At 42.3% G+C, this 72,089-nt stretch overlaps 1 pseudogene across 1 annotated transcript; it reads left to right on the plus strand.

The window, feature by feature from the left end:
* The first annotated feature begins 26,380 nt into the window (after window positions 1-26,380).
* On the plus strand, window positions 26,381-28,361 carry LOC106568373 (C3a anaphylatoxin chemotactic receptor pseudogene; annotated as a pseudogene). Its single transcript, XR_014380205.1, has 2 exons — window positions 26,381-26,494; window positions 26,886-28,361. The product of XR_014380205.1 is annotated as a C3a anaphylatoxin chemotactic receptor pseudogene (transcript).
* The last annotated feature ends 43,728 nt before the right edge of the window (window positions 28,362-72,089 follow it).

Consider the following 72,089-nt stretch of genomic DNA (forward strand, 5'->3'; position numbering starts at 1 on the left):
GGCAACTCAACACACCTGCCTTCAATTGGGAGTCCCATCCCCAACACAAACCCTTAACATACAAAAAACCTGCCACATCCTGACCACAACTGATACAATACCTCCCTCTGCTGGTCAGGACGTGACAGCATCCAACACATTTGTAGAGTCGCAAGCTTGATGTTGTCAGTGCGTGCTAGGAATATGGGACTAAATACTACACTTTTGACTACTTTAATACACATATTAATACACATATAAGTGAATTTGTCCCAATACTTATGGTCCCCTAAAATGGGGGGACTATGTACAAAAGTGCTGTTATTTCTAAACTGTTCACCCGATATGGATGAAAATACCCTCCAATTAAAGCTGATGGTATGCACTTTGACCTCGGTCATTGTATCATTTCAAATACGAAGTTCTGGAGTACAGAGCCAAAACAACAACAAATGTGTCACTGTCCCAATGCTTTTGGAGTTTACTGTATATGATACTTCACACGCGCATATGGCACATACTGTTAAAAATTACCTGTGATTTGACAGTAAGTTACAGTAAAAATATAGAACCAACTTGATTTAAGGTGTCATTGTTGTAAAATGACAACATGCTGCTGTATTCTGATTACATACTTGTATATTATAATATTTACTGTATTTTTACTATAACTCAGGTATGTTATTGTAATTTTACAGGATAAGTGTAACATTTTTTAACATGATTTACTGTTAGCACACTTGGGACTGAATCTCACCTGGGCTTTGAACTCACAACCTCTTTGTTGCCAGTGACCTGAATTTCCTGCTATGCCACCAGGTATGTGGTTATGATAGAGATTGTTAAAAAATTATAACCAATAGAGGGTTCTGTCATATGTCCATATGGGGGAATGCTGTTTGGCGATAGAGATTGGCAATAGAATAATTGGCATTTGCTAAAAGTTGCCCCGAATCAACTCAATAATTCAGATTATCTGACAACACCAACATAAAAATAGCAATGCTCAGGGACACTTGACGTACAGTGTGAATAAATCCTCTGGGGATTTGAACTTGCAACCTTTTGGATGGAAATGCATTAATGTTTCAGCATATATATACACACTGCTCAAAAAAATAAAGGGAACACTTAAACAACACAATGTAACTCCAAGTCAATCACACTTCTGTGAAATCAAAATGGTGGAAATTATAGGCAATTAGCAAGACACCCCCAATAAAGGAGTGGTTCTGCAGGTGGTGACCACAGACCACTTCTCAGTTCCTATGCTTTCTGGCTGATGTTTTGGTCACTTTTGAATGCTGGCAGTGCTTTCACTCTAGTGGTAGCATGAGACGGAGTCTACAACCCACACAAGTGGCTCAGGTAGTGCAGCTCATCCAGGATGGCACATCAATGTGAGCTGTGGCAAGAAGGTTTGCTGTGTCTGTCAGCGTAGTGTCCAGAGCATGGAGGCGCTACCAGGAGACAGGCCAGTACATCAGGAGACGTGGATGAGGCCTGTGGAGGGCAAAAACCCAGCAGCAGGACCGCTACCTCCGCCTTTGTGCAAGGAGGGGCAGGAGAAGCACTGCCAGAGCCCTGCAAAATGACCTCCAGCAGGCCACAAGTATGCATGTGTATGCTCAAACGGTCAGAAACAGACTCCATGAGGGTGGTATGAGGGCCCGACGTCCACAGGTGGGGGTTGTGCTTACAGCCCAACACCGTGTAGGACGTTTGGCATTTGCCAGAGAACACCAAGATTGGCAAATTCGCCACTGGCGCCCTGTGCTCTTCACAGATGAAAACAGGTTCACACTGAGCACATGTGACAGACGTGACAGAGTCTGGAGACGCCGTGGAGAACGTTCTGCTGCCTGCAACATCCTCCAGCATGACCGGTTTGGCGGTGGGTCAGTCATGGTGTGGGGTGGCATTTCTTTGGGGGGCCGCACAGCCCTCCATGTGCTCGCCAGAGGTAGCCTGACTGCCATTAGGTACCGAGATGAGATCCTCAGACCCCTTGTGAGACCATATGCTGGTGCGGTTGGCCCTGGGTTCCTCCTAATGCAAGACAATGCTAGACCTCATGTGGCTGGAGTGTGTCAGCAGTTCCTGCAAGAGGAAGGCATTGATGCTATGGACTGGCCCGCCCGTTCCCCAGACCTGAATCCAATTGAGTACATCTGGGACATCATGTCTCGCTCCATCCACCAACGCCACGTTGCACCACAGACTGTCCAGGAGTTGGCGGATGCTTTAGTCCAGGTCTGGGAGGAGATCCCTCATGAGACCATCCGCCACCTCATCAGGAGCGTGCCCAGGCGTTGTAGGGAGGTCATACAGGCAGGTGGAGGCCACACACACTACTGAGCCTCATTTTGACTTGTTTTAAGGACATTACATCAAAGTTGGATCAGCCGGTAGTGTGGTTTTCCACTTTAATTTTGAGTGTGACTCCAAATCCAGACCTCCATGGGTTGATAAATTGGATTTCCATTGATTATTTTTGTGTGATTTTGTTGTTAGCACATTCAGCTACGTAAAGAAAAAAGTATTTAACAAGATTATTTCATTCATTCAGATCTAGGATGTGTTATTTTAGTGTTCCCTTTATTTTTTTGATTAGTGTACATATATATATATATTTTTTACCAAGAACCTATATCCACATACTCTCAAAAATAAAAGTATGGTTAGAGTACAGTGTTGTACCATGTACAACTTCCAGCGCACGTTTACTGTGACACTGAGGCTGTACCCGCTTCAAGTTAGTTTCAACAGTGGCCAAGTAGGCTACTGTGGCTATTTAATCATAATGTTGTTTGATGCAAGAAACCACTTAAAAATTATTCCCATACCATTATTACAGAGAAATCATGCAACCCTTTGCCTATTGGCTACTTAGCTTATTCAAGCCTGTCTCAAAATACAACACTGTCCCTTTAAGACAAATAAAAAGCTCTGACTCGTTTTTCAAAGATGTTTAGAAATGTACACATTTTGTGCTCTTGTAGGAAGCAATCACTCCCCTATTGCTGACTACAAATGATCTATAACTGGGGTAATAACTCACTAAATAAGGATATATACAAAATGTGCACACGTGGCTACGTGAAGCTCTCGCTTTGATCTCAAAACAAGCGCAACTACTCACAACCGCTCATGCTGTAAACACAGTCCATTTCAAAGTAAATGGAACGGATGGCAATGGTCTATTTGCATATAGGCCTACCGCAGCTTGTTTATTGTTTATGCCGCACAGGTCTGTGTAGAGTACAGGCTGAGTAGTGTATGTCAATGCAATAGAATCTTACTCCTATGCGTTCTGCATACAATACAATCTCTTGCATAGATTGTTTTGTTTCGGTATGTTGCATTGAAAGTGGCTGACATTGTGTTGATTCGATCACAATTTCCACAGTAAAGGGAAACGTTGATAGTGTTACAGGGAAAACTCTAGAACAGTGGTCACCAACCTTTTCTGAGTCAAAATGCAAGCCAAGATCTACTTCTCAGATTGTTTTGGAACATGACATAAAAAACTTAAGCCTATTGTGACGGCCCTGAATGTTTCTGAACCGTCTCAGTGCTTCTCCTTCCAATAGGGCGCTTTCCCTTTAATTCCCAATTAAATAGTGCTTCTCCTTCCAATAGGGCGCTTTCCCTTTAATTCCCAATTAAATAGCCAGCATCAGCTGCGCGAAAGTGGGGTTGTGATGGAAACGTGAATGAAGATGTGGTCAACCCTCAGTTCGGAAGCTTCTCGCTTCCGTTTGTTGTGTTGCTTTAAAAGTGTGCTTTGTGTAGCCTAATAGCAAGTTTTACCCCGGATCGGATCCACTCTTGCGTCCGTGGACTACACCTCTCTGTTGTTTTTCGTGGCCTTTCTCCGCTGGAGATCTGTCGGCGGATTGGCTTGTCTGACTGACCGACTGACTACAACCTTATGTATACGGTATTTCATTTGTATTGGTGTGATGTATACCGTGATGATTTATGTAGTTAGTTGTAGTTGAGGATTTACTAAGATGTGATACGCTTTATAGTTGTGTGGTAAAATATTTGTTATTTTGATTGTATGATTGACACTGGGTTTATGAACGGACAAACATTGCGTGACTAAGGACACTTGAGTTCCCTGAACTTGTTTACCGGGCTGGACTCTTTAGGCCCGAGGTACAGGACATTTCTGGAGGAACTAGAGCTGTTTAAAGCTCATTATTGTATATTGTTGTGTGTGTGATCATTTGTTAGTAATACAACCACGCAAAAGAATACAGTTGTTTTTGAAGTTATTTCCAATGTTTTAAGGGTTTATGAAAAGTGTATTTCCATCCTGACTTTTACATGAGTCCTTTGTATTAGTGTAGACTTGACGGACCAGATGGGACTTATTCCCTCCCAAACTAAAAGGAGAAACCAATATTTTCTCTGGTAGGCACAACCTATCTGGCACCCCAATAAATGATAACCTCAAGTCAAAACCGTTACACTATGCAACATCAACCAATTAAAAACAGTACTGTAGCAATTAGGTCTGTGCAGTAAGTTATAGGCCCAATACATTATCACTGCTTGTTGGCTTTGCTTGAAATGCCCTGCCAATGCATTGTTGTTCGGGCCTGTTTTGTGTGCTGTTTGTTCTATAAAAGACCACGGTAATGTTGATTAGAAAGTATTTACTTAAACATCACTCGGTAGTGTCATGATTAAATGTAATTTTAGCTTCCAAATGAGAGAATTGGGTTTTCATAAGGAAAGTGCCCTGCTTAATCAGTGGCCTGCCCCTGTGAAGAGACTTGGGTTATAAACATTGAAACACACCCTTCTCCCTCTCCACTATATAAGCCTTTGACGAAAAGGTAACCACTCAGTTCCGGGTACGTGAGGTCTGCAGCCTCTGCGTTAAAAGGACACACATGTCAAGTACAGAACTAAGCCAACCTCGGCGTGAGCTTTGGTTGCGAATGGTATGAACTTTGAACCCTTATTCACTACAGAAGTGATACTTCCTAGCCGTTGAGTTAGCAGCGGCCGCTGTAAACGTGGGCTAGGAAAGGACGGACGGCGTATCCAGTCTAACACACGACGAAGATACTACAACGTATCCATTTTACCACCAGTGACATTCTTCCGAGGACAGGAAGATCTCTATTGGCCAACCCGGCCAGCATCTATGACCAACCTACCGACGCGCAGCTCAGAGTAAATATTTATTGCATTTTCCTTTTCCAAATGGGCGGTAATTTAGAATGCATAAGATTCTGTATTTACGATAGCATAGCTTCTCCCTTTGTTCCTCAGTCTTCCCGCTCTTTCATTCAAGCCCAACCCCCCTCTCTTTGTGTAACCAGCCGTCATGTCGGCTCCGTCCACCAGGGACGTTTTCTGTATGACATAATTTGCATTCTGTGTATATGTAATTCTGTGATCAGTTTAGGTATTTGGTAAATAATTAAACCCAATTTTTGTATTGCTGATTCAACTTGTTAGCAAGGGTTTGTGAAGATAACCAAAAATGTACAACTTTCAGATGAGACTGAAAATAAAATGAGGATTAATATTGACAGCTATCGATTTAAGAGTTTATTCGGAAGATAACCGCCCTATAAACACTCTTCCGCGGTGTCCCGACTTTCTAGTTATTAATTAAATTTACATGATTAGCTAATCAGGTGATATTAATTAGAGGATTTTATAGGATAGCATGTCATATCACTTAATCCGGCATAGCCAAAGACACGACATTAGCATGCATACAGCTCCATTCAGTGCTTAGTAAGTAATGCCTAACTTGGCTCGCTAGTACTATATAGCATCAGTCAGATACACATAACAGCAATGCCATCTATTGGCTTGGCGACATCTTGTAACAGGGCCTAAAATATTTAAAGTGTATGGCCGAGGTTTCCATGCTGCTCTGGATATTGGAGATGTTTCATGGACTGGTAGATAATCTGTTTTCTTGTATCAGTTTCTCTGTCAGATAAAAGAGCAGACATATCACTTACATATTCACAACACACCTAAATCCTCAAAATTTGAGGTAGGCTATAAGATCACACAAGTAATAGATCCGTTATTATATTACTTGTGAGGCACAGGCGAGTGAGCATACATTTACATTTTCTTTTACTGGGCTGATGGTGTCTGCGTCTGATGGTCAGTCTCAGTGGAGGGAGAGAGTAGCAGACTGAGTGTCTGCCTCTCAACATCCCTCCGCTCTCTTTCCTCCACTGACACTGACCAGAAAGGGCCACTGTCTTCCAGCTGATGGTGAAACTCGAGTTGCATCGCATTATTTCTGCCTCATGCAGAAATTCATGTTGTTCCTCCTATGAATAGAGAAAGTAAAATGTTCCTTGATATTGAACAAGACCCAAGTCGCTAATAATACAACACGTACCTACTCATTCATTGCTGTTGCAGTGCTTGTTGTAGCTCTGAGTGGAAATAGGAATTTTGTACAGTTGTACAACTGAATGCATTCAACTGAAATGTGTCTTCCGCATTTAACCCAACCCCTCAATCAGACAGGTGCGGGGGGGCTGCCATAATCGACATCCACGTCTTCGACGCCCGGGGTACAGTGGGTTAACTGCCATATGGCTTATAAAAGAGTTGATTACAAAGTGTTGACAGTGCTGAGTAAGAATTTAAACATGAACTCACTCATAAAAACAACAGTTCTTTGCTGTATTTGTTGACAGTCTATCTATAGTCATGCTTTTAAACGGTTAGAAATCTCACAGTATCAACTTTTCTGTAGCTTTCTTTAATGCCTGCTACATTACTGCAGACTTGGTCATCTGAGCCATCCGATTGGCCAGCGGTAGGCCTATGGTTCAACATGGCAACAGTTCGCCTACTCGCTGAATTGGGTACACCTACCGCCAACAGCCCGAGACTAATAAAATAAAAATAGAAACTAGACATTTTTGGCGATCAACTAGGAATGCCTTGGAGATCGACCGGTTGGTGACCACTGTTCTAGAACGTTGAGTGAAGTTCAATCTCTTGCTTCTCTCTGTGGGCTGATATTTCTTCTGCAGCAGTCCCGGGGCGGCCACACAACAGTTGAGGGAACATTCCTGGTCAGTACCTTTAAGGATACATGTATGCATAATCTACTATAATGGTAAATGTTTCTTCCAAATATGTTATCTATGCAATTTAGAGTAACTTAATGGCAGCTGGTTGCCAAGAAGTTTATTTAACATTTTCGATAACATACTGTCAGCTACTTGCAAGTGAGTTATTGTACATTTTGCAGTAACTTCCTGTGGTGGCTGATCTCTGTCACGCTCACTGACCTCATGGTGTGGTAGGAAGGTCCAGTTTACTGCCAACCAAGACGTTTCGGCCACATGAGGCTAATATTATCAGTTATTTTGCCATCAGAAAAGTTCAGTGAAGGTACAGTAAGTTACTGACAGCTGGTTGCAAGTAAGTTACTTTGAATTTTACAATAACTTACTGACAGCTGATTGCCAATTAGGTAATGCAAAATTAACAGCAATTTACTTGTAACTAACTGCCATTAAGTTACTGGGAAATGGACAGTAATCTCTTTACAATGCAGCTCTTTAGTGTCACATGCTCTTACAGTGATTGCAGAACTGACAGTGTCAAAAGAGGTGCTCAACTTTAATTACATATTCACTTAAACTGATACAACACTTCCACCGCGGTTGGCGCAAATACATATACATTAGATCATGCCCCATATGCTTATGAGCCCCAACGGTACATTGCCCCCACCTAGATTTCAAAGCACAGTATTGGGTAGAAACATTTATCATTATACTATATCACCTGCACATATACCCTAAAGGTACAACACAGTACCATGTGAGTTTCTAAAGGTACCTCATGTGTACCTTTGACATTCTTGAACCCCATGGAACAACACTATACCCTAACCATACCCTTATTTTTAGTGTGTGTGGATATACAGTTCCTTCAGAAAGTATTCATACCCCTTGACTTATTCCAAATTTTTGTTGTGCTACAGCCTGAATTCAAAATGTATTAAATAGATTATTTTTTTTTCCCTCACCCATCTAATTACAAAAATGACAAAGTGAAAACATGTTTTTAGATTTTGTATCAAATGTATTGAAAATGAAATCAGAAATCTCACTTACATAAGTATTCACACCCCTTGAGTCAATGCATGTTAGAATTTCAGATGCGAGTCTTTCTGGGTAAATCTCTAAGAGCGTTGCACAGCTGTACTGTTCGATATTTGCACATTTTAGTTAAAACAATTATTTGAACTGTCAAGTTGGTTGTTGATCATTGCTAGATTACCATTTTCAAGTCTTTCCATAGATTTAAGCCAATTTAAGTCAAAACTGTAACTAGGCCACTCAGGAACATTAGATGTCATCTTAGTAAGCAACTCAAGTGTATATTAGGTCTTGTCTTTTTAAGTTATTGTTCTACTGAAAGGTGAATTTGACCCCCAGTGTCTGTTGGAAAGCGGACTGAACCAGGTTTTCCTCTAGGATTTTGCCTGTGCTTAGCTCTATTCAACTTATTTGTATCTTAAAAACCTTCCTAGTCCTTGGCGATGACAAGAATACCCATAACATGATGCAGCCACCACCATGCTGTCACGGCTGTCGTAGTGATGAGACCAAGGTGCAGCGGGTTGCGTGCTCAACATATTATTTATTAACCTCTATGGGCTAGGCGGGACGAATTCGTCCCACCTACGTAACAGCCAGTCTATTCCAGTGGCGCGATTTTTGAATCGTTTGAAATACTATTACTTCAATTTCTCAAACATATGACTATTTTACAGCTATTTAAAGACAAGACTCTCGTTTATCTAACCACACTGTCCGATTTCAAAAAGGCTTTACAACGAAAGCAAAACATTAGATTATGTCAGGAGAGTGCCCAGCCAGAAATAATCAGACACCCATTTTTCAAGCTAGCATATAATGTCACCAAAAACCCAAACCACAGCTAAATGCAGCACTAACCTTTTATGATCTTCATCAGATGACACACCTAGGACATTATGTTATACAATACATGCATGTCTGTTCAATCAAGTTCATATTTATATCAAAAAACAGCTTTTTACATTAGCATGTGATGGTCAGAAAAAGCATACTTCCGGGGAATTTACTAACAGTTTAATAAATTACTCACGATAAACGTTCACAAAAAGCATAACAATTTTAAGAATTATAGATACATTACTCCTCTATGCACTCGATATGTCCGATTTTAAAATAGCTTTTCGGATGAAGCACATTTTGCAATATTCTAAGTACATAGCCCAGCCATCACGGCTAGCTATTTAGACACCCGGCAAGATTAGCCTTCACCATAATAACATTTCCTATAAGAAAAATGTTCTTACCTTTCCTGTTCTTCGTCAGAATGCACTCCCAGGACTTCTACTTCAATAACAAATGTAGGTTTGGTCCCAAATAATCCATAGTTATATCCAAATAGCGTCGTTTTGTTCGTGCGTTCTAGACACTATACGAATGGTAATCCACGGTCGTGCGCATGGCGCATGGCGTGACAAAAAATGTCTAAATATTCCATTACCGTACTTCGAAGCATGTCAACCGCTGTTTAAAACCAATTTTTATGCCATTTATCTCATAGAAAAGCGATAATATTCCGACCGGGAATCTGCAATAAACTAAACAGCCGAATTAAAATACTCCACGGGGGCTAATCGCGCACGCGCCTCATTCCATTGTCACCTAATGGGACACTTGGATAAGGCGATAATCTGTTTCAGCCTGAGGCTGCCTCGTCAACCTTCATGATTTTCCCGGGTCCTGAGAGCCTATTGGAGCCCTGGGAATTGTCACGTTACAGCTAAGATCCTTACTCTTCAATAAACAGATGCAAGACGCACGACTCCTTGTCAAACAGGCCACTTCCTGCATGAAACCTTGTCAGGTTTTTGCCTGCCATAGGAGTTCTGTTATACTCACAGACACCATTCAAACAGTTTTAGAAACTTTAGGGTGTTTTCTATCCAAACCTGAACAATAATATGCATATTCTAGCTTCTGAGTTGGTGTAGGAGGCAGTTAAAAATGGGCACATATTTTTTCCAAAATTCTCAATACTGCCCCCTAGCCCAAACAGGTTAAAGATGTGAACATGAAAATACAGGAACAGTTTTGCAGGCTAACAAAACTCAGTGCAAAAACAACTACCCACAACTAAACAGGTGAAAACAAGCACTTTAAATATGACTCCCAATCAGGAACAATGATGAACAGCTGTTCCTGATCGAGAGCCACACAGACCACAAAGAAATATACAAACTAGAAACCTAGAACACAAAAACCCAGAACATACACCAAAACCCCGGAACACATAAATACAACACCCCTCTACATACACATAACCCCCCGAACCACATAAAACAAATACACTCTGCCACGTCCTGACCAAACTACAATAATAAATACTCCCTCTACTGGTCAGGATGTGACACATGCTCGAAAATATGAAGAGGGGTACTCAGTGATGTGTTGTTGGATTTGTCGCAAACATAACGCTTTGTATTAAGGATATACAGTGCCTTGCAAAGGTATTCATCCCCCTTGGCATTTTTCCTATTTTGATGCATTACAACCTGTAGTTTAAATGTATTTTTATTTGGATTTCATGTAATGGCTTTAATGGTGCTCCAAATTGATAGTCCAAATTGGTGAAGTGAAATGAAAAAAAATAACTTGTTTCAAAAAATGTTCAACTGAAAAGTGGTGGGTGCATGTGCTATGAAGCCCCTAAATAAGATCTGGAGCAACCAATTACCTTCAGAAGTCACATAATTAGTTAGATTGCACACAGGTGGACTTTATTTAAGTGTCACATGATCTCAGTATATATACACCTGTTCTGAAAGGCCCCAGAGTCTGCAACACCACTAAGCAAGGGGCACCACCAAGCAAGCGTCACTATGAAGACCAAGGAGCTCTCCAAACAGGTCAGGGAGAAATACAGATCAGGCTTGGGTTATAAAAAAAATATCCAAAACTTTGAACATCCCACGGAACACCATTAAATCCATTCTTAAAATGTTTAAAGAATCTGGCACCACAACAAATCTGCCAAGAGAGGGCCACCCACCAAAACTCACGGACCAGGCAAGGAGGGCATTAATCAGAGAGGCAACAAAGAGACCAAAGATGACCCTGAAGGAGCTGCAAAGCTCCACAGCGGAGATTGGAGTATCTGTCCATAGGACCACTTTAAGCCGTATACTCCACAGAGCTGGGCTTTACAGAAGAGTGGCCATAAAAAAAGCCATTGATTTAAAGAAAAAAAAGAAGCAAACACGTTTGGTGTTCGCCTAAAGGCATGTGGGAGACTCCCAAACATATGGAAGAAGGTAAGATGAGACTAAAATGTAGCTTTTTGGCCATCAAGGAAAACGCAATGTCTGGCACAAACCCAACACCTCCATCACCCCGAGAACACCATCCCTAGAGTGAAGCATAGAGACATACCCCAAGAGACTTGCAGCTGTAATTGCTGCAAAAGGTGGCTCTACAAAGTATTGACTTTGGGGGGGGGGGTGATGTTATGCACGCTGAAGTATTTCGTTTTTTTGTCTTATTTGTTGTTTCACCCAAAAATATTTTGCATCTTCAAAGTGGTAGGCATGTTGTGTAAATCAAATGATACCAAATCCCCCCCCCCCCCAAAATATATTTTAATTCCAGGTTGTAAGGCAACAAAATAGGAAAAAATGCCAAGGGGGTGAATACTTTCGTAAGCCACTGTAACGTGCATTTCTTTGCCACATTTTTTGCAGTGTTACTTTAGTGCCTTATTGCAAACATTATGCATGTTATGGAATATATGTATTCTGTACAGGCGTCCTTTTCACTAATGTTACTAGTATGGAGTAACTACAATGTTTATCCATCCTCAGTTTTCTCCTATCACAGCAATTAAACTCTAATTGTTTTAGTCACCAGTGGCCTCATGGTGTAATCGCTGAGCGGTTTCCTTCCTCTCCTTCCTTATTGTATTGATACTGTTAATGTTGCGACAGTTCGTTTCTGGTATCAGAACAAAAGTCAGCACATAGTAACTTCTGATTTATTTGTACTTTGCATTAATTAAACACGTGTGTGGTAAATGGGTTGTTCGTATATACGGTCTCGCTGTTTTACCTCGCAGGGCAAACAGAAGAGGACGTCACATTCTATTGTTCTCTTTTATACTCTGACAGAGATGGTTCCCGCTCAATGCTGGCCTGTCCGAGGGAGGAGGAGCGTGGTTTAAACTTGCTCCTCCTGTCGTCGGCGTGCAGGCTGATCCCAGCGTTGTGACGCACTTCCGGTTGTAGTTCTTCTTGTCTTCAACAGTTGATTTACCCGTAGTTTATATACTTAATTTTGTAGCATAGCTTCCCCGGTATATTATAAAGGTTATGCATACAAATAGCCAGTTCAACCCTAACAATCCCCCTTTTCACACCCCTTGGGGTGTGAACATACTCCAATAAGAAATTTAAGAGTCCCCCTTTTGACACCCCCTAGGGTGTCACTCAACACAATTTGTATATCTCCATTTCAATGATTAGTTAATTCCTTATAAACCCTCACATCCTTCCGTCTACACCTCACTTGTACTAGGTTGACTATCAGTCACCCAGGAACTTCAAACCCTCACATCAGGAAAGACAAATGGTGTACACGACAAATTCAACACGGATAAAAAGAGAACCTTTTTGCAACAGTGGCTACACCTAACGTGTGGGACAGACTCTTTGTCCCAGAACTTAAAACCTTCTCAGCCACCTGCCACTACATTCAATACATATGAATTTATTGTGCATACGCTTTATTCAACCACTTCCTCAACAGCAAAACAAGGATCGTCCTCAGACAGATCCATCTTTGGCCCAGAGCTGGATTTAGTGTTCTCCGGGGTCAATTCCATCAAAGGCATCATTCCGGTTGCTCTGACAACTTCTGTAAGAGACTTTCTTATGCAAGGGATTATACAGGCAGTACAACATATCAATAATAGGAACACAAGTACTAGGGTCAGAAATCCAGTATCCACCATAGATGTGTACTTGCCAAAAAAGAAATTCATCCAATTTCACTCATCTACCCCTGCTTCATCTCAGCAGATAGCTTGTCAAGTCTCAATAGGGCTTAAAATCATATAATTTCCATTACAATCCACCCGTTTTGCTAGATATTTCACATACATTATAACACCACCTATTTTTATTGGATTCAGAAATTTCACACAAATTCAAACTAATTCATGCATCCCAATAGATGGTCTCATCTAACATGTGCTCCTCATATTTGAATGAATCCTCCACCTTGCTCGGCGGTAGGTACTTGTCTCATTGGTCTGAACTTTGACTCGGTCCGTAGCTCACCATCTGCTCCGTTATCCATCTCTCTAGAGTTCTGGTGATTAAACCTCTCGCACACGGGACCAAACAACAACCACACAACCCAAAGACACTCATACAGGTGAAAGCAGCCCATAATACAGTTCTTGCAACACTTTTCCATTTCCCAAAGATGAGCTGTGTTATCAAATGTACGTACAGTAATGAACTTAATCATTCTACCTATACCGCCCTCTTTGCCCGTAACCTATCGAGAGTCAGTCTATTTTACCAGGTCATGAGGGAGGTGGCGGATAATTGGTCAGAGAACCTCTTTACTGCATCCCCGGTTTCATTCATGAATCTCTGATTATGAAAGATGTCATTAATTCAATCCACATTTTTATTTATTGTCAACTACCAAAATAATGTAGTGTTAAAGCCCTCACATATTTGATTCATAGCTTTGTACTCATCTGGAACTTCCCTGACGATGCCAATAGCATCCAGCTTTGAATAGATATTTCCATCCTGGTCAAAACTCCTCCTGTGCCTTCTTTAGCCTCCTATAACTGGTCTCTGATAACTAATTCGAACTGGTTGGACCAATATCCCCAGGGCGCAAGTTCCTAACCACCCTTTGTGGTAATTCCTGTCGTATCCGTCCTTCGCTGGTACTAGCCCACCCTTCATCAGTTATAGGTGCTATGAGGTTAAACATTTTCTCCTGTGCTTTCAAACCTAAGTCAGTCACATTAACGATTACCTTTCCAGCCATTAAAATCATCTTAGTTCTCGGTGCCATTCTTGTATCTATGACACTGGTGCTCATCAGGAGTTTACCTCTCTGGGCTAGGTGGCACCAAATCGTCCCACCTACGTAACAGCCAGTTGAATCCTGTGGCGCGATTTTCAAATACCTTAATGCTATTACTTCAATTTCTCAAACACATGACTATTTTACAGCTATTTAAAGACAACTCTAGTTAATCTAACCACACTGTCCGATTTCAAAAAGGCTTTACAACGAAAGAAAAACATTAGATTATGTCAGCAGAGTACCCAGCCAGAAATAATCAGACACCCATTTTTCAAGCTAGCATATGTCACATAAACCCAAACCACAGCTAAATGTAGCACTAACCTTTGATCTTCATCAGATGACAACCCTAGGACATTTTGTTATACAATGCATGCATGTTTTGTTCAATCAAGTTCATATTTATATATAAAAACAGCTTTTTACATTAGCATGTGACGTTCAGAACTAGCATACCCCCCGCAAACTTCCGGGGAATTTACTAAATTACTCACGATAAACGTTCACAAAAAGCATAATTATTTTAAGAATTATAGATACAGAACTCCTCTATACACTCGATGTCCGATTTTTAAAATAGCTTTTTGATGAAAGCACATTTTGCAATATTCTAAGTACATAGCCCAGCCATCACGGGCTAGGTATTTAGACACCCAGCAAGTTTAGCCTTCACCAAAATCAGATTTACTATAAGAAAAATGTTATTACCTTTGGTGTTCTTCGTCAGAATGCACTCCCAGGACTTCTACTTCAATAACAAATGTTGGTTTGGTCCAAAATAATCCATCGTTATATCCAAATAGCGGCGTTTTGTTCGTGCGTTCTAGACACTATCCGAAATGGTAAATCAGGGTTACGAGCATGGCGCAATTCGTGACAAAAAAATTCTAAATATTCCATTACCGTACTTCGAAGCATGTCAACCGCTGTTCAAAATCAATTTTTATGCAATTTATCTCGTAAAAAAGCGATAATATTCCGACCGGGAATCTGCGTTTCGGTAAACAGAGGAAAAAACAGAAAGACGGGGGCGGCCAGTGCACGCGCCTAAGCCCACTGTCCCCTGATCGGCCACTTGAGAAAGGCGATAATGTGTTTCAGCCTGGGGCTGGAATGACGACATTCAGCTTTTTCCCGGGCTCTGAGAGCCTATTGGAGCCGTGGGAAGTGTCACGTTACCGCAGAGATCCTTTGTTTTGGAAAGAGATGTCAAAGAAAGCCAATAAATGGTCAGACAGGCCATTTCCTGTAAAGGAGTCTCTCAGGTTTTTGCCTGCCATATGAGTTCTGTTATACACAGACACCATTCAAACAGTTTTAGAAACTTTAGGGTATTTTCTATCCATATCTAATAAGTATATGCATATTCTAGTTACTGGGTAGGAGTAGTAACCAGATTAAATCGGGTACGTTTTTTTTTATCCGGCGGTGTAAATACTGCCCCCTAGCCCTAAGAGGTTAAGGTGAACCTAGTTGGTTTGGCTAAGTACTTCAATCTGGCCAACCCCAATTCCTGTACAGTTGTCTGCTTCCCCAGGAAATTGTTTAATGTTTACCTTAAATTCTACATCTTGATCTTCTTTGATTCCTTATTCTGTATGTCACTCATCAGTGTATTATATAGTTTATCTTTTACTTCTTCTCAATGACAACGGTAACCTATGTTTAGTACCAGTAGGTGGTGGATCTGAATGTATCAGAAAGAATAGACTGATGCAGCTCAGAGTTTCTACTCTTCCCATAAACCATCAACCCCCTCCTGCCCTTAAGTCTCTCTGCTTGGTACCACCCCATACTCACACCTCTAGGAGCACACACAGTGATGAGTGGTCGGGATAGGAAGTCTTCGTTAATGAGGTAACCCCCGGACCTTATTGGTTCTCGGTTCTTCTCCTAACTCTGTGTGTGTGCTCATATGTGTACATACCTTCTTGCAGTGGGTAACGTGGACCCAAGTGACTCTCTCAGCTTTCCTAATGGCAAAGGCAATGTTTTAACAGCATCTGGTATGGGCCTTCCCAACGGGACTGCTTCCAGTTTTTTCTCCTCAGGGACTGGATCCACACCCAGTCTCCTAGTTGGATTGAGTGAATCACCTTCTCCTGTAATTCACCTGTTGGACACAATCTTGGACATACGGGTTTGGTTAACAAACAGTCTTCTCATGTGCTCTGCTAGTATTTCTTCAACTTTTATGTCTACCTGTTCTGGTCTCTCTAACTCTGGCATTCTATAGGCTCTACCTAATTAGCTAAAATGTCATCCATCATTTAAAGAGCGAGATCCCAGTAAATCAACACTAGGGATAATATCTTGTCCTAATATTCTAGCTACCATAATCATGTCCACCAAGTAAGTTGGGAACGCTTCTACCCATTTGCTTTGCTTATCTGTTATTTTTAAACACCCCTTCTTCCCCTCCATTCGGAATAGTTCAATAAGTCCATTTCCATATGTTGGAATGGACATTGTACAAAAATGTTTTTGTTCAAGTAATTATTCTAACCTGTTCTATCGCCTGCTCTACCATACTCCCCCTTTTTATACAAGGCTCAAACCATGTATCAATTTTGCTGCATTTCTTAACAATGTCTTTGGTAAGGTTAGTAAATTATCCTTATGTCAGCCCTTCTCTTGTAGGATTGCCCCCTTTCATTTTCCACATGTCCAATTCTCCCTGGGGCATTCATCCTTAGCTACCCTGTGCATTTCTCTATCAAGTGTCTTATCTTCTTTAAGATTTTAACAACTTCTTTCAACTAAATTATCATATCTTTTCCTAGAAAGTGGCTTTAGTAGCAGATACAGAGGAAGAGAAGGTAAAGATGAGGGAGTGAAAGGATAATAGGTCCTCCATAAGTTTAGTTTTCCTGAATTTTCGCTCCGCTGCCCACAGCCCTGTTCTGGAAGCTTGTAATGAGTCACTCAACCACGGAGCAGGAGGGGCGGTCTGAGCACGCAGGGAGGAAAGGGGACAGTGCAAGTCATAGGATGCAGACAGGGAGGACAGTAGGGTTGAATAGGCAGAATCAGGAGACAGGAGGGAGAAGGATTTAGAAAAAGGGAGAGATTATAGGAGAGAATAGTGGGAGCGAGCGAAGATTGCGACGGCGCATGACCACCTGAGTAAGGCCTGAGTGGTTAGGGATGGAAAGGGAGATAGAAAAGGAAACAAAATAGTGATCAGAGAACTGGAGGGTTGCAGTGAGATTAGTAGGCGAACAGCCTCTAGTAAAGATGAGGCCAAGCGTATTACTTGCCTTGTGAGTTGGAGGGGATTGCGAAAAGTGAGGTCAAATGAGGCAAGGAGGGGAAAGAAATTAATTGAAGGCAGATGACTGACTACACACACCATTGTTACTTGTTTATAGTTTACTTTAGTTAATAAATATATTTTTGTTAGTCCTTGATCTCCACGTTGTCTCTTGTTACGGGCTATGAGCCAGTTCGTGACAAGTGGGGGCTCATCCGGGATCTGAACCCGGGACCTCTCGCAAGTAACAATGGCAGACGTGACGACCCTCCCACTCTGTCTGCCGAATTCTTTCTCTTTGCTCTTGTTTTCCTTTATATAATGTCTGTGGGCGGAGCCGGAAGGTCATCAGCGAAATGGGACACACTTGGGCTCGGATGTGTCCTGGGGATAGTACAGCTTTCCCCCATTCATTGAGTAGACTCTCTCCATGCAGACACACTGTTGGATTTTGGTTGTGGCATTTTTGTGGCTGTTTGTTTGCTTTGGCACCTCTCAACACCCCTCATTATTACATCTATTGACACATCCACTCACTGACTACTGACTACACACACCATTGTTACTTGTTTATAGTTTACTTTAGTTAATAAATACATTTTTGTTATTCCTTTATCTCCGCGTTGTCTCCCTTTTTGCTACGGGATGGTTCGTGACAGGAGGTTGACGTCACCAAGTACGAAGAGTGGCGAGCTATCGTCAGGAAATTAACTTATCGAGGTGTCAAGCACATTGACATCAGTCTCCAAGGGCAACTGATGGGCTATAGATGACAACAATGTTAAGCTTTAGTGGACATGTGACAGTGACAACATGGAATACAAATGAAGAGATGGACAAGTGAGAGAGGGAGAAAATAGAACATCTCCAGTTAGGAGTAATGAGTAGCCCTGTGCCACCACATGCTATTACACTATGAGAAAAAACTCAGTCGGATTAAGAGAGAGCAGCAGGAGTTGCAGTGTTCTCTGGGGTGATCATGTCAGTCAGGGCCAAAAGGTCAAGGGACTGAAGTGCAGAATAGGCTAAGATGAACTTGGCGTTCATGACCACAGATCGGCAGTTCCAAACGCTGCCAGAGACCTGGAATTCCACATGAGTTGTGTGTGCAGGGTACACTAAATTAGAAGGGTTGCAGCCAAGGGGTGGGGAACATCTATAAAGCCTACACAAAGTATACAGTGCCTTCAGAAAGTATTCACACCTGTTGACTTTTTACACATTTTGTTGTGTTACAAAGTGGGATTAAAATGCATTTAATTGTCATTTTTTTTGTCAACAATCTACACAAAATACTTGACTGTCAAAGTGGGAGAAATTCAAACATTTGTAAAAATTTAAAATAAAACACTAATACAGCGCATTCGGAAAGTATTCAGACCCTTTGACTTTTCCACATTTTGTTACTTTCTGTCATTGGTCATTGATAATGTATGATTTTACAAAGAGTCACATGAGGATGCTGTATACCAGAGATCGTTTATTCTAATTCAGTCATTTTTTTCATCACATCTAACTGAAAGGAAGAAAAAACTGTTCTCTTGCCTAGCTTCTAAAACAAACTGCAAAAACAGACTCCCTAAATGCATTGACATTCTGTAAATTCAAAACACACTTCACTCTTAAAATGTTTAATTAAACTGATGACTGATGACCACCTTTACTCCACACACAGAGACGCGTACAAAGCTCTCCCTCGCCCTCCATTTGGCAAGTCTGACCATGATTCTATCCTCCTGATTCCTGCTTACAAGCAAAAATTAAAGCAGGAAGCATAAAAAAGTGGTCAGATGAAGCAGATGCTAAACTATAGGACTGCTTTGCTATCAGACTGGAACATGTTCAGGGAGTCTTCCGCTGGCATTGAGTACACCACTTTATCAATAAGTGCATCGAGGATGTCGTCCCCACAGTGACTGTACGTACATACCCCAAACAGAAGCCATGGATTACAGGCAACATTCGCAGTGAGCTAAAGGGTAGAGCTGCCGCTTTCAAGGAGAAGGACTCTAACCCGGAAGTTTATAAGAAATCCCACTATGCCCTCCGACGAACCATCAAACAGGTAAAGCGTCAATGCAAGACTAAGATCGAATTGTACTACATTGGCTCCGACGCTCGTCGGATGTGGCAGGGCTTGCAAACTATTACAGACTACAAAGGGAAGCACAGCCGAGAGCTGCCCAGTGACACGAGCCTACAAGATGAGCTAATTAACTTCTATGCTCGCGTCTAGGCAAGTAACACTAAAACATGCATGAGAGCATCAGCTGTTCCAGACGACTGTGTGATAACACTCTACGCAGCCGAGGTGAGTAACACCTTTAAACAGGTCAACATTCACAAGGCCGCAGGGCCAGACGGATTACCAGGACATGTACTCCGAGCATGCTCTGACCAACTGGAAAGTGTATTCACTGACATTTTCAATCTCTCCCTGTCTGGGTCTGTAATACCAACATGTTTCAAGCAGACCACCATAGTCCCTGTGCCCAAGAACACTAAGGTAACCTGCCTAATTGACTACCGACCTCGACACCGGTGCCCCCGCACATTGACATTGACTCTGTACCGGTACCCCCTGTATATTGCCCCGCTATTGTTATTTACTGCTGCTCTTTAATTATTTTTTATTCTTATCTCTTACTTTTTTTATAGGTATTTTCTTAAAACTGCATTGCTGGTTAAGGGCTTGTAATTATGAATTTCACTGTAAGGTCTACCTGTTGTATTCGGTGCATGTGACAAATTCAATTTGATTTGATAGATGTTCGGTCTTAGTGAGGATGTGTTCCACTCTGAGGCTTGTGAGAATAAAACCACTCATTTGAATAGATCAAAATGCACGTGAAAAGTTTGAGGTGTCCTGGAAAATGTTAGTTCCTTTTTCTGAGTGGAGAAGTGATAGACCTCTAAAATGTTAGTTCCTTTTTCAGAAAAAATGTAAATTTTCTGAAAAAGGAACAAACATTTTCCCAGACACATCGGAAACTTTTTACATGCATTGTTGTTTATCAATATTAGTGGTTTTATTCTCAAATGCCTCAAAGTGGAAGTGTGATGATGGGAACAGATCCTCACTAAGACTAAAAATGTCCCTAAGTTTGTGTATCAATGTGTATTCATCTATCTATAGTATTCATATATTTTCCACCATTTAATTTGCCTGGCTACCCTGACTTCTTGCTCCAGCCAAACCACACACGTTAGTTTCTTACAGTTTAGTAAACACTCTCATCCAGAGTGACTTACAGTAGCCAGAGAACACATTTTCATACTGCTTCCCTGTGGGAATCAAACCCACAACCCTGGTGATACTAGCACCATGCTCTACCAACTGAGCCAGATGGGACCACACAGTCTTCTCCACAATGAGTCAGTATGAGCCAGTACCTCCTGGCCCTTCACTAAACGTGAACATATTCTAACCGTTCTGATTGGTCCCAGAAACCGATGGGTTGAGCCAGAAAACACGTGGGTAAAGCAGCATTTTGAAAATGTGTCATTGGCTTTGATATTTGGATTGCTTAGAGATGATCCAATCGCTGATGAATTTCATTTGCACAACACCCCTCATTTTGACGTCACCACAACTGACTTCAACGATGGCAGTCTCAGACTGACGTATGTAGCAAACAGAGCAGCGGAAGAATTCAGTTTGAATTGTCAGGCAACCAGTTAATGGCCACATAATCTCTACCTGTTACAGCCAGTAGAGGACTGGCCACACTTATGAGTCTGGTTCCTCTCAAGGTTTCTTCCTAGGTTCCTTTGTTCTAGAGTTTTTCCTGGCCACTGTGCTTCTGCATTGCTTTCTCTTTGGGATTTTAAGCTGGGTATCTGTAAAGTTATTTTTGCTGATGTAAAAAGGGGTTTATATAATCAATTTGATTGATTGATAGTCAAAACCATGGTATTAGGATGAGTATATTCACAATCCCTCTCGGCCAGGGTGTGACACTCTAACTAATGGGCACAAACTGGTTGAATCAACATTGTTTCAATGTATATTGTCAACATATTGTGACGTGGAATCTACGTGGAAATACATTGGATTTGAAAAAAGTAATCAACTGTTGTTTTGAAGGTGACATTTCAACCACAGGATTATGTCATCATGGTAACCAAATTTCAACAGTTTAAATTAAATATTAAATATGTTGAATTTTTACCTTTAAAACAACATCAGATCTATATCCACTATCAGAAAATAAACTCTACGCTGGGCAGCACCTCCTACTGGAGAAGTGATCCATCTACAGCTACCCTTTGGTCTCCCATCCAGGGTTTTAACCAAACCCTGTTTAGCTATGATATTTGTCACTGACTATTACCAATGTACTATCGTGAAAATGATTGTTGCGAAAACTCCACTTCAAAACTAAATAGATTCACTGTTGCTATTGAAGTCATTCTAAAGGGTAGGTTCAAAAGTGCAAATGAAATGTGACCATACTTTATCACTCACATCTCATCAATTATACTAAGGCCTATATGGCATATGCAATGTCATCAACAAGCTATTGTTTCAATTCAACCCAGAATAGAACTAAACATACACAATAGGCCTAGGGTTTTGAGCTCTGGTTGATTTCAAATGTAATGATATTTAGTGATATTGGATTGTGTTTGTGTCACGCCCCGGCCATAGAGAGGGTTTTATTCTCTATTTTGGTTAGGCCAGGGTGTGACTAGGGTGGGCATTCTATGTCCTTTTTTCTATGTTTTGTATTTCTTTGTTTTGGCCTGGTATGGCTCTCAGTCAGGGACAGCTGTACATCGTTGTAGCTGATTGGGAGCCATACTTAGGTAGCCTGTTTTCCTTTGGATTTTGTGGGTGGCTAATTTCTGTTTTGTTCTAGTTATCCTGACAGAACTGTTGGCAGTCGTTTTGTTTATTTGTAAAGTGTTCATTTTTCCATTAAATTACAAAGATGAACAAATTCCACGCTGCACCTTGGTCTCTTCCCAACGACGCCTGTTACAGTTTGGTTGTCAATGCAACCAAATATAAACTTTTGAAGGAGATGTATCAGGGCTGGATTAGGAAATCATAGGCCTCCATCTCCACCAAAACGTAATTTAAAGCTGCAATACAGTATGTACATTTTTGGGGGACCCGACGAAATTCACCTAGAAATGTGACTTCTGTCATTCTTATTGAAAGCATGTCTAAAAAACAGTAGATTTGTTCTATGTCCTGTTCTTTTTTAAATCCTGGTAGTCCTGTTCTTTTTTTAGAATTTAGGTTGAGTTGGAGACGTGAACACCTCATATTAACAGTGGTGGAAAAAGTACCCAATTGTCATACTTGAGTAAAAGTAAAGATACCTTAGTAGAAACTGACTCAAGTAAAAGTGAGTCACCCTAAAATACTACTTGAGTAAAAGTCTAAATATATTTGGTTTTAAATATACTTAAGTTTCAGAAGTAAACATAATTGTTAAATATACAAAGTATCAAAAGAAAAAGTATAAATTGCTTCAAATTCCTTATATTAAGCAAATCTTTTTAATTTACGGATAGCCGGGGGCACACTCAGACATAATTTACAAACAAAGCATTTGTGTTTTATGAGTCCACCAGATCAGAGGCAGCAGGGATTACCAGGGATCTTCTCTTAATTAGTGTGTAAATTGGACCATTTTCCTGTCCTGCTAGGCATGAAAAATGTAAAAAAGTACATTTTCTTTTGGAATGTTGTGAAGTAAAAGTTGGCAAGAATGTAAATAGGAAAGTAAAGTACAAATACCCCAAAATACTACTTAAATACTACTTTAAAGTATTTTTTACTTAAGTACTTTACACCACCGCATATCAAAGGATTAATTTGTAGACAAACTAGAATTAAAGCCAGACTTAGTCAGTGGCACAGATGGAACTATCCAAGCAGAAGATGCATCTCCTTCAAATATTGATATTTGGTTGTGTAGACACAATTCAGTAACACTTTTGGATTACAATAAATAGCCTAATAACTTGTCAATGTTAACAAAACAACTATACATTTCTTATGTAATCCTATAAAGTGGGCATGTAAAAGATAGCATTCATAGGTCAAGGCAGGTCTGTGGAGATAACTTTTAAATGGTTGAAAGCGCAGTGATAGACATTTGGCTGACAACTAAATCACAAAACAGACATTGTTTTTTCATTGGAATTTGGTTGTGCATTTAGATGGTTGTCATAGTCATAACACATTGGAAATTCAGTAAACTTTTTGAGTTGGTGTATATAGGTTGTAATCTCATTAATCAATGTCTCAACCAAGTATTACCTGTCATACCCTGATCTATTTCACCTGTCTTTCTGCTTGTCTCCTCCCCCCACCAGGTGTCTCCCATCATTATCCCCTGTGTATTTATACCTGTGTTATCTGTTTGTCTGCTGCCAGTTTGTTTTGTTCGTAAAGCCTACCAGTGGTTTTCCCCTTGCTCCTGACTTTTCTAAAGTTCCTGTTTTCTAGTTTTTCCAGTTTTGAACATTCTGCCTGCTGTCCTGTACCTTGTCCCACCACACTGAATTATTGACCTCTGCCTGCCCTGAGACTGCCTGCTGTTGTGTACCTTTTGGACTCTGATCTGGATTACTGACCTCTGCTTGACCTGTCGTTTTGCCTGCCTCCTGTTCTAGTAATAAACTTGTATTACTTCGAAACTACTTACTTCATCTGCATCTGGGTCTTTCCTAAAATGTGATAATTATCCATGTTGAAATTATGTGGTTTGCCGAATGGGTACTTTCAATACTTCTTCTTTCTTGAACTTTATTACTCATTTTGTCACCTACTTCCCATAGATTTTTGCCCCTCCCTATCACATTTTTCCTCTGAAACAAAAAAACTTTAGGATAAGTGGCAAAATCAGAACAGAGACCTGAAAGAAGAGTTGAGTTTGATGCAAATGTTCAGTTGCATTTTAGGTGAACTCTTGCGAAGCACCTAAATAGATTCACTGTTGCTATCGAAGTCATTCTTAAGGGTAGGTTTAAAAGTGCAAATGAAATGTGACCATACTTTATCACTCATATCGCATCAATTATGCTAATGGTATTTTAAAGTCGTCAACAGCTCTTGTGTCAATTCAAACCAGAATTGAACTAAACAGACAATAGGCCTCAGGTTTCACGTTCTGGTTGATTTAAAATGTAATGATATTTAGTGATATTGGATTGTGTTTGGTTGTCAATGCAGCCAAATATCAACTTTTGAAGGAGATGTATCCAGGGCCGGATTAGGAAATCATAGGCCTCCATCTCCACCAAAAATCTAGGTTAAAGAATAGGACTAAATTAATTCAAACTTATTTTAAAGCTGCAATATGTATATTTTTGGGAGACCTGACCAAATTCACCTAGAAATTTCTATGCTTCCCATTCTTAAATGTAGTTTTTTCTTCTTTTAACTTTCAGTTTTATACACCAGCTTCAAACAGCTGAAAATACAATAGTTTTGGTTATTGAAAAGATATATCACAATGGTTTTAGATGGTTTGCAATGATTTTCTACACTGTACTTGCTTGTTTGTCACATAAAAAGTACCCATTTGTCATACTTGAGAAAAAGTAAAGATATCTTAATAAACAAACTCAAGTAAAAGTCAAACAGTAAAATACTACTTGAGTAAAAGTCTAAAAGTATTTGGTTTTAAATATACTTAAGTATCAAAAGTAAATGTAATTGCTAAAATATACAAAGTATCAAAAGTAAAAGTAAAAATATAAATCGTTTCACATTCCTTATATTAATTAAGCTTATCTTTTTAATTTACGGATAACCAGGGGCACACTCAAACACTCTGACATGATTTACAAACAAAGCATTTGTGTTTCCTGAGTCCGTGAGTCCGCCAGATCAGAGACGGTAGGGATTAAATAAGGATCTTCTCTTGATAGTGAGTAAATTGGACAATTTTGCTCTCCTGCTAAGCATAAAAAAAGGTAACGAGTACTTTTGGGTGTCAGGGAAAATGTATGGAGTAAAAAGTACATCATTTTCTTTAGGAATGTAGTGAAGTAAAAGTAAAAGTTTGCAAAAATATAAATAGTCAAGTAAAGTACAGATACCCTGAAAAACTACTTAAGTAGTACTTTAAAGTTTTTCTCTTTAAGTACTTTACACCACTGCATATCAAATGAGATACATCTCCTTCAAATATTGATATTTGGTTGTGTAGACACAATTCCATATCCCTTTTGGAATACAATAAATAGCCTAATAACTTGTCGACATGTTAACAAATGATATGTTGTAGCCACATCTCCAACTCAACCAAAAATCAAAGTTAATGAATGGGATCAAGCCAGTGGCTCAGATGAAACTATCCAAGCAGTAGGCTACGTCTCCTTTAAATGTTGATATTTGGTTGCGTTGTCAACCAAACACAATTCAATATTACTTTTGTAATACAGTAAATAGCCTAAAGTTAGGCTATTTTACAAACAAATGTAACATTCAGCCTTAAAATGAGTAACACATCCATGGCCACATTTTGAGTATAAGATAGCATGCATAGATTGAGGCAGGTCTGTGGAGATTTTCACAAGTGCTGTAATAATCTGTGCAGAATCTCCAATGGCTTTGATTACTTTCACCATGTACTTTTAATGTAATCTCAACTGCAATCCAGGTAGTTTGGTTCTGCTATTAGATGAAGCACAGGGATAACATAATATATTGTATAAATAAACAAAATATCTGACATTGTATTCCCATTTGAACTTTGCTGTATTTTTAAATGGTTGAAAGCGCAGTGATAAACATTTGGCTGACAACTTAATCGACAAGCAGACATTGTTTTTCTATTGGAATTTGGTTGTGCATTTAGATGTTTGAATGCATAGTAATAACTCATTGGAAATTCAGCTAACTTTTGCCTGTCTTTTTGAGTTGTCTCAACCAAATATTACCCAATTATCTACGTTGAAATGATGTGGTGTGCCCAGCGGGTACTTTCAATACTTCTTCTTTCTTTAACTTTATCACGCATTTTGTCACATACGTACCATCGATTTTGCCCCTCCCTATCATGTTCTATCCCTGAAAAACCAAAAACCTTAAGATAAGTGACAAAATCAGAACAGAGACCTGAAGGAAGAGGTGAGTGTGATATAAATGTTCAGTTGAATTGTAGGTGTGCTCTTACGTAGCTCCTTTTAAATAATTAACTTGGGAAAAATAATTGATAGTATTATTTTCTAATATTTGTTTAACTTTGTGAAGAGGATTTGACACCCCCTCTGTTTCATGACAGTAGAAACCTAGGACCAACATTTTCCACATTGAAAGTGCTAATGTTTGAATTTCCATTCAGTTAATGCAGCCATATGGTATATAAACAGCAAGACCATTGCCATTAATTATGACTGGTTATAAGAATGACCTCACTGAGAACCCTTACTGCAATGCTAAGTTAAGTTAAAACATTACATTTTGAAAATGGTGTGTTGTACAATGAGTGACATTGTGTATCAAACAATTCCTCCCCTAGTGACAACATGAATTTCTCAGAGGAGTACTTTGTGGATTATTATGACATGTTCATTGAAACTGATGAATCAGAGCAGGTAAATCAGTCCATACGGGTGGTGTCCATGGTCATCTACAGCATAACCTGTGTCCTCGGTATCCCAGGAAACGCCTTTGTCATCTGGATAGCTGGAGTGAAGATGAAGAGGACAGTCAACACTGTCTGGTTTGTAAACCTGGCTGTAGCAGACCTCCTCTGCTGTATCTCCATACCCTTCTCATTGGTTGAAGTCATACTGAACCAACACTGGCCATTCGGAGAGACTATGTGTAAGGTTATCCCCTCTGTCATGTATCTCAACATGTTTGCCAGCGTCTTCACCCTGGTTCTCATCAGCCTGGACCGCTTTGTCCTGATCATACTGCCTGTCTTGGCCCAGAACCACAGGAGCATCGGCCTGGCCTGGTTGCTGTGTGGTCTGGCCTGGGTCCTGGCCTTGCTCCTCAGCCTCCCCACCATGATTCATAATGGGACCATCGATAGTGTCGACAATGACGAAATTATTATGTGCACCTCTGTACACCCCCTTGGCGAAAAAAACATTAGGGGCTTCTTTTTGGCCATCAAAGCCACCCATGTTCCCAGGCTGGTCCTCGGCTTCCTCGTTCCCCTGACGGTCATCGCTGTCTGCTACCTGCTCATCGGCAGGAGGGTGAGCAGCGCTCGCTTCAAGTCTCAGAGGACCTTCTGGCTCATTCTGGCTGTGGTGGCAGCATTCTTTGTGTGCTGGCTGCCTTATCACATCATAGGTATGGTGATTGGGTATGGCAGGTTTGCCTCGGCAGGTGAAGCCTGGAATTGGTACCCCCTGGCCATCTCTCTGGCTTACGTCAACAGCTGCCTCAACCCTGTCCTGTATGTGTTTATGGGCCAGGACTTCAAGGATAGGGTCAGGGTCTCTTTCCGTAAAGTATTTGAGAATGTCTTCAGTGAGGATGCCATAACACACACATCTGTGTCTCAGGTCTGAGTCCGAAATGTCTGATAACTCTCCTGGGTCGTATTCATAAACAGCATACTTAAGTTATAGATAATGCCAAGAGTGTGCAAAGCTGTCATCAAGGCAAAGGGTGGCTACTTTGAAGAATCTCAATATAAAATATATTTGTTTAACACTTTTTTTGGCTACTACATGATTCCATCTGTGTTATTTCATAGTTTTGATGTCTTCACTATTATTCTACAATATAGAACAAATTTAAAATAAAGAAAAAGAAAAACCCTTGAACGAGTAGGTGTGTCCAAACTTTTGACTGGTACTGTATATTCTTTATTATTGGTGTGTAGAAAAGGAACTGTGAGCCAATGTCTAGATTACTCTAATCAAGGCATTCCAAGTAAAAAAAATATGTTTTTACAGCCATCCACCACTTACACATTCATCTCATGCTTACTGTAATATCTGTCATTTTCAAAAATAAACAGTCTGAAGATCAACTGGCTCGTTGGCATAGACGTTCTCCACTAAAGCCACATAGTGGTGCTATAGAGCAATGATAAGCACCACACTAACCCCATATGATAAACTTTACTAATGATGCTAGAGAAATCACTGTGTAACTGCATAAATATTGAAGTGTTGTGACAACAGCTTGGGTTCATTTATATGTCAGAAAAATCTGAACTCTCTCGCTGACAGCTTCATTTTCTCAAAGTTATCTCCTGGTATGTGATGACTGTCATATTGGGTGGACTGGAGTTTAGTTAGGACAGGAGGAAGTCAACTATTATCTGATCCCCTGCTTGGAAATGGAAATGTACATTTGAACTTAAAGGAGCAATTAGCATTTGCTACATCCATTTTTGAACTTATAAATGAATGATATGTACCCATTGATTCTTGAAGAATACAACGTATGCCTCGTGCTAAGTTCAACTGTTGTACCCCATCAGAACCCCAAATAAGCTCATTTTTACTCCAATGTTTGAAAACAAACACCAAATAGCCTCAAAACCTAGTTAAAGTAAAATGTTGAAATCAATAATGTTCATTCCTTGCATCCATAGCTCTGTCTGAATTTGAGAGTGGTCTAGCCTCACCCGTTTATATTTTTACAGAAACAGGGGTGGGGTGCACGCGTTGTAATTGTTTCAACCGCTGATTGCACCTTTAAGTACCCTTCTAGCCTCTATGACTGCATTTACACAGGCAGACCAATTCTGATATTTTTTTCAGTAATTGGTCTTTTAACCAATCAAATCAGCTCTGAAAAATACATTTTGAAAATAAATCGGATTTGATTAGGCCAAAGATCAATTAGTGGAAAAAAAGATCAGAAATGGGCTGCCTGTGTAGACACAGACCTTGTGTTACATTCCTCCTAAACAATGTAGGAGCCATAAAAATAGTACAACTAGAATGGACAAAGTCCCTCACACCACTGCAATTTGACAGTACACTTAATGGAATGTCTGTTCTAGTAATTATATTTCTATTTCTTATTTTAAACGTCAAACAAATAACAAAAAGCAAACACAATTCTCTTGTCTCTTATTCTCACAAATGCAAACAAAGGACATCCTGAACAATAATTATAATTATTATTATTTCTGTAGAGTGCATTTTCCACGCTCAATGCACATAAATGCATTGATATTCTGTAAATACAAAGCTCAATTCACTCTTAGACAACCACTGCTCCACTCAGGAAAAGGAACAAACAGTTTGAAACGGATACCTTTTCCAAGAAACCTCTGAAACCTTTTTATCAAATGAGTGGTTTCATTCTGATAGGTCTCAGAATAGAAGTGTGATGATAAGAACACCTCATCACTAAAATACTGAACATTCACACTTTACATTTTTGTCATTTATCAGACGTTCTTATCCAGAGTGACTTACAGTTAGTGCACCAAGTTTTGCTACATGTGTATTGATGAGTGTATATTTCTGTTAAGGGCCCTGTTTTCTACCAACATTTCATAGAATAGAATAGATATCTTTTCAACCATTTCATGAACAAGTTAAAGGCATAGTTCGCCCAAATTACAAAATTGCATATTGGTTTCCTTACCCTGTAAGCAGAATATGGACAAGGTAATACAGCAAATCATGCTTTGGTCTTGTTTACCAGTCCACTATCTCCAAATTACAACTTTTAAGTGTTTGTGGCACCAAACAATTCAAGTCAATATCCAAGATATTAGCATTTTCCGTGCGTCATGTCATAACGTGCGTCATGTCCAAATCATCTTAAGGTAACTTAATTAATCTTAAAGGTTAAATATTTTTTTAAATTGAAACTTCACAGTCAATTTTGAATTATTTGTCCATGAAAAACTAAAATGCCACAAGTCTTTTTGAATTACCCTTTTTATAGTTGAGGCCTGGGTCCAGGATGTCCCTAGCGGAGACCCAGAACCTCTCCTCCGGGCCATAACCCTCCCAGTCAACCAGGTACCGGAATCCCCTGCCCCGAGGTCGAACCTTCAGGAGGCATCTCACCATGTATGCCGGTCGGCCGTCGATGAGACAGAGAAGAGGGGTGGGCCTGGAAACAGGAGACAAGGGGCAGTCAAACACGGTATTAACTCTAGACACAGAAAAGGTAGGAAAAATATGGAGGGTATGGGGCAACAGAGGATGAACAACAGAGGGGCTAATGATCTTGGAGCGGGGAGGGGAAAGGTCTCGGGCTTCCGGGGGTGTAGCCGCGCCACTAAAGCGGTGTGCCAGCGCCTCAGGCTTGACCTTCTTGGATACCGTTTGGTGCTGCGGAAGCGAAGTGGCCCCAGGAAGACGTCACGGGGCAGGCATTGCTGACTTCAGGCAATGATTGTGGCAGGACGGGCTCCAGCCCACGATGGCACCAGTATTGTGTCGCTGAAGCCAAGAGAATCCCAATACCACGGGAACCTGCGGAGACTCAACCAGCAGGAATTGGATCGGAGGGGGGTGGAGACAAGCACAAGGACAGGTGAAACAAATCAGGGCGTGACAATACCCATCATGAGGTTGCTACAACCTAGCTTACAAATGAAAGTTGAGGGACAAATTGGACTAATCAGGCTGACAGACAGTGAGTGACACATTCAATATCGCCTTGCACACTTTTGCCTGCATCTAGCTGATCTAGGGTGTAATCATTAGTCCAAACAGTTGCAAAATGTTCCGTTATGGAACCAAAACAAGAGTTTAATGGACAAAATGTAGGTAGGGCAATCCCTGTTCTGTTCCGTTTGCTTCCATTTAAGATTTTTTTTCAACAGAATGGGCAGAATGAATACACCCCTGATCACCCGCACACACAGTTCACTTTAATAACAGCCAGATACAAATAGCATCATCACTTTGCTCATTGTATAATTCCTTCTTGCATCTATGTGCTCTTCTCCTCTCACCTTTTCCCTTGGCTAGTGGATTTCGTTGCACAACTCAACAACTGTCTGTGACCAGGCGAAAAAAAACTCTCCTAGCCAAACCTTCATACCGTAACGGCTAACCGCTACACACAGCCAACATTCAATTGTTGTCAACATATTAGCTAACGTCATAGTAAACATAGCTACTAGAACAAACGCGTTAGTAAACCCGCTACAATCATGTAGTACAGTGTACAGCAAGCAGTTTAGCAGTTACACCGGCGGGCCCCGGTGGCAATAAATTAATAAAATTGAAAGCTTGCCTTGACTTGGAAGAGTTGGATAGCCTTAGCCAGCTAGCTAACATAAAAAGCATTCCTCCCTGTTTGAGTAGGCCAAATTAGCTAGCTACACCATGGTAGTACCACAGAGAGTGCTGCTGAGGCTACTGTAGACCTTTAATCAGTTATTTGTCAAACGGAATATATTTAGCACAGTTTGATCTAAAAAGGATAATGTTTCACTATACAGTGGGGAGAACAAGTATTTGATACACTGCCGATTTTGCAGGTTTTCCTACTTACAAAGCATGTAGAGGTCTGTAATTTTTATCATAGGAACACTTCAACTGTGAGAGACGGGAATCTAAAACAAAAATCCAGAAAATCACATTGTATGATTTTTAAGTAATTCATTTGCATTATATTGCATGACATAAGTATTTGATACATCAGAAAAGCAGAACTTAATATTTGGTACAGAAACCTTTGTTTGCAATTACAGAGATCATACGTTTCCTGTAGTTCTTGACCAGGTTTGCACACACTGCAGCAGGGATTTTGGCCCACTTCTCCATACAGACCTTCTCCAGATCCTTCAGGTTTCGGGGCTGTCGCTGGGCAATACTGACTTTCAGCTCCCTCCAAAGATTTTCTATTGGGTTCAGGTCTGGAGACTGGCTAGCCCACTCCAGGACCTTGAGATGCTTCTTATGGAGCCACTCCTTAGTTGCCCTGGCTGTGTGTTTTGGGTTGTTGTCATGCTGGAAGACCCAGCCACGACCCATCTTCAATGCTCTTACTGAGGGAAGGAGGTTGTTGGCCAAGATCTCGCGATACATGACCCCATCCATCCTCCCCTCAATACGGTGCAGTCGTCCTGTCCCCTTTGCAGAAAAGCATCCCCAAAGAATGATGTTTCCACCTCCATGCTTCACAGTTGGGATGTTGTTCTTGGGGTTGTTCTCATCCTTCTTCTTCCTCCAAACACGGCGAGTGGAGTTTAGACCAAAAAGCTCTATTTTTGTCTCATCAGACCACATGACCTTCTCCCATTCGTCCTCTGGATCATCCAGATGGTCATTGGCAAACTTCAGATGGACCTGGACATGCGCTGGCTTCAGCAGGGGGACCTTGCGTGCGCTGCAGGATTTTAATCCATGACGGTGTAGTGTGTTACTAATGGTATTCTTTGAGACTGTGGTCCCAGCTTTCTTCAGGTCATTGACCAGGTCCTGCCGTGTAGTTCTGGGCTGATCCCTCCCCTTCCTCATGATCATTGATGCCCCATGAGGTGAGATCTTGCATGGAGCCCCAGACCGAGGGTGATTGACCATCATCTTGAACTTCTTCCATTTTCTAATAATTGCGCAAACAGTTGTTGCCTTCTCACCAAGCTGCTTGCCTATTGTCCTGTAGCCCATCCCAGCCTTGTGCAGGTCTACAATTTTATTCCTGATGTCCTTACACAGCTCTCTGGTCTTGGCCATTGTGGAGAGGTTGAAGTCTGTTTGATTGAGTGTGTGGACAGATGCAGTTAATACAGGTAATGAGTGGAGAACAGGAGGGCTTCTTAAAGAAAAACTAACAGGTCTGTGAGAGCCGGAATTCTTATTGGTTGGTAGGTGATCAAATACTTACGTCATGTAATAAAATGCAAATTAATTACTTAAAAATCATACAATGTGATTTTCTGGATTTTTGTTTTAGATTCCGTCTCTCACAGTTGAAGTGTAGCTATGATAAAAATTACAGACCTCTACATGCTTTGTAAGTAGGAAAACCTGCAAAATTGGCAGTGTATCAAATACTTGTTCTCCCCACTGTGTATATATATATATATATATAAAAAAAATGAAATTCACTGAGTTGGATGGTCCTCCCCTTACTACTCTTAGAAGCCTCCACTGGTGCAGGTGCATATTACAGTACATCATGATTGCAAGGTGTCCCGATATATTTTCCAACTGTCCGGTAACCTGGTTTTAATGTCATTCTAGAATGCCCTTCTAGCCAATGAGAAACGAGTGTTCAACAATGCTGTGGTATAATTACTTTTAATCTTACCCTGGGATTTCACAGAGAATATATATTTTTAGGACATTTCTTAACTTTTTTAACCACAGATCATAGAAACACACTGTTTTGTAAACATTGGTTTGGTGCTGGAGATGATAAATAGGAGGTTGAAAAGTGACGGAATTGCACTTTAAATATTTGTAGCAGAATGCCAGTTTGTAGTTAGAGGTGATCAGCAAACATTTTTGTTTTATTGTAGGTCTCAATAGTTAGTTTTACTGGTTATTTTATTCAAGGTCCTTTTAAAAAAAAAAAATTATTGAAAATAAATCTCACATTTGGGAAGAAACTTAATTAAACCCTTTTCATGTCAGGGTCAACAGCCAGTCTCTTCACAGGAAGTTCATCTGTCTCAGTGTTGCCACTGTCTTTGGAATTGAATTCTACACAGAATACAAAATAATTGTGATCTTAGAGATTATTTCTACAGTATTCTCTACTCTTTCTTCAAGCCCAGAAAAAGGGGCACTGACATATTTTTCACCCTCTAATTAATGTGTGCTTCTGCCTTGTGCTCCTAATTGAGAGCTTGTTAATTGATTGAGAAATGTGATTGTCTCCCTTTCTCTTTAGAACCTTAGTTTCCTTTGTTTGTGCAACCGCCCAGGGGAAGGTCAGGTGAGTGAGAAGCTAGGTTTGTTTGGAGCTGTGGCAGATCTCTGGCCTTGTTCGACTATCCTGATCTTGCAAGTTTACATTCTGTTTCCCTACAGGGATTCAAGTGAAACGAAATGAAAGCGCAGCGGTCAGGATGGTGGATCAGGCTAGCAGGTCTCCTTTGGATGCCTTTGTTTTGCTAAGATAAGTGTAATGTTGATTTAACGACCTGAGTTAAAGTTAACGTTGGAGGCTTCCCTCTGTCTGCACTGGACCCTGTTTTTGTGCAGACAGATACTTTTGTTTTAAGGATTGTTTCATTGTTTTGTGTAACCTCCTCCCACTACTTTTGATCTTTTGACCTGGCTTTGACCCTTCCATGTTCTGCCATTCAACCCCAAACTAAAAGAACCTGTGCATGTTAGAAGTATAATTCAGAGCTCCCTATGCTGTTGGTATAAACGTATGGTAGTACAGCCAGATTATTGGCATTAGGTGTTAATAATGCTATTTTCTAATGATTAGTCCCTATTGGAATTTGGCCTCTAGGTACCCTTTCTCAGGCTAGAGGTCACTGAAGAGCAGGCCTTAGTAACTGGTATCTGGGCCCCTGAGCCATAAAATCGGCCATGGGTGACCTTAAGCGATTTCACATGTAAAGTCTATTCAACCCCAAGGTCTCAGCCTTGATTTAATGCTTTGGCATTAAACAGCTAACAGATAAGTCAAGAGTATTTAGGTCAGACCTCCCCTCTGGAGGGGGAGAGATTTGCTGCGAACATCTTAGAGGAACATGTCTGTTCCCATGTGCATATGTCTGTCTATTAAACCTTTAAATAGAGAAGTTGTTTGCGTTATATTTTGTGTCTAGCATTTCTCGACACCTTGACCAGTTTCCATTCCTAGCAGAGGGTCAGTTTATTCCCAACCCCTTTCGGTTAGGCTGTGACACAAATTGCAATACTTGTTATTTCTTGATCCATATTAGTCATGTTGTCACCTACCTCACACCTAAACTCAGCAAAAAAAGAAACGTCCCTTTTTCAGGACCCTGTCTTTCAAAGATAATTCGTAAAAATCCAAATAACTTAACAGACTTCATTGTAAAGGTTTTAAACACTGTTTCCTATGTTTGTTCAATAAAGCCAAGGCTTTCGACTCTGTCAATCACCACATTCTTATTGGCAGACTCGACAGCCTTGGTTTCTCAAATGATTGCCTCGCCTGGTTTACCAACTACTTCTCTGATAGAGTTCAGTGTGTCAAATCGGAGGGCCTGTTGTCTGGATGTCTGGCAGTCTCTATGGGTGTGCCACAGGGTTAAATTCTCGGGCCGACTCTCTTCTCTGTATACAACAATGATGTTGCGCTTGCTGCTGGTGATTCTCTGATCCACCTCTACGCAGATGACACCATTCTGTATACTTCTGGCCCCTCTTTGGACACTGTGTTAACTCACCTCCAGATGAGCTTCAATGCCATACAACTCTCCTTCCGTGGCCTCCATCTGCTCTTAAATGCAAGTAAAACTAAATTCATGCTTTTCAATCAATCACTGCCCGCACCTCCTCGCCCGTCCAGCATCACTGCTCTGGACGGCTCTGACTTAGAATAGGACAACAACAAATACCTGGCTGTCTGGTTAGACTGTAAACTCTCCTTCCAGACTCACATTAAGCATCTCCAATCCAAAATTACATCTAGAATCGGCTTCCTATATCGCAACAAAGCATCCTTCACTCATGCTGCCAAACATACCCTCGTAAAACTGACCATCCTACCGATCCTCGACTTCAGTGATGTCATCTATAAAATAGCCTCCAACACTCTACTCAACAAACTGGATGCAGTCTATCACAGTGCCATCCGTTTTGTCACCAAAGGCCCATACACTACCCACCATTGCGGCCTGTACGCTCTCGTTGGTTGGCCCTCGCTTCATACTCGTCACCAAACCCACTGGCTACAGGTTATCTACAAGTCTCTGCTAGGTAAAGCCCCGCCTTATCTCAGCTCACTGGTCACCATAGCAGCACCCACTCGTAGCATGCGCTCCAGCAGGTATATCTCACTGGTCAGCCCCAAAGCCAATTCCTCCTTTGGTCGTCTTTCCTTCCAGTTCTCTGTTGCCAATGACTGGAACGAACTGCAAAAATCTCTGAAGCTGGAGACTCATATCTCCCTCACTAGCTTTAAGCACCAGCTGTCAGAGCAGCTCACAGATCACTGCACCTGTACATAGCCCATCTGTAAACAGCCCATCTATCTACCTACCTCATCCCCATACTGTATTTATTTATTTATCTTGCTCCTTTGCACCACAGTATCTCTACTTGCACATTCATCTTCTGCACATCTACCATTCCAGTGTTTAATTGCTATATTGTAATTATTTCGCCACCATGGCCTATTTATTGCCTTAACTTACCTCATTTGCACTCACTGTATATAGACCTTTTGTTTTCTTTTGTTCTACTGTATTATTGACTGTATGTTTTCTTTATTCCATGTGTAACTCTGTGTTGTTGTATGTGTCGAATTGCTATGCTTTATCTTGGCCAGGTCGCAGTTGCAAATGAGAACTTGTTCTCAACTAGCCTACCTGGTTAAATAAAGGTGAAATAAAAATAAAATAAATAAATAAACCATAAACAATTAATGAACATGCACCTGTGGAACGGTCGTTAAGACACTAATAGCTTACAGACGGTAGGCAATTAAGGTCACAGTTATGAAAACTTAGAACACTAAAGAGGCCTTTCTACTGACTCTAAAAAACACAGAAAGAAAGTTGCCCAGGGTCCCTGCTCATCTGCGTGAACGTGCCTTAGGCATGCTGCAAGGAGGCATGAGGACTGCAGATGTGGCAAGGGAAATAAATTGCAATCTCCGTACTGTGAGACACCTCAGACAGCACTACAGGGAGACAGGACGGACAGCTGGTCGTCCTCGCAGTGGCAGACCACGTGTAACAACACCTGCACAGGATCAGTACATCCGAACATCACACCTGCGGGACAGGTACAGGATGGCAACAACAACGGCCCGAGTTACACCAGGAACGCACAATCCCTCCATCAGTGCTCAGACTGTCCGCAATAGGCTGAGAGATGCTGGACTAAGAGCTTGTAGGCCTGTTGTAAGGCAGGTCCTCACCAGACATCACCGGCAACAACATCGCCTATGGGCACAAACCCACTGTTGCTGGACCAGACAGGACTGGCAAAAAGTGTTTTCACTGACGAGTCGCGGTTTTGTCTCTCCAGGGGTGATGGTCAGATTCGCGTTTATCGTCGAAGGAATGAGCATTACACCGAGGCTTGTACTCTGGAGCGGGATCGATTTGGAGGTGGAGGGTCCATCATAGTCTGAGGCGGTGTGCCACAGCATCATTGGACTGAGCTTGTTGTCATTGCAGGCAATCTCAACGCTGTGCGTTGCAGGGAAGACATCCTCCACCCTCATGTGGTACCCTTCCTGCAGGCTCATCCTGACATGACCCTCCAGCATGACAATGCCATCAGCCATACTGCTCGTTCTGTGCGTGATTTCCTGCAAGACAGGAATGTCAGTGTTCTGCCATGGCCAGCGAAGAGCCCAGATCTCAATCCCATTGAGCACATCTGGGACCCGTTGGATCGGAGGGTGAGGGCTAGGGCCATTCCACACAGAAATGTCGGGGAACTTGCAGGTGCCTTGGTGGAAGAGCGGGGTAACATCTCACAGCAAGAACTGGCAAATCTGATGCAGTCCATGAGGAGGAGATGCACTGCAGTACTTAATGCAGCTGGTGGCCACACCAGATACTGACTTGGACCCCTTTATTCAGGGACACATTATTCCATTTCTGTTAGTCACATGACTGTGGAACTTGTTCAGTTTATGTCTCAGTTGTTGAATCTTATGTTCATAGAAATATTTACACATGTTAAGTTTGCTTAAAATAAACGCAGTTGACAGTGAGAGGACATTTCTTTTTTTGCTGAGTTTATTTAGCCTCTCCCGATCACATTCTATCTCCTGCAACACTGCCACCTGGTGTAACTACATTTATAACAGAGAGCTGAAAGATGGTAAGTTCGAAGCATATTTTCAGCTGAATTTACAGTACAACTCTTGCGCAGCACGACCCTTCTATGATTTGACCTGAAATCTGCCTTGTACGTCCTGTATGAATATCATTGGTCAATGCTGTAGTAGTGGTTTGGACAATAATTACAGTAATGTTATACCATCCAACAATCTCAGGTGTAAATTTTATAAAATAAATCTATTCTCTTTTTATCAGAAGCTGTCTCCTTTGTCATTGATAACTTAAGAAAGAGTAACATGAGGATACTAATTCTGTCATTTCTTTCATCTCATCTAACTAAAAGGAAGGACGCATGCAAAGTAGTATTGTTTAAAGATGGTGACCGTGAGGTAGTCAGGTGAAGGTGATCCATTTGGCATTCCCTCTCCTTGCTATAATATGCCTCTTAAATGGGAAAGAACTCGACTCTAAAGTTTTTATTTTTTATTTTTATTTCACCTTTATTTAACCAGGTAGGCTAGTTGAGAACAAGTTCTCATTTACAAATGCGACTTGGCCAAGATAAAGCAAAGCAGTTCGACACATAAAACAACACAGAGTTACACATGGAATAAACAAACATACAGTCAATAATACAGTAGAAAAAAGTATGTATATATGCAGTGTGTGCAAATGAGGTAAGATAAGGGAGGTATAAGTATATAAGGCAATAAAATAAAATAGGCCATAGTGGCGAGGTAATTATGATATAGTAATTAAACACTGGAGTTATAGATGTGCAGAAGTGGAACGCGCAATTAGAGATACTAGGGTGCAAAGAAGCAAAATAAATAAATAAATACAGTATGTAGATGAGGTAATTGGATGGGCTATTACAGATGGGCTATGTACAGGTGCAATGATCTATGAGCTGCTCTGAACAGCTGGTGCTTGAAGTTAGAGAGGGAGATAAGAGTCTCCAGCTTCAGCGATTTTTGCAGTTCGTTCCAGTCATTGGCAGCAAGGTACTGGTAGGAAAGGCGGCCAAATGAGGAATTGGCTTTGGGGGTGACCAGTGAAAGATACTGCTGGAGCACATGCTGCAGGCTGTGTGCTGCTATGGTGACCAGTGAACTGCGATAAGGCGGGGCTTTACCTAGCAAAGACTAGGGTAGTATATGGGGCTTTGGTGACAAAACGGATGGCACTGTGATAGACTGCATCCAATTTGTTGAGTAGAGTGTTGGAGGCTATTTTGTAAATGACATCGCCGAAGTCGAGGATCGGTAGGATAGTCAGTTTTACTAAGGTATGTTTGGCAGCATGAGCGAAATAGGAAGCCGATTGTAGATTTAACTTTGGATTGGAGATGCTTAATGTGGGTCTGGAAGGAGAGTTTACAGTCTAACCAGACACCCAGGTATTTGTAGTTGTCCACATATTCTAGGTCAGAACCGTCCAGAGCAGTGATGCTGGACAGGCGGGCAGGTGCGGGCAGCAATCGGTTGAAGAGCATGCATTTAGTTTTACTTGCATTTAAGAGCAGTTGGAGGCCATGGAAAGAGAGTTGTATGGCATTGAAGCTCGTCTGGATGTGAGTAGGCACAGTGTCCAAAGAAGGGCCAGAAGTATACAGAATGGTGTCATCTGCGTAGGGGTGGATCAAATAATCACCAGCAGCAAGAGCGACATCATTGATGTATACAGAGAAGAGAGTCGGCCCGAGAATTGAACCCTATGGCACCACCATAGAGACTGCCAGAGGTCCGGAAAACAGGCCCTCCGATTTGACACACTGAACTCTATCAGAGAAGTAGTTGGTGAACCAGGCGAGGCTGTCATTTGAGAAACCAAGGCTGTTGAGTCTGCCAATAAGAATGTGGTGATTGACAGTCGAAAGCCTTGGCCAGGTCGATGAATAATGCTCCACAGTATTGTCTCTTATCGATGGCAGTTATGATATCGTTTAGGACCTTGAGCATGGCTGAGGTGCACCCATGACCAGCTCTGAAGCCAGATTGCATAGCGGAGAAGGTACGGCAGGATTCTAAATGGTCGGTGATCTGTTTGTTAACTTGGCTTTCGAAGACCCTAGAAAGGCAGGGTAGGATAGATATAGGTCTCTAGCAGTTTGGGTCTAGAGTGTCTCCCCCTTTGAATAGGGGGCTGACTGCGGAAGCTTTTCAATCTTTGGGGATCTCAGATGATACGAGAGGTTGAACAGGCTAGTAATAGGGGTTGCAACAATTTCGGCAGATAATTTTAGAAAGCGAGGGTCTAGATTGTCTAACCCGGCTGATTTGTAGGGGTCCAGATTTTGCAGCTCTTTCAGAACATCAGCTATCTGGATTTGGGTGGAGGAGAAATGGGGGAGGCTTGGGCGAGTTGCTGTGGGGGGTGCAGTGCAGTTGACCGGGGTTGGGGTAGCCAGGTGGAAAGCATTGCCAGCCATAATAAAATGCTTCTTAAAATTCTCAATTATCGTGGATTTATTGGTGGTGACTGTGTTTCCTAGCCTCAGTGCATTGGGCAGCTGGGAGGAGGTGCTCTTATTCTCCATGGACTTCACAGTGTCCCAGAACCTTTTTGAGTTTGTGCTACAGGATGCAAATTTCTGTTTGAAAAGGCTAGCCTTATCTTTCCTAACTGCTTGTGTATATTGGTTCCTAACTTCCCTGAAAAGTTGCACATCACGGGGGCTGTTTGATGCTAATGCAGTACGCCACAGGATGTTTTTGTGCTGGTCAAGGGCAGTCAGGTCTGGAGTGAACCAAGGGCTATATCTGTTCCTGGTTCTACATTTTTTGAATGGGGCATGCTTATTTAAGATGGTGAGGAAAGCACTTTTAAAGAATAACCAGGCATCCTCTACTGATGGGATGAGGTCAATATCCTTCCAGGATACCCGGGCCAGGTAGATTAGAAAGGCCTGCTCGCTGAAGTGTTTTAGGGAGCGTTTGACAATGATGGGTGGTTGTTTGACCGCAGATCCATTACGGATGCAGGCAATGAGGCAGTGATTGCTGAGATCTTGGTTGAAGACAGCAGAGATGTATTTGGAGGGCAAGTTGGTTAGGATGATATCTATGAGGGTGCCTGTGTTTACGGATTTGGGGTTGTAGCTGGTAGGTTCATTGATAATTTGTGTGAGATTGAGGGCCTCAAGCTTAGATTGTAGGATGGCCGGGGTGTTAAGCATGTCCCAGTTTAGGTCACCTAGCAGCACAAGCTCTGAAGATAGATGGGTGGCAATCAATTCACCTATGGTGTCCAGGGCACAGCTGGGGGCAGATGGTGGTCTATAACAACTGGCAACAGTGAGAGACATGTTTCTGGAAAGGTGGATTTTTAGAAGTAGAAGCTTGAATTGTTTGGGCACAGACCTGGATAGTATGACAGAACTTTGCAGGCTATCTCTGCAGTAGATTGCCACTCAGCCCCCTTTGGCAGCTCTATCTTGTCGGAAAATGTTATAGTTAGGGATGGAAATTTCAGGGTTTTTGGTGGTCTTCCTAAGCCAGGATTCAGACAGGGCTAGGACATCTGGGTTGGCAGAGTGTGCTAAGGCAGTGAATAAAACAAACTTGGGGAGGAGGCTTCTAATGTTAACACGCATGAAACCAAGGCTTTTACGGTTACAGAAGTCAACAAATGAGAGCGCCTGGGGAATTTGAGCGGAGCTAGGCACTGCTGGGCCTGGATTAACCTCTACATCACCAGAGGAACAGAGGAGGAGTAGGATAAGGGTATGGCTACAGGCTATAAGAACTGGTCGTCTAGTACGTTCGGAACAGAGAGTAAAGGGAGCAGGTTTCTGGGCGCGATAGAATAGATTCAAGGCATAATTTACAGACAAAGGTATGGTAGGATGTGGATACAGTGGAGGTAAACCTAGGCATAGAGTGACGATGAGAGAGATATTGTCTCTAGAAACATAATTTAAACCAGGTGATGTCACCGCATGTGTGGGAGGTGGAACTGAAGGGTTAGCAGGGCTAGAGTCTCTACAGTGAAATAAGACAATATTCACTAACCAGAACAGCAATGGACAAGGCATATTGACATTAGGGAAAGGCATGCGTAGCCGAGTGATCATAGGGGTCCAGTGAGTAGTTAAGCTGGCTGGAGACATGGCGATTCAGACAGCTAGCGGGCCTGGGTTAGCAAGCTAGCAGAAGGGCCTTACAGGTACATCGCGATGGAAGAAGTCTGTTGTAGCCTCCTCGGGCAGAGCCTCCTCGTGTGGTTCCATCGGCAGACCAGCCATGATGAATTAGTAGGGTTCTGTGTAGTAAAGGTGCCCAGTCCAATTGGCAAAATAGGTATAGTGGCCCACGAAATTGGCTGATGGACCTATTCAGCTAACAGTCCGATATGCTCTAGACAACTAGCGGGCCGCGAGAGTATATTGAAAAATATTAAAAGATATGCGAACAAAAAGGATATAAAATATATATATAAAACGGGACACGGGACAAGATGAGGACAAAGACGTCTGACTGCTACGCCATCTTGGATGTATAAGGAATAAGTTAAGAAATAACTGAAACGTTATGTTGGCAACTGCGTGTTGTAGCAATTACAAACAAATACAATGAAACATAACCATGGACCAAGTAGCTGCCAACTCGACTAAAATGAGTATAGAGACACTACTAACAAATGTGCACTGACAATCAGAAACTGTCTAGGCAGATTAAGAAAATATCCGATCTCCAAAAAATCTAAACTGATATGACTGAACTGGGCAAACACGTGCAGGAGGCCAAAATCGTCTTAATCCAGAAAACCGTGGCTGAATAAAAATACATAATTACAGGGCTTACACTGAAAGATTAAACTGGATGGATGACTTCGATCCCCGTTCAAATCTTAGCTTCGTAAATTTCCATGAAATGCTGTGGAACAACCAGAATGGAAGAATCCCTGGAAAGGTAATACCACAACTAATGGGTCTGGAGAACTTCACACGGGCTCCCATAGTCAAACAAGCACATCGAACTGGCGGCCAAAGAGGAGACACGAGCAAACCCAGGGGCATCATCGCAAAGTTCCTTAAAACCTGTTGGGGCTCGGGGGCAGTATTGAGACATTTTGAAAAAAATATGTGCCCATTTTTAACTGCCTCCTACACCAACTCAGAAGCTAGGATATGCATATTATTAACACATTCGGATAGAAAACACTCTGAATTTTCTAAAACAGTTTGAATGGTGTCTGTAAGTATAACAAAACTCATATTGCAGGCAAAAACCTGTGAAAAATAGATTAAAAAAAATGTGAATTTTGTGACTGTACTATTTAGTGTCATTGTTTTATAGATACCATAGTGAGAAAGGATTCATTTCGCAACACCTACGGCTTCCACTAGATGTCAACGATCTTTATAAAGTTGTTTGAAGCGTCTATGATAAACAGAGAGCAAATTAGAATCCAAGGAAGTTGACATGTCATCACTTCATTTTTTTGCGCCTGCGCATAAATCTGAGAAACGTGAGTTTGTCATCATTTTTTATCTAGACATAGGATAGGTTGTGTGAAAATATTACTGATGTTTAACGTTAAAAATGGACCAAAAGATTAATGCTAAACAACATTTGACATGTTTGAACGAACATAAATAGATTATTTACTAGGTTTTTTTAGCTTTTCGGCGTGATTTTACCAGCCCCACCACGTTTTGTGGGAGCATAATGAACGCTAAGTACTTGGTGTTATTTGGACATAAATTATGAACTTTGTCAAAAGAAACCACATTTGTTCCGGACCTGGAATGCCTTCCGGACCTGGGATCCTGCCTTCTGATGGAGATAATCAAAGGTAAGGGGGTATTTACAATGTTATTATCGATTTTAGATGATGCTAACTGTATAGCATAGCCTGTTGTTCTTAGCATAGCACCCCGTTTATTGCAAAATGTGATTTCCCAGTAAAGTTATTTTGAGATCTGGCCATTCGGTAGCAATTACGAGATGATAATATATTATTCTTTGAATGACAATATTATAATTTACCAATGTTTTCGAATAGTAATTTTGTTATGTTCACCGGAAGCATTTCAGAGAAGAAAAAAATCTGAATTTCACGCTACTGTAAAATGCTGTTTTTGGATATAAATATGAACTTGATGGAACAAAAAATGCATGTATTGTATAACATAATGTCCTAGGAGTGTCATCTGATGGAGATTGACAAAAGTTAGTGCATAATTCAAGCTGGTTTCTGCTTTTGGTGACGCCTGACCTTGAATTGAAAATGGATGTTTGTACTTTTGTGGCTATGTACTGTCCTAACATAATCTAACTTTATGCTTTTGCCGTAAAGCCTCTTTGAAAATCGAACAATGTGGTTAGATTAAGGAGATGTTTATCATTTAAATTGTGTAAAATAGTTGATTGTTTGAGAAATTGAAATTATTAGATTTTTGATGTTTTGAATTTCCAGCCTTGTTAGCAATCCCGGCTCGGGGTTCATTGCTAACCTGTAGCCCCAACAGGTTAACTATATGGGCAAAGAAAGTTCTATGACTTGCCATCAAAGCCAAAGTGTCAGGCCTCTAAACTTTGGTTAAACGTTGTTTAAAACCTCTTGACGGTCTCGTCCCGTATGCGGGACGAACATCCAGCGAAAAACTCCTATCGACATTAGCATAACGAAATGTAATATTTTTTTTTTTCAAATATAGGACTGTCTCATATCATTTTATAGATACACCTCTCCTGAATCGACCCACGTCATCCGATTTCAAAAAGGCTTTACAGGAAAAGCAAAACATTAGATTATGTTAGAGGAGTACATGGTAAAAGTAGCCACATAGCCATTTTCCGACCAACCACATGCATCACAAATAACCAAAAAACAGCTAAATGCAGCACTAACCTTTTACAAACTTTATCAGATGACACACCTAGGACATCATGTTACACAATGCATGCATTCTTTTGTTCGATAAAGTTCATATTTATATATAAAAACAGCATTTTACATTGTCGCCTGACGTTGACTAACTATTTTCCCTCAAATGCATCCCAGGAAACAGTGCTACAATGTACTCAATTACTATTCGAAAACATTTTTAAAATGTAATATTGTCATTCTAAGATTTATAGATGAATATCTCTTGAAAGCACCTGTAATACCAGATTTAAAAATAACTTTACTGGGTAATCACACTTTGCGATAAAAGGGGATGCGATACTCAGAAAATTAGCTAGTAAATACAGCTCGGCGCCATCTTGGAACAATCGCATATCACATCTAATCTTGTATAATATTGTCAATAATCCCTTACCTTTAGTTGTCTTCATCAGAAAGCACTTCCAGGAATCCCAGGTCCACAACAAATGTATTTTAATTTGAAAAAGTCCAGCCTTTATGTTCCATTAGCTTGCTGTTGTTAGCGCGTCTGAAGGCTGTATCCAAAACCATCGTCGGCCGCGGGACAGCAATTTCGAAAGAAATTTTTTTTTCCCCCCATTTAGGTTCGTTCAAACATGTCAAACGTTGTATAACATAAATCTTCAGGGCCTGTTTCAACAAGAGAGCCAATAAGATTCGAGGGGGACGATTGCATTGTGTTTCAAAACGAGGGGGTAGACAGGGCCGCCGGCGTCATAATGGTGATGGCCCTCCTCCTGTGACCAATTTCAACAGACTCTCATTCTGTCAGTTTCCACAGTAGAAGGCTCAAACCACTTTGTAAAGACTGGGGACATCTAGTGGAAGCAATAGGAAGTGGTCAATGAACCATAGCTCACGGTGTGATTAATAGGGAAAGATGTGAAGTTGAGTCCACAATTCAGAATTCCACTTCCTGTTTCGATCGTCTCGGGGTTTTGACTGCCATATGAGTTCTGTTATACTCACAGACACCATTCAAACAGTTCTAGAAACTTTAGGGTGTTTTCTATCCACAAGTATTAATTATATGCATATCCTAGCTTCTGAGTTTGTGTAGTAGGCCGTTTAAAATGGGCACATTTTTTTCAAAATGCGCTGCGCCCCCTATCCTAGGGTAAGTCCAAGAGGTTAACCCGACAAATGTGGTTTCTGTGCAGTCCTCAGAAGGAAACCAAATTTGTTTCATCATTCTACATGACATTTTGGCTACACAACATGTCAATTAGCCCATGAAGGTCAGCCATCATTACGCACCAATGAGATGAGCGGTGTTCACTTGATTGACAGTGCCTGGGCTTTCCAGCAGGATGTGAACGCCCTTTGTACGACAAATAGCCATCGAGCTGTGCGCAGCTGTGTTCATTCTCAGGTGAAAGAAACAGGATGCACAGTATTTTACGTTACACAGCGATTCACTCTTCTACAAACTTTTCTCAAATCTGAAAAAGTAAAACATGGCTACTAAGAGTAGACTTAACCTCTTATGGCTAGGGGGCAGTATTTTCACGGCTGGATAAAAAACGTACCCGATTTAATCTGGTTACTAATCCTACCCAGTAACTAGAATATGCATATACTTATTATATATGGATAGAAAACACCCTGACGTTTCTAAAACTGTTTGAATGGTCTGTCTGAGTATAACAGAACTCAAATGGCAGGTCAAAACCTGAGAGATTCCTTTACAGGAAGTGGCCTGTCTGACCATTTCTGGAACTTCTTTGCCATCTCTATCTTTTTCTAAGGATCTCTGCTCTAACGTGACACTTCCTACGTCGTCCATAGGCGCTCAGAGCCCGGGAAAAACCTGAATGTCGTCATCCCAGCCCCAGGCTGAAACACATTATCGCCTTTCTCAAGTGGCCGATCAAGGGACTGTGGGCTTAGGCGCGTGACCTGACCGCCCCCGTTTTTGTGATTTTTTTCCTCTGTTTGCCGAAAAGGAGATTCCCGGTCGGAATATTATCGCTTTTCTACGAGAAAAATGGCATAAAAATTGATTTTAAACAGCGGTTGACATGCTTCGAAGTACGGTAATGGAATATTTAGAATTTTTTTGTCACGAATTGCGCCATGCGCACGACCCTTCTTTACCATTTCGGATAGTGTCTGGAACGCACGAACAAAACGCCGCTATTCGGATATAACGATGGATTATTTTGGACCAAACCAACATTTGTTATTGAAGTACCAGTCCTGGGAGTGCATTCTGACGAAGACAACAAAGGTAATGAAACTTTTGTAATAGTAAATCGGAGTTTGATCAGGGCTAAACTTGGTCGGTGTCTAAATGGCTAGCCGTGATGGCTGGGCTATCTACTGAGAATATTGCAAAATGTGCTTTCACCGAAAAGCTATTTTAAAATCGGACATATCGAGTGCATAGAGGAGTTCTGTATCTATAATTCTTAAAATAATTGTTATGTTTTTTGTGAACGTTTATCGTGAGTAATTTAGTAAATTCACCGGATGTTTGCGGGGGGTATGCTAGTTCTGAACGTCACATGCTAATGTAAAAAGCTGGTTTTTGATATAAATATGAACTTGATTGAACAAAACATGCATGCATTGTATAACATAATGTCCTAGGGTTGTCATCTGATGAAGATCATCAAAGGTTAGTGCTGCATTTAGCTGTCTTCTGGGTTTTTGTGACATTATATGCTAGCTTGAAAAATGGGTGTCTGATTATTTCTGGCTTGGTACTCTGCTGACATAATCTAATGTTTTGCTTTCGCTGTAAAGCCTTTTTGAAATCGGACAGTGTGGTTAGATAAAGGAGAGTCTTGTCTTTAAAATGCTGTGAAATAGTAATATGTTTGAAAAATTGAAGTTTTTGTATTTTTGAGGAATTTGTAATTCGCGCCACGCCTATCATTGGATATTGGAGCAGGTGTTCCGCTAGCGGAACGTCTAGATGTAAGAGGTTAATCAGCATAAATTGGATTGCCTCGCTGTAGTTTCCTGACACTCGTAGGTTGATGGAGTGGTATTGTGAGTAACCCGGCCTATAGAGCGACTGTCCAGCGCTCTAATGTCCATGGGAATGGAGAGGGGCTGAGTGGGGATGCCCAGCTCGTACGCCAGGGTAGCGTCCAAAAAACTTGACGAGTACCCGGCAAGATTGACTGGTTCCCCCACAGCAGGATGGCATGGAAAGCGGTGCGAGTAAGGGGAGAGGAAAGGTTCTCCGTATGTCACGCCCTGACCTTGGAGATCCTTTTATGTCTCTATTTTGGTTGGTCAGGGTGTGAGTTGGGGTGGGCATTCTATGTCCCTTTTTCTATGTTTGGTATTTCTTTGTTTCGGCCGGGTATGGCTCTCAAATCAGGGACAGCTGTATATCATTGTTGCTGATTGGGAGCCATACTTAGGCAGCCTGTTTTCCTTTGGGTTTTTGTGGGTGGTTGTTTTCTGTTTAGTGTTTTGCACCTGACGGAAATGTTTTTTTTTAAAAATTTTATGCTTGTCGCATTAGTGTTCAGTTTTAACATTAAAATGACGAACACTTACCACGCTGCATTTTGGTCTGATTTCTTTTCCCCTTCATCCGAGGACGACGAAGACCGTTACAGAACCATCCACCATAAGAAGACCAAGCAGCGTGGATTGCAGCATCGGGTTGACGGATGGACTTGGCAGAAGGAGCGAAGATTCTGGGAGGACAAGTTATGGGAACTACGGGAGCCCGAGAGGCAGCCCCAGAACATTTTTTTGGGGGGGCACACAAGAAGTTGGCCTGAGTCAGGATGGAATACTGAGCCAAATTCCCGTGCTTACAGGAGGCATCGTAGTACTGGTCAGGCACCGTGTTATGCGGTAGAGCGCACGGTGTCCCCAGTACGCGTTGAGAGCCTGGTGCGCTACATCCCAGCTCCTAACATCTGCCGGGTGAGAGTGGGCATTGAGCCGGGCCGGAGTGTTTCAGCGCATCTGGTCTCCGGTGCGCTGTCTCGGTACAGGTTATCCTGCGCCGGTGCTGCGTACTGTGTCACCGGAGCGCTGGGATGAATCAGTCCGTCCTGTGCCTGCGCTCCGCCCGCGCCGGACTAAGTTGTGTATTCAGCCTGGAAGATGGGTAACAAGCCTACGCACCAGATCTCCAGTGCAACCCCACAGTCCAGTACGCCTTGTTCCTGCTCCTCGCACTAGCCTTGAGGTGCGGGTCTCCAGTCTGGTACCTCCAGTACCAGCCCCACGCACCAGGCCTCCAGTGCGTCAGCCCAGTCCAGCTCGTCCTGCTCCTGCTCCTGGCACTAGCCCTGTGGTGCGTGTCCCTAGTCTGGCGCCTCCTAAGCCAGCCCCACGAATCAGGCCTTCAGTGCGCAGTCCCCGTCCAGAGCTTCCGGCAACAGTGCCCCGTCCAGAGTATCCGGCAACAGTGCCCCGTCCAGAGTGTCCGGCAACAGTGCCTCGTCTAGAGACGGCCCACAGTCCGGAGCCAGCAGAGACGGCCCACAGTCCGGAGCCAGCAGAGACGGCCCACAGTCCGGAGCCAGCAGAGGCGGCCCACAGTCCGGAGCCAGCAGAGACGGCCCACAGTCCGGATCCAGCAGAGACGGCCCACAGTCCGGAACCGACAGAGACGGCCCACAGTCCGGAACCGACAGAGACGGCCCACAGTCCGGAACCGACAGAGACGTCCCACAGTCCGGAACCGACAGAGACGTCCCACAGTCCGGAACCGACAGAGACGTCCCACAGTCCGGAACCGACAGAGACGGCCCACAGTCCGGAACCGACAGAGACGGCCCACAGTCCGGAACCGACAGAGACGGCCCACAGTCCGGAACCGACAGAGACGGCCCCCAGTCCGGAACCGACAGAGTCGCCCTCCAGTCCGGAGCTCCCAGAGTCGCCCTCCAGTCCGGGGCCCGCTGCGAGGATCCCCAGTCCGTGGTCGGCGGCAAGAGACCACGCTCTAGGGGAGCCATTAAAGTGGGGTAGGCCAGCAGTGGAGCGGGGTCTGCATCCTGCTCCTGAGCCGCCACCACGGGTAGATGCCCACCCGGACCCTCCCCTATAGGTTTAGGTTTTGCGGCCGGAGTCCGCACCTTTGGGGGGGGTACTGTCACGCCCTGACCTTGGAGATCCTTTTATGTCTCTATTTTGGTTGGTCAGGGCGTGAGTTGAGGTGGGCATTCTATGTCCCTTTTTCTATGTTTGGTATTTCTTTGTTTCGGCCGGGTATGGCTCTCAATCAGGGACAGCTGTATATCGTTGTTGCTGATTGGGAGCCATACTTAGGCAGCCTGTTTTCCTTTGGATTTTTGTGGGTGGTTATTTTCTGTTTAGTGTTTTGCACCTGACGGAACTGTTAGGTTGTTCTTTTGTTTGCTTGTAGCATTAGTGTTCAGTTTTAAAATTAAAATGACGAACACTTACCACGCTGCATTTTGGTCTGATTTCTCTTCCCCTTAATCCGAGGACGACGAAGACCGTTACACCGTATGGCCTACCAGAGTACTCGCCCCTTCTTGATGAGCCTGGGTTTTTTATGGGGAGGTAGCTAAGAAATGTCCCGTAGCTCCACAATATAGACAGCTCTGGGTGTGGAGTCAGCATAAGCGCTCAGCACGAGTCAATCTAGCCCTGCCCAGGTACATGGACTCCAAAGGAGGCGAGTCGGCAGCCCTCAGTGATTCCTGAAAAGACTTAGGCGACGTCGGGTCCACTCGGACATGTAGACTTGGAGGTGAGGTGGGAATTGAGGGCGACAAGGCACGGACTCCCTCTCTCTCCTACGTTCTCGAAGCCACCCATCAATCCGGATGGTCAAGGCTATGATGGAGTCAACATCCATGGGCAGCTCCCGGGCTGCGAACTCATCTTTGATCACCTCCGATAATCCGTGAAAGAACATGTCAAAGAATGCTTCCTGGTTCCAGGCACTCTCAGCCTCCAACGTGCGAAAAATCCACCGCGTAGTTTGCCACACTACGGGAGTCTTGATGTAGCTGGAGCTTCTCTCCCAGATAGAGAATCAAACACCTTCTGAACTTCCGCCACAAACTCCTCCAGACTGAGGCAGACAGCGGACTGTTGCTCCTACAACGCCATAGCCCAGGCGAGTGACCTCCCCGACATCAGCGTTATGAGGTACGCTATCCTTGAGAGGTCCGAGGGGAACGAAGAAGGCTGCAGCTCAAAAATGAGGGAGCACTGGGAGAGAATAACATAACTATCTCAATGTGTATATTTCCCAGTTAAAAGATTTACATCTAAATGTTGTGGATCTAATATGATTAAATATGAAACTATTTGTGAGAAGATGAAATCTGATGTTAGCATTCTAAAATAGAATTGTTTTTCATAAAAGTTAATCAGTCAGTGACCACACCCACGGGAGCACAGACATGTCAGCATCATGGAACGCCCCTTTTGCCAGAGTTCATAAAAAGGACTCGCTAATGAAATTGACATTAGCCCAGAGAACGTGAGAACGCAGTCCACACGCTGAAATGGTTAAGAAATGTTAATCTCTAGAGACCAGTACATTGCCGGGTTGCTATGGGCGTGTAAAATGGTTCTAGCTCTACATTACAACAGTGGGGCCGACAGCGTGAGCTGAAAGGTACGAAATGGTTAGAAACTCAAACACTCGAAGACTACACAGAAACATTGTCTCCAGCTGTTTAAGTTCTTTGGTCTAGTAAACGTGACTGAGAACCACCGGGTGGTACGTTGAAAAATCCATTCTAACGAGCACTTCCACTGGAAGATCCGTCACAGACACTTCCAACCAAGAATAAATAACGACAAAAGACATGATCTCTGGTGAACAACCAGAGACTTTGTTGAATTACTCCCCTAGAGAGAGACAAAGACATACACATGTAAATTGCAATTATTTCGAATGAGCGGCCATTCATGTGCAAAGTAGTCGAATTTCCATGAGCATAGTTATCAGCTGTATGTACGTTAGTGGAATTCCTTTGTCTCTCCCTTTCCCTCTTTTGAATCCGCCATTTGTGTAACAAGCCATCATATTGGTTTAGTCCACTGGGGACTTTTCATTGCATAGTGTAGTAATTCATGTGTAAGCTATCCTGTTTGTGTGTTTATGTAATTCTGTTTGATTATTTAGTAAATAAGCCAATTTGTATATTGACAATTTATCATTTATGCAGATATCCAAGAGTTTTACGACATTCAGAATGAGACTGAAGGTAAATAAGAATTTATGAATTGACTGACGTAAAAGATCTTTAGTCGGAAGATAGTAACTCGTAAACTTTTTTCATGGTGCCCCAGATTACTTAATTGTTATATGATTAATTGAATATGGTATGTAATTATTTTATAAAATTACAGTCAAGCACATGATCGTCAAGACATCATGACATCCACAAAGGGGATTTGGGGCTCAATGCTGTAGTGGTTTGTCTAGTCATTACACTAATGTTAAACTTTACCATCCGCCATCATCTCTGTTACTGTAATGAATACTCAGGAAGATTTTTTTTTTTTGTAGATTCACATGCAGAGCGCAGCAGGTGTTTATTTTGCCTTCGCAGAAGGCAGGAATCGTGGTCATAGGCAGGCAATGGTCATGCACAGGCAGGTGAATCAAAACTAGGACTGAAGGCTATAACTGGTTCTCACAAACAAGCTAGGAAAAGGCTTAGTAGAGTTAAAACGAACAATACTACAAAGGCACAAACTGAACTAAATAAGGAGCTGAGACCAGGTGAGTAACTAACACAGGTGAAATCAATGAACAAAAATGAAAGACAGGGCTACGTTCAAGAACACAACGAAACAGAACACAAGGTTGACTAAGAAAATCAATAGAGAACCTTACTCCCGATGACACAATGGCACAGGAGGGTGGAGCGGGCAGGGGAGCAGAGGTCCGGCAGGCCGGTTTGACATGGTTGTGGATTGACCTGACGTTCTGCATCGAGGCTGATGTCCAGTGGGTTTGTTCGGGGGTCAAGCCCGAGGAGCGGGACGGTTACGGTGGAATGCCTGAATTATCTCTGGGTCGAGGATGTCCTAGTCGGAGACCCAGGACCGGTCTTCAAGCCCATAACCTTCCCAGTCCCCTAGATAGTGGATGCGACCTCAGGCGTTTGGAATCAAGGATGGCCTGAATGGCGTAGGCAGGTTCCCCTCCGACGTCCAACGGTGGGGGCGCACTGTGGGTTGAGACTGGAGGATGAAGAGGGCTGTAGGTGACCGGTTTAAACAGAGACATGGAAGGACGAGGAGGTTTTATACAGGGGAGGCAGAGCTAGATGTCTATGGTAGAGAGACACACATGCTGTGAAAGAGTGGCGTAGGTCGGCGGCATCTGTCGGCAAAGCATTTCTGGGTATTAAAGTACACATTTCTGGGTAACCAAGTACACACTGAAACGGTGTAAGGCAGAGGGATGAATGCATGAGTGAATTCTGATCGTATTTGGCACAGGCCATATACCGATTCAAGTCGTGTGGAGAGGCAGAACATTGTTGGCGGCGGTACTTCCCTATTTCTTGGTACTGGCGTTCCGTCTGCCCGCTGGTCTGGGGATGGTACCCGGCGGAGGGCAACCCCCCCCCCCCCAGTCGGTCACAGAACACTTGCTACACCCGGGAGACAAACTGGGGCCCGCGGTCAGAGACGATGTCCTCCCAAATCCCATACAGACGGAACACACGTGGCCAATTCCATGGCGTTAGGTATTTGAGGAAAAGGAACCAGACATTTTTGAAAAATGGTCTACTATGACAAGGGTGGTGGTATTAGAGGATTCAGGAAGGTCTGTGATGAAGTCAACAGCTATGTGGGACCAGGGTCTGTGAGGGATTGGCAAAAGTTGAAGCATACCGGAAGGGAGGTGACGAGGGTTTTTGGTTTGGGCGCAGACTTGACAGGAGAGTATGTAATCCCTTATGTCGGATGCCAGTGAGGACCACCAGAACTTACGGGCTGGAATTTCGATGGTTTGTGTAATGCCCGGATGTCCTGACCCCAAGGGCGTTTGACATCATTGCATCAGTTGCGGTCTAACAGCTGTTGGTCCGTAACTCCTCCCAGCTGGTGTCTCAGGAGGAGCCGGGTCTAAAGCTAGGACTTCTTGTATGACAGAGTGAACCTCCCACTGTACTGGTCCCATAATGCAAGGAGGAAGGAAGAACGGTGTAGGGTCTGAGTTAATGGTCAGAAGGTCAAACTGGCAGGAGAGAGCATCAGCTTTTATGTTTTTCTTTCCAGGGATGTAAGTAACATGAAAATAGAAGTGTGTGAAGAGCCCAGTGGGCTTGTCTGGAGTTTAACCTCTTGGCCCCTCTGATGTATTCCAGATTATGATGTATTCCAGATTACGATGATCTGTTAGGACGAGAAAGGGATGTTGTGTGCCCTCCAAACAGTGGCGCCACTCCGAGGGCCTGCTTGATGGCGAGGAGTTCTGTTCCCCACATCGTAATTCCTCTCAGCGGAGGATAACTTCCTGGAGAAGAAGGCACAGGGATGTGATTTTGGAGGTGTTCCCACCCGCTGAGAGAGTATGGCTCTTACTCCGGAGGCATCCACCTCCAGGGTGAAAGGAAGGGTCGGATCCAGTTGGCGAAGGACAGGAGCTGAGGTGAAGAGGCATTTCAAGTTCTTGAAAGCAGTCAGAGCGGTATCAGTCCATTGACGGGTCCGGGTCTTTTGGCTGGTAAGGGCAGTGAGGGGAGCGGAAGTAGAACTGAAGTTCAGAATGAACCGGCGATAGTAGTTGAAGAACCCTTCTTTGGGATAGGGGGCAGTATTTTCACGTTCGGATAAAAAACGTACCCGATTTAATCTGGTTACTACTCCTGCCCAGAAACTAGAATATGCATATAATTAGTAGATTTGGATAGAAAACACTCTAAAGTTTCTAAAACTGTTTGAATGGTGTCTGTGAGTATAACAGAACTCATATGGCAGGCCAAAACCTGAGAAGATTCCATACAGGAAGTGCCCTGTCTGACAATTTGTTGTCCTTCTGTTGCATCTCTGTCGACATTACAGCATATGTGCTGTAACATGACACTTTCTAAGGCTTCCATTGGCTCTCTAAAGCCGCCAGAAAGTGGAATGGGGTGTCTGCTGTCTCTGGGCAAAGTACAGCAGCAGAGTTTGTAAGTGGTCAGCCTGGGGACAGTGCGACTGAGATGCGCGTTCACGAGACTTCTCAATTTTTTTCTTTCAGCCTTTGAATGAAGATAACGTTGCCCGGTTGGAATATTATCGCTATTTTACAAGAAGAATAGCATAAAAATGGATTTTAACCTGTTAGGGCTAGGGGGCAGCATTGACACGGCTGGATAAAAAACATACCCGATTTAATCTGGTTACCACTCCTACTCAGTAACTAGAATATGCATATACTTATTACATATGGATAGAAAACACCCTAAATTTTCTAAAACTGTTTGAATGGTGTCTGTGAGTATAACAGAACTCAAATGGCAGGTCAAAACCTGAGAGATTCCTTTACAGGAAGTGGCCTGTCTGACCATTTGTTGAAATTCTTTTCCATCTCTATCATTTACTAAGGATCTCTGCTCTAACGTGACACTTCCCACGTCGTCCATAGGCGCTCAGAGCCCGGGAAAAAACAGAATGTCGTCATTCCAGCCCCAGGCTGAAACACATTATCGCCTTTCTCAAGTGGCCCATCAAGAGACACTAGCTTATGCGCATGACCCCGACCGCCCCCGCCTTTGGGATTTTTTCCTCTGTTTGCCGAAAAGGAGATTCCCTGTCGGAATATTATCGCTTTTCTACGAGAAAAATGTCGTAAAAATTGATTTTAAACAGCGGTTGACATGCTTCGATGTACGGTAATGGAATACTTAGAATTTTATTGTCACGAATTGCGCCAAGCGCGTGACACTTCTTTACTATTTCGGATGGTGTCTGGAACGCACAAACAAAACGCCGCTATTCGGATATAACGATGGATTATTTTGGACCAAACCAACATTTGTTATTGAAGTAGCTGTCCTGGGTGTGTATTCTGACGAAGACAACAAAAGGTAATGACATTTTTATAATAGTAAATATGATTATGGTGAGTGCTAAACTTGCTGGGTGTCTAAATAGCGAGCCCGTGATGCCTGGGCTATGTACTTAGAATATTGCAAAATGTGCTTTCACCAAAAAGCTATTTTAAAATCGGACATATCGAGTGCATAGAGGAGGTCTGTATCTATAATTCTTAAAATAATTGTTATGCTTTTTGTGAACGTTTATCGTGAGTAATTTAGTAAAATGTTAGCGAATTCCCCGGAAGTTCTGAACGTCACATGCTAATGTAAAAAGCTGGTTTTTGATATAAATATGAACTTGATTGAACAAAACATGCATGTATTGTATAACATAATGTCCTAGGGTTGTCATCTGATGAAGATCATCAAAGGTGAGTGCTGCATTTAGCTGTCTTCTGGGTTTTGGTGACATTATATGCTGGCTTGAAAAATGGGTGTCTGATTATTTCTGGCTTGGTACTCTGCTGACATAATCTAATGTTTTGCTTTCGTTGTAAAGCCTTTTTGAAATCGGACAGTGTGGTTAGATTAACAAGAGTCTTATCTTTAAATGGCTGTAAAATAGTCATATGTTTGAGAAATTGAAGTAATAGGATTTTTAAGGTTTTGAAAATCGCGCCACAGGATAGCCGTGGCTGTTACGTAGGTGGGACGAATTCGTCCCGCCTAGCCTAGAGAGGTTAAAGTGTTTGACATGCTTCTAAGTACGGTAATGGAATATTTTGAATTTTTTTGTCACGAAATGCGCTCGCGCGTTACCCTTCGGATAGTGACCTGAACACACGAACAAAACGGAGGTATTTGGATATAATTATGGATTATTTGGAACCAAAACAACATTTGTTGTTGAAGTAGAAGTCCTGGGAGTGCATTCTGACGAAGAACAGCAAAGGTAATCCAATTTTTCTAATGGTAATTCTGAGTTTAGGTGACCCCGAAGTTGGCGGATGTCAAAATAGCTAGCCGTGATGGCCGAGCTATGTACTCAGAATATTGCAAAATGGGCTTTCGCCGAAAAGCTATTTTAAAATCGGACATAACGATTGCATAAAGGAGTTCTGTATCTATAATTCTTAAAATAATTGTTATGTATTTTGTCAATGTTTATCATGAGTAATTTAATAAATTCACCGGAAGTTTTCGGTGGGTATGCTAGTTCTGAACATCACATGCTAATGTAAAAAGCTGGTTTTTGATATAAATATGAACTTGATTGAACAAAACATGCATGTATTGTGTAACATAATGTCCTAGGAGTGTCATCTGATGAAGATCATCAAAGGTTAGTGCTGCATTTAGCTGTGGTTTGGGTTTATGTGACATATATGCTTGCTTGGAAAATGGCTGTGTGATTATTTGTGTCTATGTACTCTCCTAACATAATCTAATGTTTTGCTTTCGCTGTAAAGCCTTTTTGAAATCGGACAGTGTGGTTAGATTAACAAAAGTCTTATCTTTAAAATGATGTGAAATAGTTGATTGTTTGAGAAAATTGAATTGTGGTATTTTAGTTGGTTTTGTATTTCGCGCGTGCGATGCCATTGGCTGTTGGCTAGGGGTTCCGCAGGCGGAACGGGGTTCCGCTAGCGGAACGTCTGTCCTCAACAGGTTAATGGTGGTGGGTTTGGGCCAGTTACTGACGGCGGTGACTTTGTTCTCATCCATGCTGACCCCTCCAAGTGTCAGTACAAAACCGAGGAAGTTTACCGAGGTTACATGGAAGGCGCTCTTTCCAGTCTTCACATAAAGGTTATGGTCAAGGAGCTGTTGAAGAACCTTTTGCACATGCTGTATGTGTTCCTTCAGGAAGTAAATCAGGATGTCATCAATGTAGACGATGAGAAAGCGGTTGATCATATCCTGGAAAACCTTGTTCATAAAGGATTGGAAGACAGCGGGGGCGCTAGTAAGGCCGTAGGGCATGATCAGATATTTGTAGTGCTCTCATGCGCGGTGATAAAGGCTGTCTTCCATTTGTGCGCCTTCAGATATATGGACAAGGTTACATGCACGTAGCAGGTCGAATTTTGTATAGATCTTGGTGCGGCCCACTTGTTCAATTGTCGCTGGGATCAGAGGGAAACGGTTCTTGACCGTGACGTCATTCAGGGAACGGTAAGCAATACTTGGACGGAGCCCACCATCCTTTTTTCCTAACGAAGAAGCTGGACGCACCAGGGGAAGAAGGACGAATGAAACTGTTTGAGTGCTTCATCAATGTAGTTCTCCATTGCCTCATTTTCCGGGATAGATAGGGGGTAAACACGACCCGTCGGTGGGGACACTCCAGGGAGTAAGTCAATAGCACAGTCCCCTGGGCGATGTGGTGGCAGAGTGGAGGCCTTGATTTTTCTGAAGACATTGCTGTACTGGGCATCTTCAGATGGTATGGTGGGTGGTACTGCAGATGCAGAGTCCTCAATGGTGGTGGCTCTGCAGGGTAGGCTGAGAGATCTGGTGAAGCAGGTAGAAGACCAGGACAGTAGTTCACCTTGTCGCCATGAGATGACAGGGTGATGACAAAGCCAGGGGTGTCCGAGGAGGAGTGGCTGTTTGGGCATAAGAGTTTGATGAGTTGAATGTTTTCGGTGTGGAAGACTCCAATCTGGAGGGTGATGCTCTGTGTCAGGTGCGTAATGAAGCCCGTGCCCAATGGCTGCCCGTCCTTAAGGGAGGGGTGACAGGTGTAGCTGGTGATTGATACAATTACATGGGCTCTGGAAGACTCAAACGGGACGACGTAATCATGGAAAGAGAAGGTTTCGGGTTCCTGGGTGGCAGAGTTCTTCGGCGGTCGGTGGTGAGGTGGTCGATGGAGATGGACATACGAATGTATTGATTTAAATCCTGAAGGTCACCTCGACAGGCCAGCACCGCCTGAAGTTCCCTATTGAGCCCTCTTCGGTAGACGGTAAGTAAAGCAGCCTCACTCCATCCACTCCCTGCAGCCATGGTGCGGAACTCGAGGACATACTCAGCAGCTGAATTGCTTCCTTGTTGAAGTTCTATGAGGAGGTCTCCTATAGGACGACTGGTAGGAGAGTGATCGAATACATCTTTGAAGAGGGTGTGGAAATGGGTCTCGGATCCGAGTTCTGTGCTGTTGGCAGTCCATATGGCGGTGGCCCAATCCAAGGATTTGCCTGTGAGTAGAGACAAAATCCACCCTGCTCAGCAGGTTTATTTCACAGAAGGCAGGAATCGTGGTCACAGGTAGGCAAACAGGCAGGTGAATCAAAACTAGGACTGAAGGCTATAACTGGTTCTCACAAACAAGCTAGGAAAAGGCTTAGTAGAGTCAAAACTAACAATATCTCACAAAGGCACAAACAGAATGAACTGAACTAAATAAGGAGCTGATAGGACTAGGTGAGTAACTAACACAGGTGAAATCAATGAACAAAAATGAAAGACAGGGCTACGTTCAAGAACACAACGAAACAGAACACACGGTTGACTAAGGAAATAAATACAGAACCTTACAGTTACATATTTTATCAAATAAATAAATTATATTTTGATCAGTAGCCGTCTCTTTGGTCATTGATACTGTATGTTGCCACACTTCAGAAAGAGTCACATGAGGATGCTGTATAGCAGAGAGCATGTTTATTCTAATTCAATAAATGTTTTAATCACGTCTAACTGAAAGGAAGAAAAAACAAACAGCATTCTCTTACCTTGCTTATGCTAAAATAAATGCAAAAATAGACACCCTAAATGCATTAACATTCTGAAAATTCAAAGCACACTTTTCATTAAACTGATGACTGATAGGTGTTCGGTTTTAGAGAGGATGTGTTTGACTGAGGCATGTGAGAGTAAAACCACTCATTTGAATAGATCAGAATGCATCTGAAAGGTTTCAGAGGTGTCCTGAAAAATGTACGTTTTTTTCTGAATGGAGAAGTGGTAGCCCTCTAAAATGTTATTTCCTTTTTCAGAAAAGGAACAAACATTTTCCCAGACACCTCTGAAACTTTTCACATGCATTGTTATAAATTCAAATGAGTGGTTTTATTCTCACATGCCTCAGAGTGGATGTATGATGATGTGAACATATCCTCACTAAGACTGAACATTTTCCCACGTTTTATTAAATGTGTATTCATCTAGCCATTGTTTTCACCATTTAGAATCAGTCAATTTGCCTGGCTACCCAGACTCCTTGCTTCTGCTAAACGCTACACCATGCCCACAGGCGTTAGTTTCTTCTCCACAATGATTCTGGATCTGAGTACTTCCCGACCCTTCACCGAATGCGAACACATTCTAACCGTTCTGATTGGTCCCAGAAACCAATGGGTTGGGCCAGAGCACGAAAACATGTGGAAAAAGCGGTGTTTTGAAAATTCGTCATTGGCTTTGATACCCTGATTGGTTAGAGATGATCCAATCGCTGACGAATTTGATTTGCACAACACCCCTCATTTTGACGTCACCACAACTGACTTCAACGATGGCAGTCTCAGACTGACGTATGTAGCAAACAGAGCAGCGGAAGAATTCCGTTTGAGTCATCAGGCAACCAGTTAATGGCCACATGGACTCTTAATCTCTACCCGGTACAACACGAGCCCCCAACTGTTCAGAGGAAACTGTGTGAATCAGGCCTTCATGGTCGAATTACTGCAAAGAAACCACTACTAAAGGACACCAATTATAATAAGAGACTTGTTTGGGCCAAGAAACACGAGCAATGGACATTAGACCGATGGAAATGTGTCCTTTGCTCTTGAGTCCAAATTGGAGATTTTTGGTTCCAACCGCCGTGCCCACCAGGTACCACCCCAAAGCCGTAAACACTGGCACCCTCATAGATATCATCCTAACAAACTTGCCCTCTAAATACACCTCTGCTGTTTTCAACCAAGATCTCAGCGATCACTGCCTCATTGCCTGCATCCGTAATGGGTCAGCGGTCAAACGACCTCCACTCATCACTGTCAAACGCTCCCTGAATGCCTTCCTCACCATCTTAAATAAGCATGCCCCATTCAAGAAATTTAGAACCAGGAACAGATATAGCCCTTGGTTCTCCCCAGACCTGACTGCCCTTAACCAACACAAAAACATCCTGTGGCGTTCTGCATTAGCATCAAACAGCCCCCGTGATATGCAACTTTTCAGGGAAGTTAGAAACCAATATACACAGGCAGTTAGAAAAGCCAAGGCTAGCTTTTTCAAGCAGAAATTTGCTTCCTGCAACACAAATTCAAAAAAGTTCTGGGACATTGTAAAGTCCATGGAGAATAAGAACACCTCCTCCCAACTGCCCACTGCACTGAGGATAGGAAACTCACCTCCGATAAACCCACCATAATTGAGAATTTCAATAAGCATTTTTCTACGGCTGGCATGCTTTCCACTTGGCTACCCCTACTGCAGTCAACAGCACTGCACCCCCCACAGCTACTCGCCCAAGCCTTCCCCATTTCTCCTTCTCCCAAATCCATTCAGCTGATGTTCTGAAAGAGCTGCAAAATCTGGACCCCTACAAATCAGTCGGGCTAGACAATCTGGACCCTTTCTTTCTAAAATTATCTGCCGAAATTATTGCAACCCCTATTACTAGCCTGTTCAACCTCTCTTTCGTGTCGTCTGAGATTCCCATAGATTGGAAAGCAGCTGCTGTTATCCCCCTCTTCAAAGGAGGGGACCCTCTTGACCCAAATTGCTATAGACCTATATCCATCCTACCCTGCCTTTCTAAGGTCTTCGAAAGCCAAGCCAACAAACAGATTACCGACCATTTCGAATCCCACCGCACCTTCTCAGCTATGCAATCTGGTTTCAGAGCTGGTCATGGGTGCACCTCAGCCACGCTCAAGGTCCTAAACAATATCGTAACCGCCATCGATAAGAAACAATACTGTGCTGCCGTTTTCATTGACCTGGCCAAAGCTTTCGACTCTGTCAATCACCACATCCTCATCGGCAGACTCAATAGCCTTGGTTTCTCAAATGATTGCATCGCCTGGTTCACCAACTACTTCTCTGATAGAGTTCAGTGTGTCAAATCGGAGGGCCTGTTGTCCGGACCTCTGGCAGTCTCTATGGGGGTGCCACAGGGTTCAATTCTTGGGCCAACTCTTTTTTTCTCTGTATACATCAATGATGTCGTTCTTGCTGCTGGTTAGTCTCTGATCCACTTCTACGCAGACGACACCATTCTGTATACTTCTGGCCCTTCTTTGGACACTGTGTTAACAACCCTCCAGACGAGCTTCAATGCCAAACAACTGTCCTTCCGTGGCCTCCAACTGCTCCTAAATACAAGTAAAACTAAATGCATGCTCTTCAACCGATCGCTGCCTGCACCTGCCCGCCTGTCTTGCATCACTACTCTGGACGGTTCTGACTTAGAATATGTGGACAACTACAAATACCTAGGTGTCTGGTTAGACTGTAAACTCTCCTTCCAGACTCACATAAAACATCTCCAATCCAAAGTTAAATCAAGAATTGGCTTCCTATTTCGCAACAAAGCATCCTTCACTCATGCTGCCAAACATACCCTTGTAAAACTGACCATCCTACCGATCCTCGACTTTAGCGATGTCATTTACAAAATAGACTCCAATACCCTACTCAACAAACTGGATGCAGTCTATCACAGTGCCATCCGTTTTGTCACCAAAGCCCCATATACTACCCACCACTGCGACCTGTACTCTCTCATTGGCTGGCCTTCGCTTCATAATCGTCGCCAAACCCACTGGCTCCAGGTCATCTACAAGACCCTGCTAGGTAAAGTCCCCCCTTATCTCCGCTCACTGGTCACCATAGCAGCACCCACCTGTAGCACACGCTCCAGCAGGTATATCTCTCTGGTCACCCCCAAAGCCAATTCTTCCTTTGGCCGTCTCTCTTTCCAGTTCTCTGCTGCCAATGACTGGAACGAACTACAAAAATCTCTGAAACTAGCTATGAAATAAATAAAACACAAATTAAATTAAGCTGCTTATACCTGTACTTGTTTACTTGACTTTTATACTCTATCAAATGACTCTTTCAAATAATTTACCCTTGCAAGTTTGCCACCGGCGTACTGTAGTAGGGAAGTAAAGCGGAAGTGAAATCCATCACGTCCGTTGTTTGGCTGTGCCCATAGCAACGTTTGAAAATGAGGTAGATAGAATGTCATTGACTGGGTATCTTGAAGGCCTGTTCTAGAATGTAGATTAGAATGTCATTCACTGGGTATAGTCCGAGTCAATATGCACGCACCAATAAGGAATTCCCCTCGACCAGGCCAACAAATTAGGGAAAACAAACATTCCTTCCCATTGACCCCCTTTGTAAAAGAGCCAATTTTGTAGTAAATTCTTTGTTATACAGAACTAACAAAACATGCCGAAAAGCTACTGTGTTGTTCAATGTACAAAAACCCAGACCTTCGGTTCGCAAAGCTCCCATGTAGGGAAATAGAGCCTACGAGAAGAGCCCTGTGGCTTCAGGCTATTCTGCGTGGGAGAGTGGGAAATGTGGGGGCCCGGTGTCCAAGTAGGCTACACGTAGCTACAGTATGTGTGGAAAACATTTAATCACAGGTAAAACATTTAACTTTGGTTTAGTATAGTCCATTTGTAACTCCAGTCACTACTTGCAGCTGTATAGTCCATGTCACGCCCTGACCGTAGAGATCCTTATTATTGTCTATGTTTGGTTAGGTCAGGGTGTGACTCGGGTGGCGAAGTCTGTTTTTTGGTTCTTTGTTTTTGGGCCGAGTGTGGTTCCCAATCAGAGGCAGCTGTCTATCGTTGTCTCTGATTGGGAATCATACTTAGGCAGCCTGTTTTCCACCCGTGTTTGTGGGAGGTTATTTTCTGTTTAGTGTCTGTGCCTGACGGAACTGTTCACTTTCATTTTGTTGCTTTTGGTAATTCTTGTTTGAGTGTTTCTTGAAATAAAGTATCATGAACACTTACCACGCTGCGCCATCCTTCTAACGACAAGTGTTAGTCCATTTGTTTTGGTTCCAGTTCTAACCAGGGAGGTTTTTCAGTGCCTCACTAAGAAGGGCACCTATTGGTAGATGGGTAAAAAACAAAAAAGCAGACATGAAATATCCCTATGAGCATGGAGAAGTTATTAATAACACTTTGGATGGTTTATCAATACACCAATTCACTACAGAGTTACAGGCATCCTTCTTAACTCAGTTTCCGGAGAGGAAGGAATTTTAGGGAGGCCAGTGATGACGCTAAAACAGTTACAGAGTTTAGTGGCTGTGATAGGAGAAAACTGAGGATGGATCAACAACATTGTAATTACGCCACAACACTTACCTATTTGACAGATTGAAAAGAAGGAAGCCTGTACAGAATAAAATATTTAAACAAAAAAAATGCATCTTGTTTGCAACAAGGCACTAAAGTAATACTGAAAATTCACTTCCTGAATAAAAGGTGTTATGTTTGGGGCAAATCCAATTCAACACATTATTGAGTACCACTTTCCATATTTTCAAGCATAGTGGTGGCTGCATCATGTTATGGTTATGCTTGTAATCGTTAAAGACTGGTGAGTTTTTCAGGATAAAAAAAGAAATGGAATGGAGCTAACAGACAAAATCCCAAAGGAGAACCTGGTTCAGTCTACTTTCCACCAGCCACTGGGAGATGAATCTGAGATGAAGGCCAAATCTGCCCTGGAGTTGCTTACCTTGAAGACTGTGAATGTTCATGAGAGGCTGAGTTACAGTTTCAACTTAAATCTGCTCGAAAATCTATGGCAAGACTTGAAAATTATTGTTTAGTAATGATCAACAACCAATTTGACATAGCTTTTAATATTAATGGGCAAATATTTTACAATCCAGGTGTGCAAAGCTCTTAGAGACTTACCCAGAAAGACTCAGAGCTGTAATCGCTGCCAAAGGTGATTCTAACATGTATTGTGGATACTTATGAAAATTAGATATTAATTAGTTTATTTAGTTTTCATTACGTTTTCAAACATTTCTAAAAACATGTTTTTTTACTTTGTCACTATGGGGTATTGTTTGTAGATGGATGAGAAGAAGAAAAAAATCATCCATTTTGAATTAAGCCTATAACACAACAAAAATGTGGAAAAAGTATGAATACTTTCTGGCGGCACTATATGTAGAACACAACACCAAAAGGTATCATGCTTCGATGAAGCATTTCTTACCATCATGTCTAATATTTACACATCTCTTTCAGAGTAAAATGTGTTTTCCTCAGCCTTTTTGATGTCCTGCAGCAGTGGTCCTTAAGACAGAGACAACATTTCTAATTAACTCATTGATTTACTAATTATCAGTGGTGAAAAAGTACCCAATTGTAATAGAATAGAAAATGACTCAAAAGTGAAAGTCACGCGTAAAATACTTCAGTAAAAGTCTAAAAGCATTTGGTTTTAAATATACTTAAGTATCAAAAGTAAATGTAATTTCTAAAATATACTTAAGTATCAAAAGTAAAAGTATCAATAGTTTCAAATTCCCTTTATTAAGCAAACCAGACGGCACCATTTTATTTGATTAAAATTGTATTTATAGCTAGCCAGGGGCACACTCCAACATCATTTACAAACTATGTTTGTTTAGTGAGTCCGCCAGATCAGTCAGGGAGACCAGGGATAAGTGCTTGAATTGGACCTGTCCTGCTAAGCATTTCAAATGTAACGAGTAGTTTTGGGTGTCAGGGAAAATGTATGGAGTAAAAAGTACATTCTTTTCTCTTTAGGAATGTAGTGAAGTAAAAGTTGTCCAAAATATAAATAGTAAAGTACAGATACCCCAAAAATGACTTAAGTAGTACTTTAAAGTATTTTTACACCACTGCTAATTATTTACATAGTGTCACCTTCGCTAGCCTCCCTGTGAATCAAATAAACATGTGTCGTGTCTTTGGCTATGCCGGATTAAGTGATATGACAATAGCTTTTGTCAATAGTTGCTCAGTTCTCTCCACCTGTGCCCTCATGTTAGCCATGTCTTGCACGTGCTTCAGCTGTGCACTGTGGTATTGGACCGATGCCAACCTTTGATGGCGATACATAAGTGCTAAAGTGGAGAGAACAGTCACAAAGCCTGTGTTTGATGGTTGATTTTGGAGAGCGTTCGCAATTTCGGCTGTTGTTTTTCGAATGGCATAATTAGGGTTGATATCACTGCTGAGGTCAGAGATCAATCCTTTTATGGGTGGAGGTTCACTAATTAGCGGAGGAGTGGAAAAATGTTCCTATTTTTTTTTCCAATGTTTGGGTTTGGAATTCATTGGAAGCTGCAAAGACAAGTTTAATCTATTTATAGATGTTGACGAACCATCAGTACTGTACCAGTAATGTGGAAGTTGAACGTGAATGAATTTGCAAAAGCAAATTGAATTAATTAATCAATGCCAATGATTAATCCTACCTGGGTAGGCTATCTGGGTATTAAAACCTGTTAGGGCTAGGGGGCAGTATTTGCACGGCTGGATAAAAAAAATGTACCCGATTTAATCTGGTTACTAATCCTACCCAGTAACTAGAATATGCATATACTTATTATATATGGATAGAAAACACTCTAAAGTTTCTAAAACTGTTTGAATGGTGTCTGTGAGTATAACAGAACTCATTTGGCAGGCAAAACCCTGAGACATTTTCTGACAGGAAGTGGATACCTGATGTGTTGTATTACCTTTAAACCTATCCCATTGAAAAACGCAGGGGCTGAGGAATATTTTGGCACTTCCTATTGCTTCCACTAGATGTCACCAGCCTTTACAAAGTGTTTTGAGTCTTCTGGAGGGAGATCTGACCGAACAAGAGCCATGGAAAGATGATGGCCCATTAGACACCTGGCGCGCGAGTTCATGTTGGGTACCCTCGTTCCAATACGTTATAAAAGAGTATGCATTCGTCCACCTTGAATATTATTCATGTTCTGGTTAAAAAAGGCCCTAATGATTTATGCTATACAACGTTTGACATGTTTGAACGAACGTAAATATATTTTTTCCCCTCGTTCATGACGAGAAGTCCGGCTGGCTTAGATCATGTGCTAACAAGACGGAGATTTTTGGACATAAATGATGAGCTTTTTTGAACAAAACTACATTCGTTATGGACCTGTGATACCTGGAAGTGACATCTGATGAAGAGAATCAAAGGTAATGGATTATTTACATAGTATTTTCGATTTTAGATCTCCCCAACATGACGTCTAGTCTGTATCGCAACGCGTATTTTTCTGGGCGCAGTGCTCAGATTATTGCAAAGTGTGATTTCCCAGTAAGGTTATTTTTAAATCTGGCAAGTTGATTGCGTTCAAGAGATGTAAATCTATAATTCTTTAAATGACAATATAATATTTTACCAATGTTTTCTAATTTTAATTATTTAATTTGTGGTGTTGACTTGACTGCCGGTTATTGGAGGGAAACGATTTCCTCAACATCAATGCCATAGTAAAACGCTGTTTTTGGATATAAATATGAACTTGATAGAACTAAAAATGCATGCATTGTCTAACATAATGTCCTAGGAGTGTCATCTGATGGAGATTGTAAAAGGTTAGTGCATCATTTTAGCTGGTGTTATGGTTTTGGTGACCCTGTCTTTGAATTGACAAAACATTACACACAACTCTTGTAAATGTACTGTCCTAACATACTCTAAATTTATGCTTTCGCCGTAAAACCTTTTTGAAATCGTAAAACGTGGTTAGATTAAGGAGATGTTTATCTTTCAAAGGGTGTAAAATAGTTGTATGTTTGAAAATTTTTAATTTTGACATTTATTTGGATTCAAATTTGCCGCTCTTGAAATGCACCTGCTGTTGATGGAGTGCACCACGGGGGGACGCTAGCGTCCCACCTAGCCCATAGAGGTTAAACTTGAATTAACCTGAGAGGTTGCTTCATCCAGGTTAATATGGGAAGTTTAAAAGTGTCTCATTTGATTGCAAGAACATTAAGGTATGTTCAACAATTTAACTTATTAAATTGAATGAGATGATAATCCATACAATCTCCATTGATTGGATATCATAAGTGTAAACAGTAGATCAAATGTTGGGAACACTCCCCACTATGGTACACTTCTTCCTTGGGCCGAAGCCACATGGGATTCCCGCTGGGGCGGGACTTCTGTCAGTACTGGATTACTGAATGGGTTTTGCAAAAACCAAATTTTACTGACTGATCCATTTTAATGATAAATCAAACCTGTATAGGCTATATGGGATTTAAACTTTAATTAACCTGAGAGGTTTATTCATCTAGGTTAATGTGGAAAAAAGATTACAATGTCTCATTTAGAAAACTCATCAATTTGGATATTATTTAAACTTGAGAATGTAAATCTGGCAATTTCACTTATTAGTTCAATTGAATAAGACATCGATATCCGTCTGGATATCACGAGTAACGACTTGAGTGTCACCTGACTAATTCTACTTGAAGCAAAGTACTGGTGACTCTTCAAAGGTCCCTGCTGGCACACGCTGAAATCCAACTCAAATCGGATGAATTACCATGTGGCACAAACAAAATGGCTGTTTTCCCTTTTGTTAGCTTAGCATCTCGAGCAAGCTAATGCTACTTGATGCCTGAAAAGTGCTCAACATAGGATTCCCTTGGCAATGGAAAGGTTTTACTTATAACGTATTATGTTCAAACACTTTTCGGCGATATTTGACGATGTTTTAACCGGAACTCGCGGGAAACAACGAAATGCACCGTGGTCTACTCGCATCGAAACGCGAGAGACAGAGAGATACTTATCGCTGGTCAAGCTAATCTCTCCTAAATTTCAATCGGCTGGCTCTTTGTCCTCGCTCGAGAAATTAATAATGACCTAGCCAACACGCGTCTGAAACGCGAGAGGCAGAAATACTTAGCGTTTGGCCAAACGCGCTGTTTCTCAGATAGCTTAATCAGCCATCATACATACATGTATAGTTTATGCTCCCCACTGACTACGTCAGAGCACAACACGGAGGTGATTCTCCAGAGCACACACGCACCAATAATTCCAGTCTACAATTCCCATAATGTATATAATCAACTTGGTATATTATGTAATCTGCTTTTCAATTTTATATAGGCTGAATCAAAATGAAAGCTTCATCCTATTTTAGATTCCTCGCACGGGGGCTCCAAATGTCGTGTCTTTGGCTATGCCGGATTAAGTGATATGACATGCTAACTTATAAAATGATTTCTCTGTAATTAATATTACCTGATTAAGCTAATCATGTAAATGTAATTAACTAGAAAGTCGGGGCACCACGGAAGAACGTTTATAGAGCCGTTATCTTCCGAATAAACTCTTAAAATACTTTGTAATATTTTACCTCGATAGCAGTCAATATTAACCCTTGTCTTATTTTCAGTCTCATAATGAAAGTTGTCAATTCTTGGCTATCTTCACGAACCCTGGCTAACAAGTTGAATCAGCAATACAAAATTGGGTTTAATTATTTATTTACTAAATACCTAACTAATCACACAGAATTACAAATACACAGAATACAATGATGCCATACAGAATTCACCCCTGGTGAGCGGAACCTGTATGAAAGCTGGTTACACAAAGGAAAGGGGGTTGGGCTTGAATGAAAGAGTGGGAAGATTTAGGAACACAGAAACAGCAGCTATGCTATCGTAAATACATTATCTTATGCATTCTAAATTACCGCCCATTTGGAAAAGGAAAATGCAATAAATATTTACTCTGAGCTGCGCTTCGGTAGATTGGTCGTAGATGCTGGCCGGGTTGGCCAACAGATCTCCCTGTTTTCGGAAGAATGTCAATGGTGGTCAATTGGATACATGGTGGTATCTTCGTCTGGTTGTTTGACTGGATCCGTCGTCCGTCCTTTCCTAGCCCACGTAAGCAGCGGCCGCTGCTAACTCAACGGCTAGGAAGTAGCACTTCTGTAGTGAATAAGCTCAAAGTTCATACCATTCGCCACCAAAGCTCACGCCGAGGTTGGCTTAGTTCTGTTCTTGACATGTGTGTCCTTCTAACGTAGAGGCTGCAGACCTCCCGTACTGGAACAACCTGGTTATCTTTTCGTCAAAGGCTTATATAGTGGAGAGGGGGAGGGAGGTGTTTCATCGTTTATAACCCCTGTCTCTTCACAGGGTTGGGCCACTGATCGAGCAGGGCACTTTCCTTATGAAAACCCAATTCTCTCATTTGGAAGCTAAAATTACATTTAATCTCCTAACAAACAATTTCCATATCAAACATTTCAATTGCATAACAATTCCATGTGACTCTGATAACTAGAGGGTGGATACTTTCCCAGGTACAGTTTATGTCGTCCTGTCATCAATCATAATGTCTCAGATGACAACTGAAATGAAATCCATACTCATTACGTTATCAAGCATATTTCCAACTGGTTTTATTAACAAAATATGGTTCCTTTCCCCATTTGTTTGATGTTCCCAGACTCTCTATATTTAACACAGGCTATTCAAGTCCTTCAGTAGATTCAGAGAGGGGAAGGGAGAAAGGTATTTATGGGGGGGGGGGGGGGGGGGTCATAAACCTTACCCACAGGCCAACGTCATGACACATGCAATCCTATTCACACTTATGTGTCCATCAACACCCACCAAGGTGAATGTTAAAAGTATCCCTGGTAGTCAGGCCATACGGCTGGCCACATGCCGTGGATACCAATCACCCACCAAAACAATTCTGATCATACCTCTAGTGATCAGACCAGGGTTCAAAAACTATTTGCAATAATTTCAAGTACTTTATCTGTGCTTGATTAAGCTTGCCTGGCTTAATGGACCACCAACAGAATGGTCATAAAACTGCAAACCCTGCCCATCTGGCACTCCATGCAGGGTAGAGCAAACACTCAAAGTATTTGTGTCACGGTTGTCGAAAGGAGAAGCGGACCAAAGTGCAGTGTGTTTGTCGTTCCACATTTTATTAACACTGTGTCATAGGCGTCGTAAGGATTGGACCAAGGGGCAGCGGGTAAGTGCTCATCTTAATTTATTTAAAGAAAACACTTAAACAAAATAAACAACGATAACAGTTCCATAAGGTTCCCAGGCTATACAGAAAATAACCACCCACAAAACACAAGTGAAACAAACCCAACTAAATATGGCCTCCAATTATAGAAAACTAGAAATAAACATAGAAATAGATAACATAGAACCTAAACACCGAAACACAAAACAAACACCCCCCGCCATGCCCTGACCAAACTACAATGACAAATAACCCCTTTTACTGGTCAGGACGTGACAGTAACCCCCCCCCCCCCCAAAGGTGCAGACCCCGAATGCACCTCAAAAACAAAAACAACCCCAAACTTAAAGGGAGGGAAGGGAGGGTGGCCACCATCAACAACAGTCCCTGTGCTACACCCCCCCCCCCCCCCCCCCTCCCAATCCTCCCACCATGGAGGTGGCTCTGGCTCTGGGCGTAGCTCCCGTTCAGAAGACTCTGGGCTGCGCGGCGTCGCTGGAGGCCAAGTGCTCACAACAGGTACTGGCTGTACCGGGTTATGGAGGCGCACTGGAGGATGAGTGCGGGGAACAGGAACAGGACGTACTAATGGCAGAGTGCTCACAGCAGGCACTGGCTCTACCGGGTTATGGAGGCGCACTGGAGGGTGAGTGTGCGGAGCAGGAACAGGACGTACTGGACTGGGCAGGCGCACTGGAAGCCTGGTGCGTGGGGCTGGCTTAGGAGGCGCCAGACTAGTAACACGCACCCCAGGGCGAGTGCGAGGAGCAGGAACAGGGTAAAATGGACCGAGGAGATGCGCTGGTGGCCAGATGCGCTGCGCCGGCGCACTTCTCCCTGGCTGCCGGCCAACTCTCGCCCGGCAACGCTGCAGAGGTCTTATTGACCGCACCGGACTGTGCGTGCGTATGGGCGACACAGTGCGTATCTCCGCATAACAAGGGGCTTGCTTGATCCGTCGCTCCCCATAATAAGCACGGGGAGTTGGCTCAGGTCTCCATCCTGACTCTGCAAAACTCCCTGT

This window comes from Salmo salar, chromosome 13 (assembly GCF_965601325.2).
Source record: "Salmo salar chromosome 13, fSalSal1, whole genome shotgun sequence".
NCBI classification, from domain to species: Eukaryota; Metazoa; Chordata; class Actinopteri; order Salmoniformes; family Salmonidae; genus Salmo; species Salmo salar.